Here is a 71,201-nt window from a genome sequence, read left to right as displayed (position 1 = left end):
GAAAGTGAGGGAAAAAGCCCCCAAAAGGCGCTGGGAGGGAACCAAAAGCGACCACCAAGCAAGCCTGAACAGCCCCGCGGCGAGTAGGGACCAAGTGACGCCGTCCCAGTGGCCCAGAGGTTTCCCCCGAGGTCACTGTCCCCGCTGGTCACAGGTCATCAATACACCGCCCTGCTCCCCTCGATGTTCTTGGGCAAGTCTTGTTTACTTGTACTAAAGAGCAGGTGAGGCTGAGATTGACTGCACAGCTGGCCAATAGATTCTCAGACAACAAAGCAGATGGGCGGCTTCTTCCAATCAAAAGGAAATAGGGGCGGGGTGGGGCTTGTGCACGCCCAGGACTCCAGCGCTCTCCATGTTGAGTGTGGCGCCTCCGTTCTGTGCTGCAGGAGGAAGTGTCCTCCAGTCCTCTGGTATCCTGACATCCGGCTTTCCACGTTCTGGATTGCACAGATGCCACCCTAGGCTCATCGTTGGAAGAGAGGGTCGATTTTCAGGTGCTTTGTCATCTACCTCCCAGTATGAATAAGCAGCGAGGTGGGAATTTTTCAAAGTGCCACCGCATGGACTCAAGAATTAGCAGTTTGGTGACTATTGGCTGCCCTTCCAGAGGTCTTGAGTTCAATACCCAGCAACCACATAATGGCACACAAGGAAGTATAAGATATGGTCCCCTTTTCTGACATGCAGGCAAAACATTGTATACATAGTAAATCTTTTAAAAATGAGCAGTTTGGTTGCTATGTTTTTAGTTTGTATTTTTAGAAAAAGGCTCACAATGTATACAAGGGTGGCTGGAACTCTCAAAGATACTCCTGTCTCTCTACCTCCAGAGTGCTTGGATTAAATTTAAAACCACCAGAAAATTCTCGGAGTAAATAGAAATGTTGTGTTCTTTTTTTTTTTTTTTTTTTTCCCCTACTGTACTGTGACTCAGAGAGAAGAATCATAATACTAAAAATAAATTATACCATGGAAGCTGGAGCCATGTCCCAGGGCTTAGAGCACCCAGAGGAACTGAGTTAAATTTCCAGTGCCCACATGGCACCTCACAACGGTCTGTAACTCCAGTGCCAGAGGATCCAATGCCAGTGTCTGTATCACATGGTGTACAGAAATACATACAGATAAAACTTATACACAAAATAATGAATGAATATTAAAAATTAACCATAATTTATGTATCATATAAACCATGCACCTTCTGTTTTGGTTTTGACTGGGGCTGGAACATACGGTATTTGGGAAACTGGGCAGGCACTCCACCACTGGGGGTGTTGGATCACTCACTTAGCAACTGCTAGGGCCTGGCTCAGTTCCTTGCAATACTAAAGAAAACCAAACAGACTCAGGTGGACTGGAATCTCCTAGGTGGTTCATGTCTGTCTACTCAGGCACACTCCTGTTTGCAAATTTCCAAGGTTCTGCATCTTGTGTTTGTATGTGAAAAAATATTAGCCCACTTTGAATAGAATCTGTATTCTGTAACCATAAGCTGTCCTTCTCCTGGGGGAGGCAAGACTTGCAAAGCACCATTGGATTCCACCTTGTGTTTGGTTTGTTTTCTTCTCACATCTTATTGGCATGTATGGTTCTAGATTCACATTGCAATGAGAACTTGGGATGGTGTCAGAGCATCTTGCAAAGGTGTAAATGTCACCATTGCAAACACAAAAGAGCAACCCTGGTATTCATTTCTGCAAACCTTTGTTGATAAGCCAGAGGCCTGGGATTCTGGGGTTGCCCTGGGGAAGGTAAACATCTCTCTTTCCCTTACTCCACTGCCACAAGCCAGGTGTGACATTTCGTTTCCTTGTATTTTGTGTGGTTCAGCAACACAAAAAGTCTAGAACTCAGAGATCCATGTTTCTCTGCCTCCCAAATTAAAGACACATGCTACCACTGCAGGGGGCAAAAAGAATAAGAAAAATCATTTCTTACACATACACAGTTTAGTCAAGAAAGCATCATCAGGCAAGGCTAACTGTCATAAACACACAGAAAAACAAGCAGCCTCTTGTTGTCAGAGAATAAATCTACAATTTGAAGGTTTTTCTTGTATTTTAGGGCTCAGACTCAGGGTCCTATACATACTGGGGACACTATACAACTTGGCTACATTCCCTAGGACCTAGATGGCTTTGGAGGCTGTCCTGGAACTCACTCTGTAGACAAGGCTGGCCTTGAACTCACAGAGATCCACGTTCCTCTGCCTTCTGAGTGCTGGAATTAAAGGCATGCGCCACCAACGCCTAGAAAATTTTTAATTCGCTTTAATTTTTGTTCTGAAGTTACATAACAATTCATTCCACAACCCAGGACTTTTGTCCTCCTGAGCCAGGTGCCAGAGGTGGTTCTATAGCCAGAGAGAAGTTGAAGAAAGCATCAGTCAATAAATAAATACGTAAATAAACAAGATAAAAATTAAATGAAAGCAGGCAGCAATGTTAGACTAGCCATTTCCAAATCACTTTCCTCCTAAGGTGGGGACACACAACAGAAAATTAACTAGCTGACATCAGACTACCTTGGAAAGGCAGAAGACCCTTCTGTACTGGTTGAAGTAGCCTGCTAGGAGAAGCAGCTCCACAGTTCCTGTTTTGGGGGTTTGTTTTGAGACCTGCACAGTGTCTCACTATGAAACTCTGGCTGGCCTGGAACTCCTTATGTAGACTAGATCTGCCTGCTTCTGCCTCCCAGGTGCTGGATTAAAGAAAGGTGTTTTAATTTATGTTTGAATCATTAATTTTAGCTTGGGTCAATCCATTCTTTTTAGTTGTTTTGTTTTTTAAGACAGGGTTTCTCTGTGTAACAGCCCTGGCTGCCCTGGAACTAGCTCTGTAGACCAGGCTGACCTCAAACTCACAGAGATCCCCCTGCCCAAGTGCTGGGATTAAAGGTTTGTGCCACTACTGCCTGCTCCATTCTTTTCTTGTTTATTTGTTTGTCTTTTGAGATAGGGTTACAATGGGTAGGGCTGGATGGTTCACACTTTTAGTCCCAGCATTTAGGAATAGCAAGCAGATCTCCTAGAGTTCAAGGTCAGCCTGATCTACAGAGAGTTTCAGGACAGCCACAGCAGTTACACAAAGAAACCCTTTCTGGAAAAAAAAAACATAAAAAGATTTTTATTTCATGTGTATGAATGTTTGCCTGTATGTATGCATGCATGTACATTCGGGTACCTGGTACCTGAGGAGGCCAGAATAGGGTGTCAGGTCCCCTACAGCTGCCATTACAGTTGAGCTGCTTCTACTCCACAGAGAGCCCTCAGAGTAGACAGCAACCGGCTGTCTTCAGCTGGGAGCCATGCCTGGGTCTTTAGCAAGAGCAGCCTGTGCCCTTGACCATTGAGCCATCCCGCCAACCCCACTCCACCTCACCCCCTTTTTTGAGTCAGGTTCTCACTGTGTAAGAACTTGCTATGTAGGACAAGCTGTCTCTCTTCTGGGTGCCAGGATTAAAGGTCTGTGTCCTATGCACTGTGTCCAATTTGGCCTTGAACTTTTGATACTCCTGCTTCAGCCTCCAGGGAGCTAGGATAATAGGTCTTGTGTCAGCAGACTTGGCTTCCATTTTGATTTTCAGTCTTGTTTCTTGGGCCTCAGTGCAGGAGTTTCACACAAGACAATAGCCCTCAAGCAAACAACAGTGCAAACAAACAAAAATGAACAGCCCTCTGAGACCTTAATAATAAGTTCTGAATGTTTCCTGTTCACACTGATGCATAAGGCAATCAATCCCTTTGACAAACAGCATGTGAAGAAATTTGTTTCCAGAGTTGAAGGAGGAAGTCTGGGGTGTAGGGACAGTGCAGTTCAAGGCAGTAGATCTGCAAGGACACCAGGCTGGCACAGACATGGCATCACACACAGAGCTGGGGGTGGCTGCTCCGTGCTGGTGGTTTGCACTATACCTGTCACCTGCTCTTATAAACTCAAGTGGGAAAGCAGTGTTGCCTCTCACAGGGAGCTTGAGGCTCATACTTGAGGTTAAGACTTGCTGACAGGCTGAGGGCTGTGGTCTGATAAGATTGAAACCTGTCCTAGACCGTAGGCAGCCATGGGTGAGGAGGAGTGGGCAGGCCCAGGCTCTGTAGCAGCCTAAGTAGACAGCAGGAGCCAAAGAGGGGACAGGCTTGTGACAAAATCACCCAGGGGTCAGCTGAGGTAAAAGTATCTGTCAGTGAAAGGACAGCTGAGTTATCTCTCCAGCCCCCAATTAAATGTGTATGTGTAGTCCAGGCTGGCCTCGAACTCGTGATCCTCCTGCCTCTGCCTCCTTCAGCAAACCCTACCTGCGTGAACCACCACAACCGGCCATCTTGGGGTTCATAAACGTAAAGATTATTTAGCAGGCAAGACCTCCAGCGGTGTTTTTGGAGAATTTAGGGATGTCAAATGACATCGGCAAAGGGGGGAGGCACTGGGACACCGGCTGGACCATGCGTGAGCAGAGGCGCAAGGGCTTCTGCAAGTCCCCACATCACAGGGACCCAGCTCAGGGAGAGACAGACCCTTAACTGACTCTCACCAGGACTCGCCTAGCCTGGCCGGCGCACGCGCAGAACAGACAGTTCCTTGGGCGCTGGTACGCACGCGCTTCGCCCTGGATTCCGCCACTCTAGTCATGGCGGTTGTCGGGGCCGCCCTTGGTCCCGCCCTCGCTGACGTACCGCGCGTCACCTGACTCAGCTGCGGGCTGAAAAGACACAAGGGAAGTGGCCGTCGCGGGACCTAGTTCCTCCGACTCCGGACCCCCGCGCCATGCCTTCCGAGAAGACCTTCAAGCAGCGCCGCAGCTTCGGTGCGTGCCGCGGGCCCTGGGGTGGGAGATCCGGCTGGTGTCGTGAGGGGTGGTGGTCGGGATCCCTGTGGGGCCGTGACGGGCAGGTAGGGTCTCCATCTCCCAGCTTCGCAGTCCCTGCTGGCTCAGTCCCCTTGGTCGTCGATGGTCTCGGCGTCCCCTCCGGGATTGGAAATCCGACCCAGGGGTCGGAGGGCACGGAAGCCGCGCCGCGGCGCTCTCGGCAGTGTCCTTAATGGGCCCCAAGTCCGGGCGTCCCGTAAGCCCCGGGGCAGCACCCAGCTGGTTCTGCTTAGGCAGTCGCCTGGGGACGTTTTTGTAGGGGGAGAAAGCCTTTGTCTCATAACGGATATTTGACAACTATTGTGATTTTTAGCTATTCTGGAACAGTCCTCAAGAAAGGAGAGGAGTGGCGGGGGGCGGGGGAGGGAGACGTGCACATTAGCTAGGACCCGGATCCCCAGGGTGGCTGGGCCGAGGGTGAACTCTTCCAGTGTTCCATATGTCTTTACCGTAGAACGCGTTTTAAGTGTTTATCCCGAGTTCGCCTTCAACTCCCCTACCCCAGCCATTCTGAAGAAAGCGCGGGGATCTGATAGCTGCTGTTTTCCTTACTTCTGACTTTAGTGGTCCTGACTGTGGGCACAGAGTTTAGAGGTTTGCGATTCAGACGTTTTTTGGAGGGGCCTCTTTGTGGAAGCCAAGCCCAGACTTGCTTCTCCATTTTAAGGTACTTAGATTGGTGGAGTTCTGGAGTCTTCCTATCCTCATTGAGGGGATGCTTACTGTGTAGATTTAGGGTTCATCCCAAACAGACCCTTTGTAGATGAAGAACCTGGGTGGGGCCTAAGGCAGTGAAGCTCAGGATCCGCCTAGTGGCAGAATCCCATTAGCTTTCTGTCATAAATTCTTGCACTTCCAGTAAGTAGCCATCATCCCCAGTGCTGGAAGGTGTACTAAGACGTTTTGGAGGCTGGGCACCCTTACAGATCCTTAAAAAGATAGGACCAACTTAAAGGTTAAAACTGATTAAATGAGAGGCAGGTGTATCTCTTGAGTTCAAGGCCAGCCTGGTTTACAGAGCAAGTTCTAGGATAGCCATGTTACACAGAGAAACCCTGTCTGGGTGGGGGGTGGGGAAACTGATCAACTGATTCCAGGGTTCACTCTTCTCAAAAGTGACCTTTTTTTTTTTTTTTTTTTTTTTTAAACTAAGAGACCAACAGTGCTCAATTTTCATTATGGTCCAAGCACCAGTGACCTGGTGTCTCCAGGGAAGTTTGTGTGCTAGGCCAAAATTAATAGCCCCAGGGACTGATGGCTCTGCTGGAGAGTAAGATTCCCATTAGGTCTAACTAGATGTCAAGCCTTAAATCCCAGCACTGGGGAGACAGAGGCAGGCCTATCTGAGTTTGAAGCCAGCATGGTTGACTTAGTGACTTCAGGCTAGCCAGGTCTTTATAGTGAGACCTTCCTACTCAAAACACCTAGGTAGTTTCAGAAACTTAAGCTGTGTCTCAGGGATGGGCCCAGCAGAGAGAGGTAGTTTAGCAGTGTGTGGGGGGGGGAGTGGCATCTGTCCTTTCAAGGCACTAGAAAAACACTTACACTTCTATCCTCTCTTTATCTGCTCCTGGAACTCCTGGTTCCCGAAGCTGAAGGAGCCTAGGCTTGGACCCTGCTGGGCCTCTGCAGCTCTTGACTGCTGTGTTGTTGTGGTTTTTATTTGGACATTAGTCATCTTCTGCAAGCCTATGTGAGGGGCACTTGGGATGCTGAGATGCTGAAACTGGTTGCATGGGCTAGTGTCGAGAGAGGCATGATAACTATGTTCTTGTAGTTAAAGAACCAGTCTCCTCCAGTACAAACTGTTGGCCTCTGAGCAGCTGTCTGCTTACAAAGGCCTCCAGCATGCCCTGAATGTCCCCATTCTTCCAGAGGACCCCAGTTCACTGTCCTGCAGCCAGGTAAAGGCTGAATAAGCCTTATGGGCCATCAGTTTTGTTCCTTGTTTACTTTAAGACATCTATTATCAGGGCAGTGGTGGCACACACCTTCAATGCCAGCACTCAGGAGACAGAGGCAGGTGGATCTCTGAGTTTGAGGCCAGCTGGCTAAAACCCAAAACTATTTCTGTCTTTCCTTTGGGGCCTTATTTTGGGACAAATCAGAATGACATTGTAGTTTCTGATGGTAGAGCCCTTTGGCCTGATCTTTCCCTTCTCCACTTATGGGTGATAACTGCTTCTACTCTAGAAAATAACTCTGAGTATTCCCATCTTAACATGTGCCAGTGTATGACTCTGTTTTGAGGCAGGGTTTCTCTGTGTAGCTTTGGAGCCTGTCCTGGAACTCACTCTGTAGACCAGGTTGGCCTGGAACTAACAGATCTTCCTGCCTCTGCTGGGATTAAAGGCGTGTGCCACCACCTCCCAGCATAATTTAGGGTTCTTTTGTTGTTGGTTGGTTGGTTATTTTAAGCAGTCTCACAATGTAGACTGGGCTGGCCTTGAATTTACAGAGATCTCTCTACTGGGATTAAAGGTGTATACCACCACACCAGTTTTTTTGTTTTTTTCAAGACAGTTTTTCTCTTTGTATCCCTGGCTGTCCTGGAACTAACTCTGTAGAATGGGCTGGACTTGAACTCTCAAAGATCCACCTACTTCTGCCTCTCAAGTGCTGGGATTAAAGGCGTGTGCCACCACCTCCACTGCCTGGTGATTTTTATTTTATTGTTTAAAAGAAAGAGCTTTGTTTTTTGGGTTTTTTTGTTTTGTTTTGCTTTGTTTGTTTGTTGTTGTTGTTTTTTGAAACAGGGTTTCTCTGTATTTATTTGGAGCCTGTCCTGGAACTAGCTCTGTAGGCCAAGCTGGGCTTTGAGGCCTTGTGAGTTAAGCTTTTAATTTTTATTTTTTGTATGATTTTTTGCCTACATGTATGTTTGTGCACTGTGTGCATTGCTGGTGCCCATGGAGGCCAGAAAAGAGTTACAGATGGCTATAAGCCACATGTGGGTGCTGGGAACTGAACCTGGGTCCTTTTCAAGAGAAGCCAGTGCTCCTTCCTAACTGTTGAGACATCTCTGCAGCTCTGGAAGTATGGAATGTCTGCCAGGTATGTAAGCAGCTACTTGTTAGAATTAGAATGAGTTAATTGCAGTGACTTACCCTACACTCTGGAGTATTCAGCAGGGATATAGTGGAGGATATTTCTAGAAAGAGGCAGGAAGCCTCTTTTTAGATGGTACCATCCCATCTGTGGAGTGACAGGGAGAAATGGTACAGAGAGCACAGCCAGCTCTTCAGAGACTAGAGAAGGGTGAAGAGGTAAGCCCCTCAGTGCTAGGGACTTGCAGAGCCTGACATGTACCAGGAGACTTTCTGTCAGTAAGCACATCCCCAACCCCTTGAGTTTACAATGAATACCAGTTGAATTTGCTGTTGACCCTTCATTTTTCTGCAAGAGGAACTAGTAGTGGAAATATCAGGACGCCTCTTATCTGTGGGAGCCATGTTCCTTGTTAATCTCTGAGTCCCTGCTTAAGGTGATTTTAAGTACTGCCTAGGAACATGGGAGCAAAACCATGTGATTATACTTAATACAAATTATTTCCATGGCCTTTCTAAAAGGTGACACAAAAAATGTCTTTGTGTTGGTCACAGACAACACCATTTTTTTTCTGGAACCTTCTCAAGACTTTTCACAAGTGTTTACAGAGACCATGAGTCCTACCCCAAAGTGCCATATTTCTGTTTTGTTTTGCTTAACATCACCTCCTCCTTCATGAATGTGGTGTCCCCAGCTGTATGGCCTTACTGAGCCCCAGGCTTTCCCTGTTAGCACAGAAAGCCTGGTACACTGTTGAAAAGACTGGCTATAGGCCTTCCAGCACTTATGAGGTAGAGGCTGAGGAGTTCAAGGTCATTCTTAGCTACATGATGAGTTTGAGGCCAAGATTTATTACAGAAGACCTTAGCTCCAAAACCAGACAGTAAAAGGGAGGTATTCTCAGGGAAGGGTCCATCAGCAGACTCTATGGGGTTTTGATTTTGGGGGGTGCTTTTGGAGAATGTCTCACATGTGTAGCCCAGGTGCACAGCTGTAATTTCAGCACTGGGTAGACTCAGGCACAGGCAAGAGGGTCTCCATTTCAGAAAATAAACAGATCCTGAATAGTACCACTTAATGCTAAATGAAAATGCCTTAGTCCTTGGTTTGTCCACATTGGACTGATATATTAGCAAAACTTGACAGGAATGATAAGAAAGTATTAGAGGAGAGACTGGGAGACCCTCCTCCCTTCTCCCCCAAGTTACAAAGTTAAGCTGCTGTGTGTGGCTATACATCTGGGTTTGTAGTCCCTTGAGATGAGGGTTTTTACCCTCTGGGCTGTGTTGAACTGCCTGACAGACCTGCCATTGCTGTTGGGCCCACAGACTGCCTCAGTGCTCAGTGGTGAGATGTGATCCAAACCCGAAGTCCAGGGAGAGGTGTCCTCATATAGGACAGTCCACCAGCAGGAACTGGTAGCATGGCCCCTGATGTCACCTTCTCTTCCTTTCTTGCAGAACAAAGAGTGGAAGATGTCCGGCTCATCCGGGAGCAGCACCCCACCAAGATCCCAGTAGGTTCTACTGTGGCTGTGATGATACTTCTTGTGGGCAAGAGGGGACCCTGCACCTCTCCCCTCAAGAAACCACCACCACCAAGAGCCCTATGGGCTTTGTGTGCCCACCTAACCACATGCTTTTCTTCCTAATCAGAACTTGCTACTTGCTCTTGTGCATGTTCAAGGGTCAGATGAACTAGAACTTTTCCTTTCTTTCCTCTGTGATACCAGGATTGAACCCAGGGCTAGAGCATGTGACTACTGAACTCTACTCTAGCCACCACTGTAAGGGAAACAAGGATGACTTCTGTGGGAATCAGTAGTCCTCAGGGAGTCATGGCTGCTTTGTAGGAGATGAAGAGACATGACTCTCAGCTTCTACTGAGTGACAGCCAGCAATTAGTACCCCCCTCCCCTGCAAGATGTGCTCCTTGGTTGTAGTCCTTATACAGAGCTGTGAAGTCAGGCATGGACAGGCCCCAAGGTTTAAAGTGGCTCAGTGTTCTACAGCTGTCCCTACATTCTGGGAGGAATTCTGATGTGGTGCCTCTTTCACAGAAGAAGAGGACTTAGCCTCTCAGGATGTCAGCTGCCCCTGTGTTAGAAGGGCATCCCCCAGTGCTAAGTCCTACAGGTGTGTCTCTGTGTAGCTTTCTCACCAACCCCATCAAACCATTCTCTGAAAGAGGAAAGTTGAAGAGAGAGGGGTTGCTGCAGAATGAGGGAAGGTGGGACATGTTCTGCACTGGTTGGACATTTCCCAGTCCGTCCTCATATGGAGGTAAGGCTTCCTGGGAGTACACTTTCTGGGCAGGGCCCCATGAGTAGCTTTTCCTGGACTGAAACAGCCCTTCATTTGGAGTGCCTGCCTGACCTGTTTGCAGGAAGCACAGCCACCTGAGCCTGCCAGGGTTTGCATACAGCTTCCTGCAGGGCCGTGGTCTGGGCATACTCCAGTGGCTCCTTTCTACAGTAACTTCAGGGTCTTTGCAGAAACTGAGCTGCCTAACTGCGCATGACCCCAAGTAAGCCAGGCTCAGTGCTGCCTAGTTGAGAACAGGGTAGCCACAGTGTCTGGCTCCCGGGCATTCCAAGTTGGAAACCTGGAAGGCAGAGGCCTCTTTCAGACCAGCCAGCCATGTCTTCCTCTAATACCTTGTACATCTTCCCAAATTGGAGAGTAAAAGAAAAGAATTTAGGAGTGGGAGCCATACATGTTTAGTTGAAGGGGCTGGAACCTGCTCAGAGCCAGTCTCAGGATAGTGAGTGAGCAAGGAAAGGGGTCCTCTAGTGTTTCACACTTTGGGCCTTCTAGAAGAGTGCTTATATGTTCCTTCACTACTTTGCACTTTGGTGGAGGGTCTGCCTCAAAGACCAAATATGTGGTGCCCACAGCAGACATTTCCTGTGGATGTCATGCTTCTAAGCAATTCACAGGATGTAGTTTTCAATCTACCAGGGATGGAGATGGCAGCTTGAGATGGCCTTTCAAGGAACCACGTGCAGGTCACATCCATAGAGCATGTTCAGACTAGCACTTCTTCTCCAGAAGCATGTGGTGGTGTTCCTCTTTGCCATGCCATGACCAGGCAGGGATTTCTGTTCTCTGGGTGGATGTCCATGGCACTTGGAAACTGGTATACTGAGGTTCTGAGGCCCATCAATGCTCAGATCTTTTAGCAGCTTTTTATTTAATTTTGGTTTTTGAGGTTGGTTAGCCTGATTAGCCTGTTCACTGCCTCAGTCTCCAAATACTGGGATTATACATGTGCCACATATCCATATACCATTTTATTTTTAATTATCTATTTGGTGTTTCAAGAATTTCTCAGTATAATATCCCTGGCCATCCTGGAACTCACTCTGTAGACCAGGCTGACCTTCAACTCACAGACCTGCCTCTGCCTCATGAGTGTTGGCATTGAAAGCATAGGCCACCACACCCAGCTGCTTTTTAACATTTCTTGAAAATTTTCTCCTCTTGGAGCAGATAGGAGGAGGGGGGAATGGGAGAAGCGAGGGGGGGGGGAACTGGGATTGGAATGTAAAGTCTCAGGGAACAAAAAAATTATTTTGGGGGATAGAGATGGCTCAGTGGCTTAGAGTACTTGCTTTCACAGAGGACCTGGGTTTGCTTCCTGACACCCACACGGCAGCTCACAAGATCTATAAAACTTATGGCTGTATATGTTGCTGGGTATGATGAGGCTCATGTCTATGACCTAACACGTAGGAGGTTGATGCAGGTGGGTAGCCTTGAGTTAAAAGCTATCCTGGGCTGTGGTATGAAACTTTTTTTTGCCCCAAGGCTGGGTTTCTCTATTGCTTTGGAGCCTGTCCTTGAACTAGATCAGGTTGGACTCAAACCCACAGAGATCCACCTGCCTCTGCCTATTGAGTGCTGGGATTAAAGGTGTGTGCCACCAATGCCCAGTGGTATAAAACTATTTTAAAAAGCAGCCAGGTATGGAGAAATGCACCTTTAATCCTAGCACAAACAGTTTAAACAACAAAAAGGGTTACATGTCCTGTGCCACATCTCACAGGCAGAGCTGTGAATGAACACTGGTCACAGTGCTATGGGGAAGTCAAGGGAAGACTGGGTTAGGGCCAACTCTGCATGGCATATGCTGGCCACAGCATGAGGGTCAGTGTGCCTGCTGCTAAGTGTCTCTGGCCTTTGCAGGTGATAATAGAGCGATACAAGGGTGAGAAGCAACTGCCCGTCCTGGACAAAACCAAGTTCCTTGTACCGGATCATGTGAATATGAGTGAGCTCATCAAGATAATTAGGTATTTGGCCATTTCTTGTTTCCTCAAGTGACATTTCTCCTTTCCCCCCATGTTGGTGCCAGCCTTAGGTCCCTCCTACCTCTTTCATGTCCTTGTAAGTCAGGTGGGTCCACCCTGCAGCTGCATGTATCTCAGGACAGCTATGAATGTAGTCTAGCATATTTATAGAAGATAATCACATCAGAGGGGCTAAAGGTTGGACACACATTCTGGATGATTCTTTAAAATACTGCTAGATATGGTGGGTTACTGTGGGCCCCAGTTTGAGCCCCCACCCCCACCCCATGCTAGTAAACTGTCAGGAATGCTTGTTTGTGGACGTTGGGAGTTAATAATGTGGACTCAGAACTTCAGCAACCTGGAAGGCTGAGAGCAGTTGTAGATTTTAAACATTAATGGCTTTTTGTATAATTTCAAGCTGGCCTTAGATATAGAGCCAGTCTCTAATTCCAGCCATCACTGAGAGCTGTACCATGCTAAAAGAGGGCTGTGGACTTGCTTAGTTTTGCCAGGTCAGTTTTTTTCCCCCTCCCCTGCACAGTATGGAGACTTTAGTGAGTCTCCCCACCACTGTCTTCTCTCCACAGAAGGCGCTTACAGCTTAATGCCAATCAAGCTTTCTTCCTCCTGGTGAATGGGCACAGCATGGTGAGCGTGTCCACTCCCATCTCTGAAGTGTATGAGAGTGAGAAGGATGAAGATGGCTTTCTGTACATGGTGTATGCCTCCCAGGAGACATTCGGAACAGCACTGGCTGTGTAAGACCAGAACAATGCCTAATGTTTGTTAAGCCCTTATCAAGGAAAAAAGGGATGTTGCCAGCAGATGCTGGTCAGCTTACCATTCACAGATCAGAACATAGGCGCCCACCTAGGGTATTAGGAACTGTTTGTCGCCAAGAAACTGAGCTCCATGCAAACACATTCAGCTTGGAAATTCATCTAAACTAGGCTCTCTTGTGTTCAAACTTTAGAAGTTTAAAAATAAAATACTTTGCATCCTAAGTTGCCAATAAAATAGACAAGTTATTTTGACATTTTTTTTCCTCAGTAGGGATTCCAAGTGGAACAGCAGCATCAGGGGATATTTTTTCCTGTAATCTGCTGCCTTCTCTAAAAGGGCTTCCACTCAGTAGAAAAGTCTGCCTAAGCGGTCCCTCGGCCTAGGTTGTCGAGCAGAGCCCCCTCTCCCCCAGAGGGCTCTAGCTTTGCCCAAAACAGGTTAGATATGTAGGATATGGCTGTAAGTAGCCTGGTCCTGACCCCCAGCTGCACCACTATGCTCACCCTAACAGTGCAGGAAAGCTTACTTGCTGCTGTCTAGATGCTACCAGATACTCAGCACTGCAAAGAAGGCCAGTTCTAGCCTTGAACATGGGGTCGCTTGGTCCAGCATCTAAGGAGGCCGCAGAGCAAAGTGTTTTCTTATGGTTTGGATTTTGTCTGGTCCATACCTGCTTCAGGGAAGGGAGCAAGCAGCTATGCAGTGCTGGCATTAGGATGCAGCTGTGAAATGGCAGGCTCAACTGAAGTTCAAATGTGTTCCATCTGCATTTGGCTTTACATCGATAAAAGAATTTATTAGCGTATATAACTGTAAGGGTAGTTCTATCAGACAGCTGTTGAGAGTCTCCCACTCCATGTCAGCGCATTAGATGTCAGCTGTGAAGATGACAGCAGCAGGAGACACATGCTTTTTTGATAGATATCCATGGCCAGTTCCAACTAAAGCAAACCACTGCTACTTGCACGTGGTCTACTGTGACACTCAGACTATCGTCTGTCATTCACTCATGACTGTGATCTGAGAATCGCAGTGAGAACTGCCTGTTGTCATGGAGGGAAGCTAACATAGCCACGTCCTACCCTAGCTCCTAACAGGCACCCCCCAACTCCCCGCATGCAACTGTCCACTTGCTAACTTTCAATGTTATTTTATTTAATCATATTTTAATCATTATATCTGACTACCCTGTCTTGTATAGGTTGTGTGTGTCATTATGTCCCCAGTTTTTATAACTACGGTGCAACCAATAAGGATTCCTGTAAAACTGCTTTAAAAACTGCTGCTCAGAGGAGCGGCCTTCATTTATAGGACACCTGTACACTTTGATGCACTAAGTGAATAAAGGCACAATCAAACCTGTTCTGAGAGCTGTCTCATGGTGTTAGCATGGGAACTGGGCCCTGCAGTGTGCTAAGGGGGAGGGCACCTTCCTCTCCTTGGTCAACATGTTGCCACTAGCTCCTGTTTTTAAATTCTCTGGAGAGCTGACTGCTGTACCAGTTGTCAGGATACAGGTCAGTGCTGTGGAACACATGACGATGGCCTTGCCCACCAGAGTGCACACACCAAAGGATGAATGGTGTGGGAGGCTTGACTCATGTGGACAGCTGCTGGTACTTGGGAAACAGTGTCAGCAATTCAGCTTAGATAGCAGCTCTGTAAAGCTGTTCAGGAGTCTCCTCAGGTCAGCCCAAGAAGCTACACTGGGGTTGCCAATACTGTCTAGAGGAAACTGAACAGATCTACATCTGAGAGGGTTTTGGTAGCAGATGCCTTTCAGATCTAGTACTCTGCCTCAGCAACCCCCACAATGCCACAAATACTGGTGAAGTCAGTCTCAGGTAGTGCTGTCACCAGATCCCCTTCCTGGAAGACCAGGTCAGGCCATACCATATATCCCTGGGATGCGACTGTTAAAGGTCTGTGCAGCTGAAATATCTTTTAAGTATTTTAAGTATTTGAACTGTGAGGACACTGCAAAGCTAGGAACGTTGGCAGAAATCAGTCCTAGAAATTGGAGGCGGGAAGGATGGTGCCTCACCTGGGAAAGAACTGGGGGGAAAGGGGCCTGCCTCTGTGACAAAGATCTGAGAACATCGAACACTTGAGTTTTTTTAAATTTTTATTTTCCGTACATTAAATTTACTCATAAAAACAGTCTAAAAATGTACAATTTTTTCTTTTTAACAAAGTATAATAAAACATAAAAACCCCAAAAACAGAATACTTGACATTTACAATTCAAAATCAAATTAGCAGAATATTAAATATTTACAAAACTATATCTTTTAAAAATATTTATAAAGTTACATGCAATTTTGTAGAATTGACAAAAGAATGGCTCAAAAATGGGGAGAATTGTCCTTCATTCCTAAAAAGAAAATATGCCCAATAGAATCTGTGAAGGTTCAGTCTTGGTACCAACACCTCCTCTGTGTGTGCGTGAGAACTGACCTGTGCTGAGGGCTGGGCCACTGTCTCCCTTGTGGTAGGACAGTGACCTGGACCTGGCCTTGCCAGTACAGCATGTGGTTTTCTGAAATATTGCCAAGTGTTGATTACAGGTGCTGCATTCAGTCAAAACTATGGGACAGACCAGCAATCCATTCTCTGGACCCGTGCCTGGCCACCTGACTTGCTCTATGGGAGTCACCTGCACTTTGGAAAGGACAGCTAACACTGCTCATGTTCCCCAAGATTGCCCTTGGGGATGAGGTTGAGCAGACAGTCCTGCAACCTTTTAAGACTTTAGCAAGTAATGTCACCCATTAGCTGGCCGTTAAAATAGCACATGTCAGACCAAATACCAGGAAGCAGAAAGAGTGACAGGGACGGAGTGAGGAGAGTGAGACCCAGTTCCCATCAGGCTGTCCTCAAGGGACTGTCATGGCACACATGTAGGCAAAGGTACTGCCATTGCAAATGCCTCTGCAAGTGCTTGTAGTACAAGCCAAGCTGACTTGTAGAAAGGACTGGAAGCCTAACTGGAGTTCCACACGGAAGCTGCTAACTACTGCATTAACCAGCCGGCTGCTGTCATCTTTGGGAGATGAGTGTGCAGCTGGTTTCCTAATATCCAACCGTATGTATGTTCAAGAAATATTTTGTCTTTATTATAAGAGCTAGCTCCCATTCCTCAGTGCTCTTCAGAAGTTAGGAGTTTTCAGCGGTAAAACATTTTCCAATTTTTACTATCAAGCATGAAACAGAAATTAGAAAGTAAAGAAGAAAATTGAGTAGTTTGCTTAAACAATAAAAGTCACATAGCTGTTTTGTCCCAACTTTGTGCCCTCCTTCCTATCTGAACCCACTTCCTACCCTGAGATATTAACACAGGATTAGAACTGACGCAGTCCCAGGGCCATGCCCACCTGGGTACCACTGCCATCTGACATAGCAGTTTGGGGAAAAATGACTGGAAAGGGCTGGTTTGTTTGGTGTGTAACAATGGAGTCTCCCAGTGAAGGAGTTTAAGTGTTGGCCATGCTGATGGCCTCTACAGGCTCTGGGAGTGAGCCCCACCCACAAATACCTGTCTATGCTTCCATGTTGTGCATGCTCCTTTTCGTGATGTGATCCTTGCCGGCTTCACAGAAATGCCACGCCACATAGGCTCTTTCAAAGACAACCGGCGGCCTCCAGGCACAGTACAGATTTCTGCTGTCTGGACAGCTGAGATGGTGCTGGGGCTCTCTCGCCTCAGCTGGATTCCACAAGTCATGTGGGAGTTGTCACAGCAGACTGCTGTCTTTCAGGTTATCAGCTGAAAGGGTAACAAGACACTTCCATTCCCTATATTGACCACAAAACAAAAAACTTAAATATGATTTTTTCCTTTTGCTATGAGACAGTTTTCAACAATTTCTGTGTTGAAATAGGATTTATTTAAAATATTTCTTTGTTTAAAAAAACCAAAAAATTTAAAAGTTTGGCTTTCAGCACATATCCAGGCCACTGTAACGGCCTTCAGAAATATTAAAATCGTAAACATCAATGAACACTCTTAAGTCTTCCTTATTAACACAATGCGACCAATCCCAGTCTGGTGCTCTTTAAGGCAAAGTTGTGTCAGTTCTTGTATTTGACATTTGTAGTGTTACTGAGTGAGAGATCAACAAAGCATCCCCTAACACCTCATCACCATCATCTCAGAATAGATGGGATACTGTGTGCCATGAACAGAACAGAGGTCTATCAATCCTGCATTGCATAGAATCGACAACACTCAAGCCTTCCGTGTGGGTCTCCACGGATAGAAAGCCTTGCATCACAGCGCCTCCAGTCATAGGGTATTTTGTAATTTACACTAATTTTGCATGAAGGTGATTGTCCCATCTGAAGAATGGTCTAAGGACTGAGATTTTCTTCTCCATAAATACAAAGCTGAAAAAACCTTGGCAAGATCTTACCATTTTTTAACACCGAAGGCTTCAGCATTTTAAATAATGTTATTTGAACAAAAAATTCCCTTTAACCTCGAAGATCTAAGCCCCTCATGCCTCCACTATGGTGGGTTGAAATGTTCTTACCCTGCTGAGTGAGGACCCACCCCCACCCCTGGTCTGAACTGTAACTGGTGAGTGGTTTCGAGGAGTCTTGCATCTCTCTACTGAAGTTTTCCAGGCAATTTTAACGGAATTAACTATCAACACACAACCTAACACAAAAGAAGCTGACAGTTTCCAGTCTTTTGTTCATAAATCACAGGACTGTATTACTGTTGAATGTTTGTCTCAAGTGTGAATTCATCTGCAGTGAGCTCTGGGGCTGGGGTCCTGGGGAAGCCATTTGAGACGTGACAACTTGCCAGCTTCCTGAAGAATGAGGAGCATCAGTCACAGCTAACTCACAAAGTCGAGTCATTCCCATGTCCTCAGGAGTTGATTCTTGTTTGGAGAGAGCAGGCTCAAAGCCACCTATGGGAAGGGTGGTCTCAAGCCATGGTGACTGGATTCCCTGGGACTTGGACCCTTAGAAATGAAGTTGTCAAGAGTGAGCTATGTCTTATATACTAATATTGTGTAAATTTGTTTACAGAAAAAAATATTAAAAACCTGGAATTGCTCCAAGTGTCTGCAGAAGGACACCCTGTGACCTCTGGGTGTACTAGGCCAAGCAGCCTGCTGGTGCCAACTCCAATGCCCACTGATGGAGTCCCCTACACTATTGGGTCCCAGAAGAGTCTGCCTCCCAGACTGAAGAGGTCCTTGTCAGGTAGTGCAATCCTTAAGAAGCCAGACATGAGGCTCCCACTCTAGGAAACGGCAAAATCCAGTTGGCACTTCCTAGCCCAAAGGGGTCTTGGATCCGACTGGGGAACTCCACTTGAGAGAACTCCGACCTGCAGTCTTCACTCAGGCCGTGCATAGCTGCCCTGGAATTTATGTGTGAGCCTAGAAGGACCAGCGATCTTCAGGAGACAGGTCTCCATACTGCAACAATAGTGTGGTGGCCACATCACTGCCATGGAGACGTCCACTAGGCAATCCTTATATCAAGCTCCAAACTAGGATTTTGGCAATGAAATCGAGTTTGACGCACTTCTATGCTAGATTCTCTATCCAGTATAGTAAAGTAAAGCACCTTTGGGTTAAAAATATTAAGCTCCACAGCAACTCGACTTCAGTTTTCTATGTGATTTTCCTTAGGTCTCCGTGGCTCCACAGCAACTTGACTTCAGTTCTCTATGTGATTTTTTCATGGCTTAATAAAATGTTCTGTTGCCAAAAAAAAAAAAAGGATCAGTCCGTGGAGTCCAGACTTTCTGCTGGAGGGGCATATTTCAACCTAAAAGTTCCTGGAGAGAAAGAAAGAGAGAAAGAGAGAGAGAGAGAGAGAAAGAGAGAAAGAGAGAGAAGAGGGTGAAGCCTGAGTCAGTTGTAGAAGTGCACACACCACCCACCTGCCCTGAGCCACCTCTTAGGAAAGACTACTCTCATGCACAGCTGGATGGCACGGGTTTACAAGACTCTCTGGAAATGACCAAGAGCACCATAGTTCATCTCTCCATGCCGTGGATCTCTTTCTCTGGACATGAACCTTGCACCCAGGCTGGCAGCACACTCACGTGGGCAAAAAAGGCCTGGACTTAGAAGGTGCAGGCCAGCTCTGGGAAGAGAGGCAGCCACCTATACCACCACTGGATCTGTCAGGTCACAGGTTTCAGCTTCTAAAAGCTCTCCAAGTGTTGAAGATCAACAGAAACTATGTACAACCAGAAATGGAGATGTTTGGAACCCAGAGATGGGAAAAGTGGGACCAACTTTTCTAAATTTACTGTAATTTTTCCAAAACAAATACCAATAGTAAACCTAGTGATCCAGGTGTGTGGCAATAATGTTAATAATCTCAGCACTCTGGAGACCAAGACAAGAGGAACATGAGTTCAAAGCCAGACAATAAAACAACAACAACAGAATAAGCCTGGTATAATATAGAAGACATATTTAAATTTGAATAACAAAGATAAACTATAGGAAATAAGAAACACGAGGAAGAAAGCAGCAAGACACAAGGGCATATAGCTGCTGGGAACTGACAGACCAGCAAAGGTGGCTGTGGGGGAAACCTTAACTGACTGCCCCACCCTTAATGTTCACATATCTTCCAGGAGGGGGCAGCAATCACTGTCTACTCCACAGCCCTACAAGTTCCATCCAGCTCATTCTGTTTAGATAAGGAGGATCTGAGGCCATGTTTTTTTGTTTTTGTTGTTTTTAAGATGTGTGTGTTTATGTGTATGTATGTCTGTGTGTCTTTATGTGTCTGCCTGTGCTCATGTGTTTAGGTGCCTACAGAAACCAGGAGAGGGCTCTGAATTCCCTAGAGCTGAAATCACAGGCAGCTGTGAATGGCCTAACATGAGTACAGGAACAGAAACCAGATCCCTTTAAATAAGTTGGCTTTAAAAACAAGTTTACTAAGTTTTCAAAAAGCCAAGCAGCCATGGATACTCCCCCCACCCCCACCCCAGAAGCTATGACCAGCACAGCAAGGAAAATACAGCACCTCCCAGTGTTTACCTTGCCGGTTGAAGTCCATGGACGGTTGCTTGCAATCCTGAGCACGGTGGCCTGTAGCCCCACAGTTGTAACAAGACAGATTCCCACTTTTTTTGTGACTGGTGCCATTGGTGCTGCCCACCAAGCCTTGGGTTTGGTACACCCCTGCTGTCCCAGCCATGAAGTTCTGCATGGGTGGTACTGCAAAAGTGGACTGCCCACCTAGGACGGGGTCCGGAGTCACACTGCCGCTGTAGGGCGCATGTACAACAGGGAAGGCAGAGCCACCACCATACTGCTGGGTACTGACGTAGCCATTGCTGCACATGGGACTGAAGGGTAGGAAAGGGAAGGTAAACATGGATGGCCCAGAGAATGGGTGCTGGAAATAGTTGGCATAGCTGACAGTCAGGCCACTGGAGCCACAACTGCCACTGCACCCACAGGATGTGCACACAATGCATCCAGGTGGGGGTGGGGCAGGCTGTGGGGGTGCGGGGGGCTGCTGATGGTGATGGTGGTGGTGGTGATTCTGACTTGAGGCGGGAATGTTTCCTGGGGAGCTGCTGCCAGCACCGCCACTGTAGAAGCTGCTTTCAGGGACAGAGGAGAGGGCAGGGCTGGAGCTGGGGGCAGGACAACTGGGCAGAGTGGCCATGCTCGCAAAAGACGTGGAGGGGTGGCTGCTGGGGGAGGCAGTGTTGCTGTTGGCGCAGAAGCTGCCCTGCAGTGGGCCCACAGGCACACTGCTCACTGCAGAGAAGGCAACTTTGGTGTTGGCTGTATACAGAGCAGTCCGGGGGTTGATTATTGCAGGAGGCACGCTGATCTGCCCATTGTTGGGGCAAGAAGTCTGCCCAGAGATGGCAGCATCAGCAGGGACGGAGGAGGACAGCAGCAGCTTGATGGGTGGCCGGGCCACATGCAAGACGGTGCTTGGTGTCCCTGTGGCGGCTGAGCTGGTCTCTACAGTCAGGGCTGGCTGCTGTGCTGTCTTCAGCACCCTGTCCAATGTGGCTGCATGTACGACTTTGGCCCGGGGACCAAAGGAGACCGTGGGTGACACAGAGTTGTTCTCTACAAGGCCAGAGAGGACCTGCACTTGTGGATGGGGTGCCGCTGAGGGCAGTGTGTCCAGCACAGCTCCACCAAAGCTCTTGTCCACTTTTGTGCCACTTCTAGGGCCAGGCCCCTTGTTCCTTTCTTCCAGGGTCAGAAGGGAGTGAACAGAGGATGAGAGGAGCTTCACGTCTGTGCTGCCTCTGTCTGACTTGTGCACCGAGTTCAGCATGCGGACAGGTGCCAGGTGAGAAGCTGCAGGCATCAGCTGTGGGGGCAGGGGATGGTGACCTGCAGGGCTGGAGCCAGCTTCATTCTGCACAGGCAGAACCTGGGCCGTGGGTCTGGCAGAGCTGGATGGGAAGTGAGTCAGCAGCATCACAGGCTTCTCCTTATCAGTACCCTCAACATGTATGTCCACACCTGAGGACAGAAAAGACTGTTAGTACAGCGTGTGTCCAGCAACAAGCTCAGATAGTGGGGCAGCAAACAGCCCACAGCACAGGTATCTTACGTCTGTCACTCTCCTCAGCGCTGTCTGAACTCTCCTCTCGCACCTGCACACCCATGGGGCTGGAGGAGGAACTGGAATACTCAGAGGAGCTGCCCTCTCGGGGCAGCTGGTGAGTCTGTGGCTCCACCTCCACCCGTAGCTCTGTGGAGAAGGCAGGTAGAGGTCAGCAGCTCTGTGACACTAGCAAGAGAACCTTGCCAAGAACACTAGGAAACACATCCCCAATCATGGTCAGATTAAGCTCCAAGAATCTTGGAAACTGCAGCAACCACTCAAGGTCATATTGTTAGGTGACAGATCAAAGGGGTACTTCTGACTCAGGATGGCATACTGCAAGGTTGATGCCCAGTCACTGTGGGGTGCCATGTTCCATCCTGAAGTGTACAGAACAGAATTGTTTTTATTATCTGCCATAAAGGCTCCCTGTGGCAGACTGAATAGTCCAAGGTGGACATTCATTTCTTACCAATCTGCCATGACTCTTGCTATTCATCATATCTTGATGAATAAAGCAATGCTCAGTACTTCTGCCAGGACAACACAGACACTAACTCATATGTCCCCAGCCTCTTCCACGGACAAGGAATACGAGAAGAAGAGGATAGAGGCTAAAAAACCCAAGTCCTTAAGCCTCTCAAGTTTCCAATGGGAAGACAGGAAGGACAACAGTGGTCAGAGAAAGGGCACCAGGCAACAGTTCATGACTATCACCTGTGTGGCAAGGGCCTTTCACCTCTATGGACTGTATCTTGCTCCCCCCCCCCCCCCAGAGCATAAGAGTTCAGGGTCTAACATTGCTGCCCAAATAATCTGAGACTAGGCACCAGTGTCGGGTACCTAAGGCCATCCATACAATTACTTTCCTGTACTAAACACTACAGAGTCAAGATAAAGAAAAGTGTAAACATTTAAAACCTGTAAATGAAAACAACAGTAATCTGAAGTCTAATTCTGATCCAATAGAATACCATACCACACCTGTATACATGCCACAGATCTGAACCACAGGCCCTCACACACCTGCAGCATGGCTGCTACGCCCAGGCTGCACAGGTCCCACATGGCTGGTGGGGGTGACTCGGGCCACTCCACTGCTGGTTACCAAGGATGGGGCTGAGGAATTGAGGCACCGTCTCTCTGACTTCTCCCTATGAATGACAAGCATGGTCAAAAAGCTCCCCTTCCGCCACACTTTAGCTTCCAGTGCACCTCCCAGAAGCTACAGCTATGATGCTGGGTATCACCTGAGAACTGGGTAAGAAATAAAATAACCTGGACCCTGACATTTAAAAACTTGCAGGTTCTAACACTGCTCAGCACATGAGAAACTAAAATGAACACATGCTATTCTGTGTTTATTTGGTATTTTGAGGCACAGTCTCACTATGTAGCTCAGACTACCTCAACTCAAATCCCTATCCCGCCTCAGCCTCAGTGCTAAAACTGCAGTGTGGCCACACCAGAAAAGCACACACATTAAGTGATTCCTTCCTTCCTTCCTTCCTTCCTTCCTTCCTTCCTTCCTTCCTTCCTTCTTTTCTCCCTCCCTCCCCCCTCCACAGACTCACAGAGATCTGCCTACCTCTGCCTCCCAAGTTCTGGGATGAAAGGTATGCACCACCAGCACCACCAACACCCAGCATACAACAAATGATTTCATGCTTACTTTTCCAGCTCCAACTGAGTCTTGAGCTTTTTCTTTGCTCCCATGGTGAGGGACTCAAATTTATTCAGATCTTCTTCAGTAAGGCTCAGAAACTTGGATAGGAGAAACAAAAGACAGTTAATGAGATGACCATAAGGACTCAGGAACCAACAAACTTGGATTTGAGTGCAGGGAACAGATAAAAGGGCTAGCAAACAAAAGACTGGAAACACAGAGACCACTTCCCATTGCTCTAAAGAGCTGTAGCCTCTCTCCTCCACACCTCACCACAAGTGCACCTAATAGACATCCTTCAGCCCTATGGTCTCTGCACCCCAGTCACTAGGCAGGGATGCACACCCGGGGCAGTTTTAACCATGAATAGTGGTTCATTTACAATAGAAGGCTGTCCTTGTCCCCTGGGGAAGGTCTCACAGATGCAGAGCACAGTTGCCTTATGACTGTTCTTTTTGGCAAATCACCTTCAGTAGCTTGGTACCCAAGTAATGTAGAAAGAAGGCACTATCCCAATGAAAAGGTAGCTAACCAGCAACACAAGCTGCTTACCACATCACAGTCAGCTGTGGGATTCAGTCATCTCATGATAATTGTGAGTAGAAAACTCAAATTGTTCATAACCAATATTACAAAATCTCTTGTCCTTAAGATTCAGGGGCCCTAGGCAGCAGCATGATAAGCACAAACACTGTATTTCCCATCTCCAAAGCTCCATCTCTACATTTAACAGTAGAGTTTTATATGTGTGGAGCTGTTACAGAGCCATCTTGTCCAGCAGAGGGAGTTCAGATTTCAAACACCTTGTGCAGGTATCATTCATTGGCTTAGAAAACATCAACAGGCATCTCAAGTCAAAACTGTCCACTAAAACATTGCTCTCTGAGCAGGCCACCTCTCTTCCAAACTCCAGGTCCAACCATTAAATGCAGCCTTGGTTGTCTGAACCCATACTTGCTTGTGTTCAAGGCAATGACTCTGTGAGCTGGCCACAAAGAAGCTACACAGGGCCTACTTTAAAGAGGAACAAATGGTATCTGAATGAGCACTGGCCTACAGCAGCTTGAGGGATGGAGCCAATAGAAGTCACAGAGTTCCTGGTTTGTCAAGAACTGAAACATCTAGAAAAGCTATGTGCTTATGACAAATCCTGTTTTGATTTGTTTTTGCTTCAAGCAGTCTGGGAGTGAAATCCTAGTCCCCTCTAACACCAAGCTATAAGGTCACCATCCAAGTTCATGACACCTCTAGGAATGAGGACAGGGCACAGGATACTAGAGGAATAGCAAGCACATGGTGTGACCCTTTAAGTAGTCAACATACCTTTTCCATGGTGAGCTGTTTAAAGACGGGGTAATATTTGTGCAAACGCAGTTTCCTAAGCCAGTCTAAAATCCCATTTTGCTCCTGGGGCTGAGGAGCCTGCAGACTAGAGGGCATCAGGATGGTAGGCGAGTTGTCCACTTGGGTCCTGTAAGCCAGCGTTGAGCCTGCACCCCCTGTGTGGGAGCAGTGGGGCAGGGAAGCAGATGCACTGGCCGAGTGCTGCAGATGGTGCTGGGTGCTGCTCTGCGAGGATGGGATGCCAGCCACTCCACACACAGGCCTGCAGGACATGGGACAGTGGGGTTCTGTTCTATAAAACTGCCAGCTGGCACCAGGAAGTTAGAGGTATCCCTTGCTGGTATCTACTCCTATGTCATCTGGTGTTCAGCTCATGGCACACTTGGGGCTAATCAGTGTCCAGTCTACTACCACCCCCATCATGACTTCCCTCCTCACAGTGCAGTGCCCACGGGGGTACTCTTGTGCCCACATGTTGTGTGTGTCCACTGCATCAGAGATTCACTGAGGTACCTGGTGTCTAGCACTTCTAAGGAATGAGATGATACTCAATAGTCATGAGTTAAAACAAGCTACTCAGCACTGTTGAGAAAAATCATAAAACTAGGAAGCCAAAACTTAAGATTTGTTCTACCCAATTCTTCTCCTGGCATTATCTAAGACGTAGATCGAACAGACTGCTCTGACAGCCACTGCTTGCATACATATGAGTGCAGTGCTGACCCTGTTGAATAGAGAGGACCACTCACCTTCCCGATACTCCCATCATGGTACCTACTTTAGGAAGGGAGGAGTTGCCAGGACCTACAAAGCAGAAGAAAAGTATTATATAAGCTTATGGACAACAATGTAACTTAGTTTTTATCTTTTAACCATTTCACAAACTTACTTGGACTTTGGAGCTGTTGGATGGGAGATGAAGTACTGAAGAACTTCCTAACATGGTCATGTTTCAGTGTGTGAGAAGGTATGGAAGCCAAATACCTGGGGAGTAACACAGCAGCTTGTCAGTATTGAAACACACACACACACACACACACACACACACACACACCCCTGTGGGAAAACCTCACACACACACACACACACACACACACACACACACACACACCTGTGGGAAAACCACACACACACCCACACACACACACCCACCTGTGGGAAAACCTGAAAACTAAAAACAAATTAGTCCCATAGCCTGATACCCTTCTTGCTTTTATTCAATTTGTATAATTCTCTTCAAGTCCCTTCTCTTGTCTCTTACAGTGAATGAACCAAGCTCTACAAGAGTCTGTGACATGAGCACTGGAACCTTAGTGCTCCTGAGTCTGATGGAACCAGGTCACAATGTGAAGACATTGGTCCCAGAGTCTAAAAGGGACCATGGCCTCATACGTACTAGAGAACCAGCAAAAGGCCATAGCTGTGGCACAGGTAGTAGAGTGTTTATTCAACATACACAAAGCCCAGGGTTCCATCTCTAGTACCACATCAACTGTGTGGTGAGGCACACCCTTGATCCCAGCCCTTGGGAGGTGGAAGCAGGAGGATTACAAATTTAAGGTCATCCTCAATCTCAAAGCAGCTGAACAGAACTAGTGAACCTCAGTACAGCATGTTCTGTGTGTGGAACATAGCTGAAGATACAGAGAACCTATTTTCATTCTGACAAGATTCAGATTTTTCTTTTCCCTCAGACAGGGTTCTCTGTATAGTCCTGGCTGTCCTATAACACACTCTGTAGACCAGATTGGCCTCAAACGCACAGAAATCCACCTGCCTCTGCCTCCTGAGTTCTGGATTAAAGGTGTGTACCACCACCACCCAGCCACAGTTTCAGTTTTTAATCCTATAACACAGATGACTGCTTATGTCATCTCACAAAGACAACAAAACCCCATATAGCACAAGCTTTTGATTCCTTCCTCAATTCACCCTAAATTTGTCCATACCCTTCAAATCCTTACAACAGATAGTCCTGGAGATAAAGGAAAGATAAAGGCAACACAGCCACCTAGTCATTACTTACCTTAAACCTGCTTCTAAGTCCACATGGTTGCGCTCCACATAGAAGGAATCTGGGCCAGCCAAGCAAGGAATGAGTTTGTCCAAGTTCTCTTCAGGGCAGAGCTGGGATAACTGAAAGAAGACACAAGGCAGAAGGTCTGTCTCCACAGCACACCAGCACTCTGCCTTGCTAGAAGAGGCTTGGCAAGGGGCCTCTGGAACATCTGTGGTAGGACTGTTTGGACCTTTCCAGCTGCTTTGGTTCTATACACATGTCAGACACCCTACCATAGGCAGATGAAGTCCCACAGTCCATTCATCCTAACTATCCCTGAGTCTAACATAGTTTGAGCCACAGGGCCAGTTTCTAACCAGAATCCAAACATGGGCCAGGCCTACAAAAAAAGTAAAGATTCTTCAATGGCACACTGTGGTCAGCACAGATAGGATAAGATGGATATATTCTCCTGGGACACACATGGTCACTATACAGAGAGCCAAGAGTATCACAAGGCCCTTGGGAACAGATCTAAACTCCCAGGGCCTTGTGTCTAAGGCAAAGGTCCTTAGCCTTTAGGGGAGAAATAGGAGCATGGCATATTCCTGGCCCAGTATATAAAAAGACCCATTTCTTAGGCAAGTAGTGCTTTGGGTGAAAGAGAAAAGCAAACATCTTCTAGCCCTGAAGCAAGGACATGAGACCCCTTGGGTGCAGGACCCTACTCAACACACAAGTAGAAGTCTTCTACTACTTGGAAGGGGCTGGGGTTCTGAGAAAGTCTAGCCTCCAAAACCCAGGCACAACAGCCCTGTGTCTAAGACCATGACCAGGACAGGAGAGTGGAGAATCCCCCCTCACTCTTCTAAAAGTCTAGCTCCAGGTAATGGGCACTGGCCTATCCTCGAGAGAGGACACAAAAAGAAAGAATCCCTCTGGTGTACTGGGACAGCTGAAAGCTGAGTGTTAAGCAGCAACCCATCTGAGATATTATGAACATATTCAGAGCTAGCCACTCCTGCTTACACTGACCCAAGAACCTCACTACTGGCCTGGGAGGAGATGAGTACCCACTATAGGCATGACTACTGTTTCCTCAGATTCTACAGCCTTCCAAACATAATGCCCAACATTCAATGAAAATTTCAAAGACGTGAGAAATAGGGATAGGGAGACTACTGTCAATGTAGTCAAGAGATAAATCGTGTGTGGTGGTTCATGCTTGTGATCCCAGAACCTTTCTGCTGACTATCATGACTAGGTAAAGGATAGAAGCCACTGATATCACTGCATCATGTACTTTTCACTGCTTGAAGAGCCCTTGGTCACCTTACCTTTGAAATAAATTCAGTCACTTCAGAAGAAGACTTGGTTACTGATGTTATTGAAGAATCAGACCATAAGACCTTAAAAACAAACAAACAAGCCTTAAAAACAGATACCACATACTCAGATTCCAACTGTTCAGGGCCCACAGCTAGTGAATGAGACACTCATACTCCTGACTTGCTATGAAGACAATAGTCACATAATCCAAGTTCATTCATGTACTACCAAGTCACTAGAGCATAGGGGCTACTCCTAGGGTATCTCACCTGCCATCTAAGCACCCATGTACACCAGGCATGCTTTCTTCTCTTATGGTACATGCGATGCTGGACAAAGCATCAAGTCACCAGAAATTAGTCTCTTCACCTGGAAGCAGGTATCTGTGCCACACAGGTGCTGTGGCTATGTGAAAACTTGAGCCCAGGCCTGGCTTGGGCCCTCAGGCAGATGACAAATGTGGAACAGAAGAGGTCCTCCACAGGAGTGCTGCATCAGGTCAGAAGAGTCTGAGGGGTGAACAGGGTTTAGTGGCAGAAGCTTCACATGCCTGTAGGCTTGGCACTTGCTTTAGCCCATGGCACTGGGGCCAGCATGATCTGACTTCATAAAGCTCCTGGCAATGGCTGAGCTCTTGTCATCCCTTCTTGACTGCAACAAGCCTATTACTTACAACAGTGATATGCAGCCTGATTGCAGCTACTTCTACAGATGTATATGTGTGGATTTTGGGGGGGGGTCTTAGAAAGGCAAGGACAAGAGGCATGACAGGAGATATAAAACACACAAATTCTGCCTAAAATCCAGATGCCATTACCCAAAAGGGATGCATCACATTTACCCTGGTGTAGAGACAAGAGCTCATGATGGCAAGCCTCTAATCCCTTTTCTGCATAGCTGAGACACCCTGCTCTGGGAGGGCTCAGTCATGTTCCTCTCATCTGTGAGATCCACATGGATCTGTGTGTTTCAGCATCAGCACTGTGTGTGACAGCTCTCACAAAGCCACAGCAAATGGAGAGAAGGGCCCCATGATATCTCAGGTGAGGCAACTACAGTCTCTGAGCTACCTGCTGCTTGGAGTGTGGCTTCCATCTCAACTTGTGTGCACTTGGTAGAAATATGCCTCAGTGCTTCTTGGCTTCCAATAATCCCACAAAACTGGGGTTTCTAAGTTTGGGCCATATCAACTCTAACATCCCTGACTGAGTTGAAAACTTGAGTCACCTAGAGCCTTGAACAGAGACAGCTGACAATCTGTTTCTAGCAGGAGTCTTTTCTCCCATGACTGACCCAAGGAAAGCATAAAGCCCACAGCCAAACAAGGGCAGTAGGACTACTGAAAGCTGTAGTCCCACGTGTGTGTGTGTGTGTGTGTGTGTGTGTGTGTGTGTGTGTGTATGTATGTATGTATGTATGTATGTTTTCCTGGGGTCGTCATCACAGCCAAGAACACAGAGTGGGAGATTCACAGCCTGGTCCCATGGATCTGGTTCACTTCCAAGTTGCCTAGCTTTGGCCAGGGTCCAAGGCTACACTGGCCTCATACTCAGTCTCCATCCACTCAACACAAGGCACTGGAGGAAGACAGGCCACCACAAAAGCATGGAGATATAAAGCACCCAATCAGAACTGGCATCTGCCATCCACCTCCAGGAGCCCATTCCTTCCCACATCATCAGCAGGCATTGCAGGAAAGTTGAGGCACACACCACCAATTACTTTCTCCAAGAGCTGGAGAGCCATACAGGGGCTGACATGAATCTTTCATCACACAAGAAATAAACAACATAACAGGCTCAAGTCAGCTCCACATGCACCCTCATTTCTTAGTCACATGCCTAGGACCTCTGCCTAGAGCCACCAAAATGGCATGTGCTTTATTCTTTACCAACCAGGTGCTGGGCAGATGGTCCCACCGAGTCTACAAGGTACCTTGTAAGATCCCCAAACTCTTAACAAGCTCCCAGTCATCTTAAGGAAAAAAACAGCATGGAGGATGAAGGCCTGCAATCCACATTCTCAGGGGACTTGATGCCAGCAGAAAGAAGAGCTTGACTGAGGCAATGATGGCAAGCAATGGCCTAGCACAGCTGGCAGCACAGGCCCCAGGGAAGGATCTGGAAGAAAGCCCAAAGCCAATAAACCTCCAAACATCCAAACTAGAAAACAGAAAAGCCAAGTAGAGACATCCATCCCATAAGATGGATGAGGCAGGTGACACCAAGACTCTTGGCTGGAGGCACTGAGGCTACCAGAGTACCAGTCAGAGTGAAACCAGGTAAGCATGTTCCCACATTCCTCAGGAAAGCCATGGCTAGGCCAGGCATGATGGTATACTCCTTAAATCCCAGCACTCAGGAGGTAGAGGCAGGAGGATCTCCATTCAAGGCTAGCCTGGTATATACAGAGAGTTCTAGGATAGTCAAGACTACATAAAGAGACCCTGTCTCAGAAAAACAAGATGAAACAACAAGAAATCATGGCCAGCCCATTATCAACCACAGGGAGTGGAAGTGGGCAGGATATGGGACAATAAATAAGACATCTCCAATAGCAAGCATCAATACAGTATTGCCCAGCTAGTCCTTAAGACCCTGCCACACTCTTAAAAATAGATGACTCAGTGAAGACAGAGGTTCATATTTTAACTCCAAAACTCTTGATAGTATGCAGAATTCCAAGCCAGCCTAGGCTACATAATGAGACCTTGTCTTAAAACAAATAAAGCAAAACAAAACAAAAACCACAACTCTGAGAGAAAAGATCTGAGTGAGACAGAAAAGCATCAGCCTCAGTATTGGCTAGCCTGTGTTGTCCAGTTACCCTATAGTCATATGCAGACAGCACCACCTTGACTGGCTAATAAAGGATACCCTCAAATGAAAGCAAACTTTTAAAGACAAGATACAACTGACCAATAAATGCAATGGCTTTTAAGAGGTATATTGTACTAGTAGTGTCTTGTAACTTAAGTCAAACCCTCAGCCACTGTGCTTCAGAAATGGCACACCCTACTGTGTCCCCTGCACACCATTAGGTATAGGGAGCAATCCACAGTTCTGAAGAGCCTCAGTTATTTTACTTTCTTCAGATACACTCACTTATCTGCTTCCTGAGACTCTGGCTGGGCCTTCTCTGGATTAGCAGAAAAAATAAAACTACCTCTATGGCAAAGAGTAGCAAGTTTCACATCTATCTGTAGCAGGTGCTTCCTGAGCACCCTCCATCCAGTAACTTAGTACTGGGAAACACTGTTCTTGTTAGATATCTGTCAACTTGACATAAGCTAGAGTAATTTTGGGAAGAACAAACCTCAACTGAGAAAATGACTCCAGCAGACTGGCCTGTAGGCAAGTCTGTAGTATATTTTCTTGGTTGATTTATGTGGGAGGGCTCAGCCCACTATGGGTGGTTATCACCCATGGGTAGATGGTCCTGGGTTGTATAAGAAAGCAGGTTGAGCAGCCAGTAAGCAACATACTTCCAAGGCCTCTGTTTCAGTTCCTGCCTTTAGGTACCTGTCTTGAGTTCCTGTCCTGATTTCCCTCAGAGTGTGACCTGAAATGAACCCTTCCCTCCTAAAGTTGCTTTGGTTATGGTGTTTATCACAGCAATAGAAATCCTAATTACGATACACAGGTAACCATCAAACAGAGCTCTGGAGAACCAAAAGGTGACTATGGGCAGGAAGCTCTGGGCTTCTCTCTAAGCATCCAATTATTGCTTTTACTTACTATCCTCACTATTTTCCATTCTACTTCATGAGTTGTGTGGTGTACTGTTTCTCAAATGAAATTTTAAGGTTTTGATACCAAGTATGGCTTGCCATACTTGGGTGGCTAAAGTAAGAGAACGGCACATCCAAAGCCAGCTTGGGGTTCACAGAAAAACCTTAGGCCCTATCAAGAAGAAGTTAAAAAAAAAAAAAAAAATGTCCACTTTTGATTGTACCTGATGGGGAGCCACACACAAGTGTGTGATCAGATATTGTGGCACCTGTGAAACCACCTCCCACTCAGGACAACTGATCACATCACCCCTACCTAGGTCCTCAGCTGACTTTCATCCTGTCCATAGAAGCGTTCTGGTATGCTCCCTCACCATGGAGTAGTTTGTATTTTATAGAGTTGTATGTAGCTGGCTTGCACAGTATACACGTGACTGGAGGAGAGTCTTAGTCACTGTGCCTCTTCTGTGTCCCTCTTTTGAGCAGTGCCCCACCTGTGGACAGTACAGCCCTGGGGATCCAGGTTCCTAGGGCAGACATTCACACCGTTCACCTTGCATCCTAAGGTATCTATTTAATAAAGTTGTTCAGTCTTACAAATCAAACTGTGCACAGAGGTAAACGAGGGTCTATATAGCAGATGTAGATTCAAAGGCTGCACTGAGGAGTCCCTTTGCTTTTTGAAAGTTGTCACTTGCCCAGTGTGCATAAGCCATTCCCTACTCCCAGCAGCAGAAGCACACAGAACTCCAGTCTTAACTAATCAAGTGTGGCCAGCCTTCCTCATGTCAGCTTTTCCCATAAGAGTTCTTCCATGGTGCTTTAACACTGTGTCCTAGCTATGAGGCTGCTGGTACACATTTCCACACATGATCACTACCAGCCATGCCTCTTTCTTGGTACTCTGTCCAAATCTTTTGCCTGATTATTTTTTTCTCTTTCTCTCTTTCTTCCTTTCTCCCTCTTTCTTTCCCCCTTCTTTGTTTTTCTACTCATTACCATTGCTCTGCAAGAAGCACAGCTTTTATTCCTGTACATAAAGTGGCTACTTGTGACAAATGTATCCCTTAATACCTCCAAGGTAAGGGAAAAAACAGCATCTTACCTCAAAAGAGCACTCAACACTTCTGTCATTTTTCGTGTGTGATAATCCCTTCAGGTCTATTTTTTCAACACTCACTGTAAAAACAAACAAAATTATAAGAAAGCAGTAAGACTTCAAAATACAAATGATTGCTGGAACTTCAAAATACAAATAATTGTTGGGCATATGACAAGTAGCTATTCCATACAAGGCTGCCAGAACCAAGATCTGAATAGCACCTGTACCAGCCTCAGCTGGTACTGGCATCTTGGAAGACCAATAGATTCTCAGATACCAACCAAATCCCAAGAAAGGGAATGTAGGGATCTTGAATGGGAGGGACAGCACATTTGTGAGCCCTTGTACTATCCTTCCAGACAGTAAAAAATGGAGTCTAAATCCTGGGAAACTCATGATCATTATATCTCCCGTGGTGAATGGTTTGCATGAGAAGGAGCCTGGCACATCCTTTTGAAGGTCTTTCCTCAGACCTGTACACTACTGCTCAGCTTTATAACTAAGGCAAAAATGGAAGCTCTGAATGACAAGGTCTGGGAGGAATCACAGTGGTTCCCAGACAGTGTGACATTATACAAGGTTGGGGACTAACCATGCTAAAGGAGACTTGCTGTTACCGTGAAGCTCTGAAGCTTCACTCTACTTCCTGTTCCAAACCTTTCTCTTCAGAAATGAAATGACACCGTTAAACTATAAGCACTGTTTCTAGGCAAGCCCAAACATGTGCTCACAAGCTGGGCACACATCCTCCCCAAGATGACAGTGCTGCTGACTGATCCCATCCAGGGACTCAGGCGTTTCTTCCAGGAAGTCTTTTCCACAGGCATGAGAGTCACATAACCCACAGCTGAGAACTGCTATGTTGGTTGAGCTTCCAGGATTCCAGGAAGCCACCTCTACATCCTGCAGAACTTTCTGCACACTCTGAACCCTAATGATGGATGGTGACATACTCGCTAGGCTTTACACTCCCTGCAGGTACATTCTTCTGGTCAGCAAAGCCAAAGCCTTCTAGAATGCCAGTCCTTTGAGATGTTGAGGGACAACCCAAAAGTTTTATAGACAAAAGGTCTAGAGGAGAAAAACAAAAAACAAAAAACAAACAAAAAAACTCAGCAATGGCAACCTGCTTTGTGAGGCTGCACTGGGAAGTTCCTATACTTGTGATGCTCCATGCTGGAGTCACTAACTGTAGTATTTGTTTAAATGTATTAAAATAGACTAACTCTGGTCTAGGTATTGAACAGACACATGTGTGGGGCCACTACTCTAGATGGTGACGAATGGACATTTCCAGTATTCAAGAGTCTTTTGTTAGTGCTGTCTGAACTGACTAGCATATAGACCAAACCTCTTCCCATTTGTGTGAACAGCTTTCTTGGCACATGGATATACAATTTGCTCTAGTACCACTGACAGCTGCTCCCCACCCACTACAGTGAAGCTGAGCTCAAGAGCAGAGAAAGACACTACATTAGGACCCCAGTGTGGATGCTGTGGCACAGCACAGCAGAGCACTCAGCCCTAGCACATGCCAGCTGCAAGAGAAATGGAGACAGATCAGGAACCCATTACAAGATGTGCCATCATCTTGATGACCATTGTGTCACTCTTGCCATTCCAGCTAGAAGCCAGCAGGAAGCAACATCCTGCACAGACTCACTTCATTCAGTGACACCATTCTAGACCACCCTCCTTCTCTAAGCAACAGACTGTAGGACAAGTACCTGCCCTGCCCAGAGAATCAATCTGTACGCAATGTTCCCAGACCAAAGAGTATCAGAGTGTATGAGAAAGGAAAAAGGAAAAACCCATTTGGACAAAGGGAAGTGACTCAGAGCTGGACAGGAAAATGGGCAAAGTAGATGAATATCATTTAGCTGTCTGAATAAAAAAGCATTTGGAGCCAGGCCAAGTTCTCACAGCTAGCCCACTGCCCATGAAATATTTTTCAAACCAAAGTATAAATCTCACTGCCTTACTACTGCCAGCCTCAGTACCCAATACTCTTCTCCAGGTCCCTGATGCCAGGGCAGGGCAGTGGCTTAACAGGTAAGGATTAAGTCTGAATCAAGCCTGATGGCCTGATTCAGTTCCCAGGACCCAAGCGATGAAGGAGAGAACCAACTTATGCAAGTCCTCTGACCTCCATGGATGTGCCATGTCACAGTACACACACTATATAAATAGATAAGTGTAATAGAAATGTTTTAAAGCACAATGTTTCAGTATACTCTCCAACTTGGAGTAACTAGAGGCCATGATTATAAAGGCCATACATTGGCATGTTGGCAGAATGCATCCCTCGTATGTATATGGATAAAGAGTTCAAGCCCCAACAACACAAAGACGAAAAAAACTCACACAACTAAACAAAGCTGAAGGGTGTGTGGGACACGAGAGGCCAGTCATCTCCTTTGAGCACACTATGCACTGGGAAAATCTCAACTCCCAGGCAACTGCTGGATTTTCAGGAACTGGGAATTATGACTCTCACACCAACGGCACCTTATACCTGCAGCACACAGTGCTGCCAACCTCCTCCTTTGTACAGAAGAGTCAGAGACATTCTAACACAATGGGCACTGCAGCTTTGTAGCTGCCTTTAGGGAAAAACCTACTGCCCACTGGTCTGAAAAACTCCCAGGGCTACAGTGTAGGGCAGCTGGTACCTTAGAAGCTTCATCGGCAATAGGGAATACCTTTCTCAACCTTTCCTTCTTCTTGATTTATATATTTATTCATTTTGATACACAGTCTGTCTATGCGGGCCTGGCTACCCTGGAGAAATTTATTTCCTTCATTTTTAATTTTTTTTCTATATTTATGAGTGCCAAGATGGTAAACTGGCTTTTCCAGGCTATGACTATTTCACTATCTTTCCTTTACTGCTTCATTCTCTCTGACAGCCATTGCTGCTCCAAGAATGGCAGGGTAGGCTTTAACAGGGCACCAGATAGCAGTTCCTCAAAGGATTTTTCTAATACTTTGATATCAAGACAGGTGCTGGGATGTAGATCCAGTATCACACCAACCCAGGAATACATGCTGCCCATAAATTAAAACCAGGTCCAACATGTCAGGAGGTTCTGGGACAGTGGGTTGAGTAGTGTTTTGTTTTGTTTATTAATTTTATGTGCCCTGGTGTTTTGTCTGCATGTGTGTCTTTGTAAGGGCATCAGATTCCCTGGACCTGGAGTTACAGACAGCTGTGAGCTGCCATGTAGGTGCTGAGAATCAGACCCAGGTCCTCTGGAGGAGCAGCAAGTGCTCTGAGCCACCTCTCCAACCCAAGTGTAGCCTGCTTTGATGCTTAGCTTTAAAATAAGCCTAATTATATAATGCCAGTCACAGGAAAGTGTTTCCAAGGGTTATTCATACTGATGCTGTTCAAAAATTGGACTACATAAATATACTCAGGAATTACAATTTCAATCAACGAAGCCATTTTTGTCTTCCGCATAATGCACAGCTTGGCTTTCACCACACAGAATGTTTTAATACTTTGGAGCAATGCAGTATCTCGAGTCCAAACCCAGTATATGGACCCCTGGGTCATCAGTCATTGAGTCAAGATAGGAGTGAGCTGGCTGGTGCGCTGGCACCTGAAGATGAAGCAGGTGATACAGATACACGTCCTTCTGCTCTATTCAGTTCTTGATCCTTGACCAACTTCTGACCTCCTGCAATCAATTACTGGTAAGGTTTGAGCACTGGCTTCCAATGCTGTTCTTTTCCTGTATCTTTCTGGGATACATTGATCCACACTTGGGAACTCAAGCATTGTGTGGGTTCTTATGACCACATAGCTCTGCACTAAACTGTGTGATCTGCAGAAATGAAGCTGACAGCAGGTAATCAAGAGAATCCTGTGAAGGGCTGGCACTGTGCTGCCTGGATTGTACTAAGTACTAGTGTGGACTAGCCACAGTTCATATATGTCAGATGAGACAAGACCAGGGCCAGGGAAAAGACCACAGGCCACAACCATGATGGCATGTGAAGGAATTCTGAGTTCTCTTATAGGTTCTATGGTGAACTCAAAGCTCTATTCAGATGGCCTGCTGGTGGAATGAGGCTTGCTGCTCATAGCATTGGTAGTTACTGGATCCCTGTAAACCTCATGTACTCACCTCAATAAAGAAACCCTAGTCCAGCTTCAAGGAACTATAGCACAGCAGACCAATGCATATAGCACTGGGGCTTGGGATGCTGCCAGGCTGTGAGCTAGGACAATGGTCCTTGCCGAGGGCACAAAACTAGAGGGAGCAGGAATGGAGGCAAAAGAGCCCAGAATGATTGATAAGGATGCAGAAACAAAAAGAAACTGAGTCCCAGAGGTCCAGGCCTGCCAGGTTCACAGGGCTAGGACCATCCTGTAAAAGAGAAGATGCCTGACACTTCCCCTTTCTTGAAATTTTTTTTTCAGATTTTTTATTTTATGTGTATGATTGTTTTGCCTGTATATATGTATGTATACTACATGTGTTCCTGGTGCCTGTGAAGGTCAGAAGGCAATACAGAACCTCTCAAGACTAGAGTTACAGTTGGTTTTGAGCTAACATATAGGTGCTGGAAATCAAAATCTGGTTCTAAGCAGTGGTTTGAATGAGAATGTCCTCCATGTCTGGGGTACTTGGTCCCCAACTGATGGCATTTGGGGAGGTTTTAGAATGTGTGGCCTTTTTGGAGGAAGTATGTCATTGGAGGTGGGCTTCAAATTTTTGTTGTTGTTTTGTTGTTGGTAGCTTCAAGACAGAGTTTCTCTTTTGTGGCCCTGGCTGTTCTGCAACTTGCTTTGTAGACCAGGCTGGCCTCAAATTCACAGAGATCCACTTGCCTCTGCCTCCCAAGTGCTGGGATTAAAGGTGTGCACCACCACCATCCAGTAGACTTTAAGTTTAAAAGACGTGCCGCTTCCAGTTTTCTGCCTTTGTTTTGTGCTTGTGGTTCAAAATGTGAGCTTTCAGCTTGCCGCTCCAGCCACCAATGCCTGTATACTGCTGCTGACCTAATATTACGAACTCTAACTCTCTAGAACCTTATGTCAAAATAAACTCTGCCTTCTATGGTCATTGTGTTTTACTATAGCAACAGAAATGAAGAGATGGCTCAGCAGTGGTAAACACTTGCTTTTCTTTCAGAGAACCTAGGTTCAGTTCCCAGCATCCATATGGCAGCTCACAACAGTCCAGTTCCAGTGGGATCTGACATCATCTTATAACTTCTGTGGACACCAGACACCACATGGCACATATATATTCATGTCAGCAAACACTCATAAAAAAGTAAGAAGGACTGAGACCAATCAGGAGGTGGTAGCACACACCTTTAGTCCCAGCACTCAGCAGACAGATCTCAGTTCAAGACCAGCTTGTTCTACAGAGTGAGTTCCAGGGCAGCCAGGGTTACATACAGAAATCCTGTCTTGAAAAGCAAAACAAGCAAACAAACAACAACAAAAGGGAAAAGAAAAACAAAAAAAAAAAAAAAATGAAAGAAAGCTTGGGAACATCTTTAGAAATGCAGGTTCACTGTAAGATACTTTTCCTTCCCAGAATTCCCACTCCTTAGAGTAGTCCTTATAAGCCCCCATGGGGTGTGTTTGCCAGGATCTGCTCACCTTCCTGGGTCCTGACTGAGAAAGGAGTAATTACTTCTTTTTCTTTTAGATGGCCAGGGCCTAACTATGAGCTTAAACTTCCTAATTACTGTTTTAGGCTTCTGTGCTCTTTTCCTAAAGTGCCCTCTGTGTGTGTAACTGCTGCTGTGTGGCTGCCCTCCAAGCTAGCATATTGACTCTATTGTCTTCCAAGCAGCTGTGAGATTTGTAGCTTGCCTGCCTTGGGTTTTTCTTTCAGATTTTAGTAAATTGTCTTCAAGTTTCCATTTGTGTCCTTTCTTAGATTATTTTATTAATGAGACCAAGAGCACTAGAGAGGATACAAGTTCCCTGGTATCATACAGTGACCCTGATGGGACTCCTGGGTTCCAGCCCTCATTATTGAGATACCTGTTTTTATCTTACCATCTGTTAATAGAATTTGCCTTTGCAAACTTTCTTTCCTACCTTTTAATTCTGTGCTCAGTGGAGAAAAACCATTTCTGCACCCTTAATTACCATCAGTACCAGAACAATCAATCTGCTGGGTGTGGTAGCCTAACCTTAATCCTAGCATTAGGAAAGTATGGACAGGAGCACTACAAGTCCAGTTATAGAGTTAGTTTGAAGCCAGCCTGGGCTATGGGAGATTCTACCTTAACAAAGCAAAGCAAAAACAACCACAAAAAAGAGAAACACATCATTTGATGTAAGGACATCCAGTGTGGGCTGGAGAGATGGCCTATAGGTTAAGAGCACTTGCTCTTCCAGAGGTCCTGAGTTCAATCCCCAGCAACCACTTGGTGGCTAACAACCACTTGTAATGAGATCTGGTGCCCTCTTCTAGTTTACAGGCATACGTGTAGACAGAAGGCTGTATAGATAATAAATATGGCTTATAGGATCTGACATAGTTAGGGCATAACACACACAGCCAGCTGGAAAGGAGTGGTAAGTCCGTAACAGCTGGAAATAGTCTAGACTTGGTACAAGAAGTAAAAGAGCTGTAAGAAAAACCACATATAGGGGCATTGTAGTCAGATGAATCCCAACCAAAGAAAACTGTAAAACCAACCAGAGAAAAATGGCACTGACGTAAGGACAGCCAATGGCACACTGCAGGAAGACTCTCATTAAAAGAGACTGGCTGACAGAATGCCTCTGGCAAAGCTAAAGAATAAAACCAACCCAACCTGGCCAAGCATTCCATGATCAGAAAGAATTGAAGTCACAGAGAACCACATCTTTGGACTAATGAAAACAGGCAGAGTCCACATTCACGGAGCTGTGCAAATTCAACTGGGAGCACCAGCTTTTGGGAAGAAAAAGGGCAGCCAAGGGGTAAATACACAGAGCATTCAAAGACTATCCTTTCCCCCTTTCAAAATATATGCAAGAATCCTAAGGTCCTATCATGGGGGCACAAGACACACAACACGTAAATTGTGATACGATACATGTGGCACCTTTACACAGAGCACATGGAGAACCAGGTCAACACTAAGTATCCTCATCCACAGTACCTGCCACTTCCAGAGGTGTAAACACTAGTACCAAGAGACATCTGAAAGTTCAGCATTGTCTCCCAAGAGTCAGTGTATACACACACAGTTCCAAGAGTCTTAGATTTTTGCTTTTTAAAATTTACTTAATTTTATGTGCATGAAATGTTTTGTCTGCATATATCCATGTGTATCACATGTGTGTCTGATGCTCACAGAGATCAGAAGAGAGCAATGGGTTCCCTGGAATTGGAATTAGGATGGTTTTGAGTCATCATTTGGAATCAAACCTAGGTCCTCCTAAATAGCAGCCTGTGCTTTAGGCTGCTGAGCCATCTCTGTTGTCCAGGTTCTTACATTTTTATCTAAAGTGATGAGATATTAGCAAAAAGTAGAGTCTGAAAAGTGAAAGGCACATATTACACTTCCTCTGTCTCACCCACTACCTACAAAAACTCTGTGAGAGGAATGTCTCTCAATTCCAAATCCCCAGCCTCATTTTCTTTAGGGAAACTGAGAAAGCAGTCACTTGGATAGTTTTGTTGTTGTTGTTTTGTTTTTTGTTTTTTTATGTCCTGTGGTTCAAAGAACTGCTGAGGAAGCCTGTCAGCAGCCTGCTTAGAAATGCGGACAGCACTGATCTAATATGAAACACGTGCTAGGCCTTTGGGTTGGTTTCCAGCACTGCAAAATAGTAGCAACAACGATAAATTAAAAACCAAAAAAGTACAGTAGTAAATACAGTAAAATAAAACTATGTAATCTAGGCACTCACTGCAAAACTGTGAACTCTTCTGTCTGTCCTCAAGGTAAGAACCAAATGCACACCAGGAATGTCCCATACACTAAGGCTTCTTACCCCTGTCACACAGTGATCCCAGTGCATCTCAGGAGAGGTAACACACAGATAGGGTTTCAGGAGTTAGTTTTTATCTTCAATTCCTGTCTTGTTAAAATTCATGCTTATATTTTGAGTTTCTTTTTCTTTTTCTTTTTTTTTCTTTTTTTTTATTAAAATCCCATGAAGTTGGGCGTGGTGGCACATGTCTTTAATCCCAGCACTTGGGAAGGCAGAGTCAGATGGATATCCCTGAGTTCAAGGCCAGCATGGTCTACAATGAGAGAATTCCAGGACAGCCAAAGCTACACAGAGAAACCCTGTCTTGGAAAACAAAACAACAACAAAGGAAAAGAAAAGCCCAAAACTTTTGAAGTTTTGAGCTTCAGTCTTTGTTTGTTTGTTTGCTTTGTTTTTGAGACAGGGTTCTCTGTAGCTTTGGACCCTGCCCTAGAACTCACTCCATAGACCAAGGCTGGCCTCAAAATTCAGAGATCCATCTGCCTGTCTCTGCCTCTAGAGTGCTGGTATTAAAGGTGTACATCACTGCACAGCTCCAGGTTCAGTCTTTAAGCTGCTCTTCATCATGATAATATTGTGTAACAAAGCCATAAGCCTCAGTGGTGCAGGACCAAAACACTACTCAGGCTGAAATATACTCCTCTCTGTCTGATGGTGTAAAGTTGCCACAGACATGATACACTTTGTAAACATAAATTCCTTCAAGTCTATCACTTTGGGTTGTGAGCCTAGCCTTTAATGGCTGAGCCATCTCTCTAGCCCAAGTCCATCATTTTTAAGAGTGCAGAAATATTTCAGATCTGCAGCTTAATCAAGGTAACAGAATCAGTCCTCTTTCACTGTCTTGCCAGAGACAGATTCCAGTTCTAGTTGTGAAGGGACAGAACCTCCCGCACTAGAGCTTCACTGGGGATAACTCCTCTTACACCTCTTAACCCTTTGGCATCAGTAACATCTGGGATAGGAACTGGGACCTGGGATGAGTTATCTTTTGTACAAGGTCCCCAACCATGACAGGAAGGGAGGGAGGACAACCATTCACTGGTCCTATGGACTTCCCACACCAAAACAACATCTCTGCTTCTACATAGGAAGGTAAACAGTTCTGAGAAAGTGCACTCAGGCACTGACACCTTCACTCTCCTTCCCACAGCACAGGTTTGTACCTTGGGAGCTCACTTTTGACTTAAATCTCATCAGCAAAGTAGGGTGTGTTTCTCCTGGGAATAAGGGTTTCTGTTCTATGCTCCCAGGGTTACTGGGAGCACTGTGAGAGAGTGGGAATACAAGATGCTTTAGGAATACTGACCAAAGCCTGATCATTCCATAAGTTCCATCATTCTGTTATAAGACTTCTAAGACAACATAGAAAACTGGATAAACTTCAGACTATAGTGACCACAGACCACTGTCCAGCACAAGGGAAGGGACCATGAGAAAAGTACCAAAAACTCAGCTAGTTTGCTTGCCTATGCTGGACAGAAGAAACTCCTGGTGTTGGTTAGTGATGAGTGATAGGATGGTGGGCTGGCTAAAAGTGGGCAGCATGGTCTTTCAGGACAGTCTCTCCAGTATGCTCCATCACAGCTGCTTAGCATTCATTCTCCTCAGCACTAAAGCATACAGAGAACAGCAGACAACAGCCACCTTTTTAAAATTATACCCAGAGGCTATAGAGTTTTCTCAGTGGTTAGTGCACTGGCTGCTGTTCTAAAAGACCTGGGTTCAGATCCTAGCATCCATGCTCACAGTTGTCTGTAACTCCAGTCCCAGGGAACTAATGCCCTCTTCTACAGACACTACACAGACACGGCACAGACACCCATACACATAAAATATAAATCAGGAAGGAATGAAGGAAGGAGGGAAGAAGGGAGGGATTATACTCTACAACCCAGAGTCTTGGTTATATCTGAAGAAAAAGCACTGTGGTACACGACAGATGCCCTGCTTGGTCTGGAGGGTGCTACACAAAGGAATCAGCACTCACAAGAGGCTCTGCTCTCTCCAGCAGACAGCCCTGCACTCCAGGGACCAACTCCACTCTGGGGACAAACAGTCAACAGAGGGACATAGTCTCTTAGGAACAACCTGCATCATGTGCACTGTGAGTTTGCAACTAAGGCCAGGTGGGAGAAAAGGCTTCCTGAGGTTGCTGTCATCCCTGCTCTGCAGTGTGACATGGTCTCAAGACAAAGATGTGGCACAGAAGCAGAGCAGACAGCACTCCATGTAGAGTGAGCATAGGTCTTTAAAGCAACAGCACAGAATATACCTATGAGATAAAAAGCTGATGCTTGGGACACAAGAGAGAGAAGGGCAGAAGGACCAGCTCAAGTTACAGAAGGCACAGACACATCTGTGAGCAGTGAAGCAGAGCAACTCATGAGTAGGGATGGGCATTGTCCCAGGAGCCTCAAGGTATATGACCAGTCAGGACAGATGTCCCTGCCTAATTCTGCTAAGATTTGGTCCCACCAATAACCTATTCTAATTTAAAGCAATCACTATATGCCTGCCCAAGTGCTTCCAGAGTCAGTTTAGAAGAAAGCCAGGAGGCCCACAGCCTGTGGTGAGAGGTTTCATCAACTGAAGATCGACACTGAGCAAACCCACATTCCAATTATATTTTTAAAAACTGCTTATACCAAGCGGTGGTGGTGCACACCTTTTAATTCCAGCACTTGGGAGGCAGAGGCAGGTGAATCTCTGTGAGTTCAAGGCCAGCCTGGCCTACAAAGCGAGTTCTAGGACAGGCTCCAAAGTTACAGAGAAACCCTATCTCAAAAAGAGGGTGGGGTAGGGGACTGGTAAGATGGCTCAGTGGTTATGAGCACTGGCTGCTCTTTCAGATGTCCTGAGTTCTATTCCCAGGCTGGTGCCTCACAAACCAATACATTAATATCTAATACCCTCTTCTGGCATGCAGGTATACACGCAGGACACTCATATATAAAATATAAATAAATAAATGCACTTTTCAGTGGCAGAGCAGTGTGGAACTTCACTGAGGCTGATAGCACTGAGTGAGTGAAGACAGGAGTACTTGTTACCACATCACATGAAATAAGTCTCAGGAGCCCATTTAGTTGGGAAAGAAATGTTCTATGGCCCAGCTGCTTTGGAATCTAGGCTTTGTTCTGATGTGAGGAGCAGAGGATATTTAAAACTTTCTTTTTCTTATAAACTTTCTTTTTCTTAATAAACACCAACATTTTAAGTTGATATTGCTGAAATGTGGTCGTGAGTTCCTCAGGAGAATTACAAAGACAACAGCCCCTCTAAGCATGCCTGATTGAAAGGACTCTGGTCAGCTCAAGCATGGCAGGCCTTGCTTTTCTCTCCGATTCCCTCTGTCTTGCTGAAAAACCATTAGATTACATCCCTAAAGCTAGCAACCAAGGTCTATTCCCTTATTTGGCCTCTTCCTCCTCCTAAAGCAACTACCAAAGTCCAGCTATAAAAATGTTAAAGTCCAGCAAGCAAAAGCCCCTTTGGTTCACCTAATTAACATGCCCAATTATAATTAAACACCTCACTCTAACATGGTTTCCCCTTTGTACCTTTATAAACTGCCATTTTCCTATGGGCCATGTCTGTCTCCTCTCTATCCAGAGGCAGTGTTTGTCCCCAGGACAAAAACCCCTCCCCCCTTTCCCTATCTTCCTCTTCTCTCTCATCCTCTGTTTCCCATCTTTGTCTCTTATTCCCTGCCCTCTGTCCCTCTGGGGCAAGTACATATCCTTTGTGCTGAAAGAACTTGGTCTTGGGGGTTCTGCAGTGGTACTTTCCCTTTCACTAATGACACTATGTCCCAACAGTCCACAGTTCTGTACTGTGAATGCCTTCTCCCTGAACCTGGGATCTCCCACTAATGTCCAGCTAACTACCCACCTTTGCCGTGTTTTCCCAAAGGCCTCTTGGGCAGGGACTCCTCCGTGGAATGTGCTGATGTGTGCAATGCATTCTCCAGACTGTTGCTGATGCTGCTCACAGGGGTCTCAGTTCTGGGCGCCATCTGAGGAGACAGAATATTACCCTCTTACTTTTTTCTGCACAACTGCCTCTTGTTGAAAGTTATACACACAAATGTGGCTTTGAGTTTTCCTACCATAAAGCAATGTTCTTCCAGAGAAAGATGAAACACCACTATCCACAATACTCCCCAAACCCACAAACAGTCCCGTGCTTCTGTCTAGGTTAGGTCATCAGACAGAACAGCAGTCTTAGTCAGGGTGGCATACATCGTATGTCTTCATCTGAGACAAAACCCTGTTTTTATGTTTTGCAATTAAATGCTTTCTTATTAACAAATTTCACAGAACTCTGGAAGCCACAGAAAAACAGAGCACAGCTGACCAGGTACAATTTGAACACATAAAAGAATCCCACAGCAATTCCACTTCTAAGGGATTGTTGTATAACACCTACCTCCAAGATTGAAACATTACATCCTGCAGGGAAGTTCCTTGAGCAAGAAGATAAACAACTCAAGACAGCTTCCGGAGGTCCCTGAAACTGATCAGATTTACTATGCCCTCGAAGGGAAAATAAAAGCTGAGAGTCCATTCGGATGGAAGGTAGTGAACAGCTGGAGTTGAGCTGCCAAGATGATGGAAGAGAAGCTGCGCTGCAAAGTTAACTCTCAGAGAAAAGCTGCCAAGACTCTGAGACCAGGACAGCCCAACAGCTGCCTGGAAGAAGCAGAAACCAGCTGAGCTGTATAGAAGAGGTTTAGACCACTTAGGCTGTAGAATGGGCACACTCTAACCTGCTGAGCTGCCTGCAGGTTTCAGTATGCTCCAAGGTCCTGGATTTGTGAGTTGTCTCCCATGCTGGGGTGAACCTTGGGCATATGAGTCATTTCTGCTCCTATAAGTAACCCCTCGTCATATTCATGTAAGTAACCCCAATAGGACTCACTGGTTCACCAAATCCACACTTTGACTATCCTAGATTCTCCATCTAGGGTGAGTAGCTGTGTGCTGCATCTCCCCAAGAAAAGTTTTGCCACACAAAAGGATTCACCACATTAAGTTTTCATACAAAAAGAGACCTGACACTGAAAACTTCATTATCTAGAGACAGGGACCTGCTGATATAAGTCATGGGACACGGCAGCTAGACTGTGACACAGCCATCCTCTGCCCTTGCTGGGTGTAAGGAGAAGGTTCTTATTGTATACACACACAAAACTGAGCCCACAAGCCCTGGACAGCTGACTGGCTCTTGGGAAGGGAGTGAACTACAGTATCCTCCATTTCCCCCCTTATCAGTATTGGAACCATTACAGCCCAAATAGACTACATATTATAAAAAAAAAAAAAAAAAAAAAAAAAAAAAAAAAACAATGCTTTCACTTCAGTCATATCTTAAGATTTCAAATAATAGGAAAGGTCCAAGATTTTAAAATTTGGGAAAAGACTTGTGGGTTCCATGACTGAACAACCTGCTGTATGTACCATGGGAACAGGAAGTTGAGGAACTAGCAGCCACTCTTGGTTCAGCCTTTAACTTCAGTAGTGAATACTTGCCTTGTGCCTGTGGCTTCCCATTGTTACCTGCCTGGTGGTGGCAGGTACCCACTGGCTGTTCAGAGGCCAGGCTTGGAGCCTGAGGCTCTGAGGTAGACAGAGGCAGTTGAATGAAGGCAGAGACCACCATACAGTTTGTGATCAGTAGAGGCCTAGCCAAACTAAGGTCAATCAAGAAAGCTTACTCTGAGCTGGCATGGTGGTGTATGCTTTTAATGTCAGTACTTGGGAGGCAGAAGATGGTGGATCTCTTTGAGTTTCAGGCCAGTCTAGCCTACATAGTGATTTCCAGGCCAGCCAGGACTACACAGAAAGACCCTGATTCAACAACAACAAAAGGCTTATTCTGCATTCCAGTATCCAGTAGAAGATAGCAGACGCCTATAAACAGTGTGCCACCAGCCAGTCTCTGTGGACTTTAAAAGAACTCAAGAAAACAAATCCTAGCCATTCATTCACTTTATATAGACTAACACTACCAAGAAGTTATCAAGAAAGTTAAATGTGGTTCTGAAGTTGTTGGTAGAGCACTTGCCTAGCACACATGAATTCCTAGGTTTGATCCCCAGACATGATACTTCACACCTGTAATCCTAGCACCCAGAAGGATAAAAAACGTTCAGGGTTTCCCTAGGCTATACAGCAAGTTCAATGCTAACCTGGGCTTCATGAAATTCGTCTCAGGGAGGGAGGGAGGGAAGGAGAGAGGGAGGTCAATGAAGAGGGTGGGGTAAAATGGCTCAGTGGATGAAAACATTTGACTTACAAGCCTCAGTTCAGTCCCTGAAAACAAAGTAACAAAGTAGAAGAACTGACTCCATAGGGTTATCTTCTGACTTCCATACACAGAGTGGCATGGAGACATGAATCTCCATCATGCATATACACGTAGTAATAAAATATATTTATAAAAGACATAAAAGAATGTTAAATCATAAAAAAAAGAAAAAAAGAATGTTAAATTATAAACCTGGTATTTCACATATGCCTATAATCCCTGTATTTGGAAGTCAAAACAAGAGGATCCTGAGTTCCAAACCAAGCTAGACTGAACAGCAGGCTTTCTTCAGTTTAGCAGGTTTTTGTTTGTTTGTTTGTTTGTTTGTTTTTCCACCATTCAATAGTTTATCATTAAGAACAAGGCACACCCTCATCAGGAGACAAGATCCTCACACAACTTTATCAGCAGCTCAGATACAATCTGTCAGTATATGGCCGCCAGCTACCAGTAGCCCATCCTGGGTGTTTAACTCACACAGCTCCTGACTCTACATCTTGGTTCCAAGAAGAGGCCAAAACAGTTCTGACTAGTTACAGGAAACCAGCATCCCGCATCACCAGAGAGCCACTAACAAAATCCAGCTTCCCACCCACAGTCTACAAGGGATGTATTGACAACAGGCCTTACTAGGGTACCCCTACCCATCCAGGCCAGAGTGCTGTGAGGACCTATCCTTGTGTGGTGCCAGATGCTGACAGCCAGGTTGAGAAAAGGACCACTTCACAAAGAATAGGCTTGTCAGTCAGGCATTGGTGACACATGCCTTTAATCCCAGCACTTGGAAGGCAGAGGTAGGTGGATCTCTGTGAGTTCAAGTCCAGCCTGGTCTACAGAGCTAGTTTGAGACAGAGAAACCCTGTCTCAAAAAAACAAATAAAACAAAAAAAGGCTTGTCCACCTGCTGACTTCATTCAGTAAGTGACAACAACAGGAAGCACTTCCTCTGTCCATGTAGACTCAGCCCAGAGCTGGGGCAGCTGTCCCCAGGCTGTGTGTGATCTGCCTGATTAAGAAGTGATGACCCCAAGACCAAATGTGTCTGCCTGTCTGGTCTTCCTCCTCTCCCCTGTTTACACTGAATGCTGCCTTCAACTCCAATTCCCAGAAATGTTGTTTTAGGCTATTTTTGGTTAGGTTAATTTGTCCCCGTGATCCACAGTTCAACTCAGATATTCTCTGACTCACTTTCAGCAGAGCTCCAGTGGGCCTGACATGCACATGTTGCCCTCCCATCCTGTGCAAGGCCTGTAGACTAAGCCAAGGTACTCCCTTCCCTGGCTCTTCCTGTGAGTTCAACTCCTCTCTGAGCAAAGTACCATACTTTATTTCCAAGAAAAGGTCACAGGTTCTACTGTCCAACTAACTGTCCTTCCATCATCATGGCCAACATTTCCAAGACCATCAGGGGCTGCAGTACAGCCCACAGAGCCCCAAGTGAGCACCCCCATGTCATTTACCTGGCCCTACTCCTCACCCTAGCCCAGTAGACACAAAGTCCCTTCTGTAAGACTTTGCCTCTGTGCTCCTTGTCCATATGGCTCCCCCAGTACCTCTCATCTCTATACAACTGCATTGCCAGCATTCAGTGAGGCACGGTTTTATTTTGCTTTTTGTTGTTATTTGCTTTTTCTCCTTCTGGGCTGTTCTGTTCATGGAGGGACCCCGTGCATATACAACAATGGCTTCCATTTAGAAGTACTAGACATCTGTAAGACATTCAGCTACAGCACCAAGTTCCAATGCCCCAGTGGCACTGATTTCCAGGTGATGCTCTGTATTCCCATCTTGCCTGGCTGTCATCACCAGGGTCTCAGCAGCTCTGCTTGAACACCAACAAGCAATGACTGCACACAGATCTGATGTTTAGCACCTGTTGGAAGCCCAGGACACTCTTCCTCCTGGGGTTCCAGGAGAGCTCATCTGAGCCCTAGTGCTGTTGCCTGTTCAGAAGTGCCTTGCTGGAGTGGAACTTAGGCTACTGTCTCTAAGCAATATACCTTTTCCCAGACACAAATCATTTCTTTTTAATTGAATACTTCATTCAAACATTTCCTTTGTTGGCTTCTGCTCTAGAAGCAGCTAGGTCTTCACCTCAATATCACTAGTGACTGGACTGAGTGAATATGGGCCCCAAACCAGGGCTTTTAGAACAGCAAAACAAACTGAAACTCAAGCCTCTCTTTTCACTTAGGAGGGACTGGAAGTCACAGGGTCCAATCCCACCCCACATCTGTAGACACCTTGGAGTCTGGACTGCAAATACAGAAATATGGGGGCCAGGCACTCTTGAAGGAGTTTTGGCCTCTATTTAATTTCCCAAGGAGGTGTAAAATCTATCAATGGGCCAAAATAAATCAACTTTCTCATGATAAACTTTCCTGAGTAACAATTTCTGGTGACAAAATCTGGGACAAACATGGAGTATATCCAGCAGTAGCTTAACGATCAAGGACAGGTTTATGAAGGACATAGGTGTATTCACAACCCTTTTCTTCAGTGTATATGGCAAGTAGCCAAGACCTCTGATCAGTAAAATAAGTTCTTTTGTGCATTACAGTACACAGAGGGAAAGAGCTTTCACAGATGTGAGCTTGACCCCTGCTCTTTGGCTGCAGAGGTCTTAGTAGCAGCTCTTCTGCCTGTTCTGCTGGCTTTCCCTCCTTTTCCTCCCCTTCATCTTGGGGATAGAGGTCTGGGTATTTCTGCATGCATTCCTGTATGGCCCAGAACCGGTCTACACAGTCTGATCCCTTGATTTCCTCTCAGCTGTAGTGGATGCAGGAAAAGGCAGACTGGAATTGTTCCCCACAGGAGCCACTGGCCATTCCCCCGACATGGGCAATTCCAGTTAACTCCGTTGGGCAGTTATCAATCCATGCTCCTCATAGGGATCAATGGGGTCATCAGCCACTAGCTCTGCATTGCTAGGAGTTTCATGGTCTTCTTTGGTCACAAATATGACCTGATACTTCCCTTCCTGCTGGCAGTAGGACATGGCTGTTCCTGACACTCAAAGCTCTAGGAGGCAGTTGGCACATGGCCAAAGCTGGAGCAGATACACACCTTCAAGCAATGACCTCCCTTTTCTCCTCAGGCCTGGAAGGGGGCACTGAAGCTGGCGTGGACCCACCCCCTCCAGGCCTGCCTACCACGCTCCTGTCTCCAAGCCTCCTAAGCAGAAAACTACCTATCCCTGGTGCTTGAGGTATACCTACTAGGTATGTAAAGATGAACTGCTATATCCAGACCTAATATTTAAAGACCTGAAGGTTCAGCCTGGTGGCACAGGCATGTAATCTCAGATAACCAGGACACTATGACAAAAGGATGGAAGGTTCAGGGCCAGTTCAAGCTAGAGACCAAAATCAAGGCCAGACTGGGTGACTTAGTGATGGCCTGTCTCAGAAAGTGAAAGGGGGCAGAGTGTTCTCAGCCTACTCAGAGTCTCACCTAAACATGCAAGGCCCTAGACTGGATTCCCAGGACCATGTAAAACAAAACAAAAAACAAGAACTTCCAAATCATAGTATATGTGTATTCTGACTTGGGTCCAAGGTGGACCTTGAAATTCTGCATTCCTGACTACCAGGACATTTCAAACACCTGGGTCAGATCAAAGGCTAGGTAGTTCCTACAAGAAGAGACCTGAACATTAGAATCCCAGTGCCATGTGGATAATTAGACCAGATGGACTTGTATCTCTTCCAGGGAAGTCATAGGGGTCAGGTGGATGGCTGATGTTGATCCTATCATGATAGCTAATAATATAGACATTTTTTTTAAAAAATGTTTTCCTTAGACTGTCCCAGAACTAGCTCTGTAGACCAGGCTGGCCTCGAACTCAGAGAGAACCACCTGCCTCTGCCTCCCGAGTGCTGGGATTAAAGGTGTGAGCCACCAACGCCCATCTTAAATTCACTTTAATATTCATAAATCAGGAACACAATCATTAGAAATTTAGTTTTCAAACACCTATTCCATTTACAATATGCAATCATATTTCTGGAAGCAGAGTTCCCCAAATATAGACCATAACAGAAAAGCCAACTAGAGGAAGCCTGGTGCCATTGCTCCAATAGCCCAGTGCCATTGCTCCAATAGGGAATGGTAGTTAGCTGCTGGAGTAGGCATATACATCAGCCCCCACAACAGACCAAGTTATCCCCACATTACAAATAAAATTGGAGCACAACTCCCAACACTTTGCCTAGGGCCACATGCCCAGATGGGAAGAAAAAAGAGAAACACAGCAAGGGGATCAGTGGGCATGGTGGCACACATCTATGATCCTAGCACTCATGGAAGCGGAGACAGGAGAATCACAAGTTCCAGATCAGTGTGGGCTATATAATGAGACCCTGTCTCAAAGTAAATAGAAGGGAGGGAAGGAAGAAAAGAAAGTGAACAAGAGTATGAGCAGGTAACATAAGCACTCAGTGTACAGATTGCAAGCACAGGCCTTGCTAACTAATGAGCCTGGTCAGGAGACTTCACCTTGTTCTGTCTCAGGTTCTTTTACTACAATGTGGAAATAACAGCAAGTAGCTCACAGGGCTTTAATGGTAATTAGAATGCATTTATTAAGCTTCTCAAGTTGGAAGGAAGACACTAGATACTATTACCGCAACTGCTGTGAAACACACCAGAAGAGCTGCTAAGGCACCTCAGTAGACTAAAGTACTGCCACAGACAGCACAGTAAAAAAACATGACCACCCAGGAGGGTCAGAAGCCAAGGGTCCTACAGAGCCCCCTGCCCTCCTGGACTTCCTCTGAGCACAGGGCAGAACTCCAAATAGCCACCCAACATCCACATCCCTGTCTTCTCCTCCTTCAAACAGACCCTTCTTATAGTCCATCATGACAGGCCATTACTTCATCAAAAGTTAGCAATCACGGCTTAGAAGTCATTTCATCACTTGGATTTCAGTGAAACACAGCAGGACAGATGGTGTAGCCTTAGCTGGCAAGTACTGACTGATACCATTGCTGGACAGCCAGTATGCAGGACACAGGTAACTGTGACACCTCTGTACCTTCTGACCTTCTAAAGCTACCTAGAGGAGTCAACCAATTCCTAAGCTATCATCGATCAGCAATACAGCCAAGGACTTGTGTGTAGAAAGACACAATTCAAAAATCAATGCTATCAACATGCATCAAATTCACAGGTGACACAAAGCCATAGCCATGTGAATGAAGACCACAAATCCTTTAAACAGAATACAGAATCAGAGGAGACAACAAAAAGCATGAGGAATGTTCACAGGTATGTGAAAAGAGGAAAATGGGTCTATAAGTGGAAAGTCACTGGAAAGAGACAGAAAAAACAAACAAACAAAACAAGACCAAAAAAAGAAAGAGAGAGAGAGAAAGAAAACCATTTGAAAGAATTCACAGCACCAGGCGTTGGTGGTGCACACCTTTAGTCCCAGCACTCAGGAGGCAGAAGCAGGCGGATCTCTGAGTTCAAGGCCAGCCTGGTCTACAGAGCTAGTTCCAGGACAGGTTCCTGTCTCGAAAAACCAAATGGTCTACAGAGCTAGTTCCAGGACAGGTTCCTGTCTCGGGAAAAAAAAAAAAAAAAAAGTCACAGCACTTACATCTAGCTTACTATTATTTCTTTATCAAGGTTTAAGTAGATTTTAGTGTTACAGGGTGGACTCCATCGAGCGAGCCAATAAATGTGGTCTCTGTTGTCACTATAGAGACATCAAGATGTCATGATTGCAGAACAGGTAACTAGAATTGAACCATGATCCCAGGGAAGGCCTATCATAACTGTAGAAGACATGATCAGGAAGGACTGGCAAAGATGGTCTGGTCACAGGATACTGGGAATTGGGAAAACAGCCCCTTCTCTCCTGCTTCTTACAGTTCTCTAGATGTGACAGGCAGGAGGCAAAACAGTAAGTAGGAAGTGAACCCCCTAGCTGTTGCAGCAACATCTTAGAATGGTCCTGAGCATAAACACTGCCACTCACAGGGTAGAGCCACTCAGGCCCTTCAGCCGCAGTGGCATCTGAACAGACACAGTAGTACAAAGCAGCCAAAGACAGGTTAAGTTTTTGAGACAGTGATCCTTCAGCCTCAGTCTCTTGAGTACTGAGGTTATAGGCACAAACCACCATGTCTGGCTTTATTTTCTGGTTTTTTTTTCCAACTTTTCTACAAAGAGTAGACACTACTTTTAGAAAAAGAAGCTAAAGTTTCAGTCTAAACATAGACGCCTTCCTACCAGGTACAAGCAGCTCAGAAAGGCACACAGCCCTGCTTGCCTTCTACAGCCTCCAAACCCATCCCACAAGCTAGGTTCTAGGAAGCTACCCCGACTGTGGGATGGGTAGACAAGACACCTTATCAAGACCCCTGACCCTTCTCACTGAGAAGATGACAACTTCAGGGTAATCAAGTAGAGAGGATAAAACAGTGGTTGGGAAACCACCATGGAGCCAGGGCCTAACTGGCAGAAAGAGCTACCAAATCCTGGGGATGGGCCTTTGGGTATAAGAATAGGTATAGAGCCAAGGCAACAGGAACTGGCACTACTACCCAAATACAGTCTACTCAACCACCAGCAATGTCTAAGCAGGAAAGAGTAACATCTGCTATATGCTTTTAAGTCAATGAAAGAAAAAAAAAAAAAAAACAAAACAAAACAAAAAACTGCTTTGTAAGCACTTCACTAAAATAGTCATTTTGTGTCTCTAAACCAGAACAAGAAAATAGTTTAATAGTGAAAGCTATTTGCTGACTTAGGCCAAATGAAAGCCAATGCTAACCAAAAACCATTTTCCACACACACGCAAAAATCCTTTTAATGTTTCTTAACAGACAGAAAATGGAGAGTAGGAGAGAGAAGACAGCTTGATTGTGGCAGAGGTACTGAGAGGGATTCCCAAGGTGGTAGGAGAACAGAATTCTTTCACAGCCAGTGAGGACTGCTGGGAGATAGCTTTGTAGTCCTAGACACCCACCACAAGCTAGTCCCACACCTGCATGGGAAGCTACTCAACAAAGCCAGCAAAAGAGCCCAGGACTGCTAGACACCAAAAGGAGGCTGGGAACTGTGTGAGCAGGCTCTTCCTGGTGACCACATACAAGTTTATGGTGATGAAACATGTCTCCACTGGTGTAACTGAGGGCTGAGATGGCACAGAAGATGCCCCTGAAAATAATAACCTGCTTCTTGTCCCCATGCCCTTTCTGATAGGGTCTGCTTACAGCTCCTACCTAACTACACATCATTCCATCCACAGTTTGCACAGTGAGTCCAGACACTAGAGACAGAGAGGAGGGGGAACAGGGTGGTCAACCCTATCAACCTCTTAAAATCAAGAGTCATAGCCTGCATTTATGCCTTTGGGGACCCTGGACCATATACTGTTTGCACATGTAGATAGAGGAAGCAGATGGCATCTCCAACAGCTTGTATCAACCTCAAGTCTAAAGTTGCTGGCTCTCAGGAGCTGCCTAGAATGGGGCCTGTCATATTCACAGATTCCACCAGCTACCACTACCACATATCCCTGTCAGAAGAGACAGAGGCAGAAGGAAATCTGTGCAATAAACTCCAGCATCAGACTCAGGCTTTGGTTTTAGTGTTTCCTCTATGATGGGTGGTGAGGGGCTACCTGAGTAGGGTGGGGAAAATAGGAAGTGCCAGTTGCCAGAAAAAGGTCCACTATCAGCAGTGAGGTGTGATCATGACCATGAAGGTGGGAAAAGGCTCAGAAGCCAAGTTTAAATTTTTTAAATTTTGTGTATGGGTATGTACACATGAGTGCAGGTGCCCACGGAGGCCAGAGGAGTCAGATTCCTCCTGGAGTTAAGAGTTACACATGGCTATGAACTGCCTGATATGGGTGCTGGCAATCAAACTCAGATCCTCTTTAAGGGCAGTGCATGCTCCTAACCTGAGCCCATAAATTTTGTTGGTTATGGTTTGAAGCAGGATTTCACTATGTAGCCTTGGCTGGCTGGGAGCTTTCTATGTAGACCAGGCTGGCACTGAACTTACAGAGATCTACCTAACTCTGTCTCCTAACTGCTAGAATTAAAGGCATGCACTACCACACTTGGTGGTTTATTTATTTTTATTTTATGCACCTGCAAGTGGAAGTTATATCCACGATCCCACACACAAGAGGCAGCAGGGGGCATTAATTGTGGGTGTTTATTCCAAGGACTGCTGATAACAAAGCCACATTACACACAATACTATGACAGTGAATATTCTGGCCAGAAATATGTTTAACAAATGGGAAGGAGTCTTGCTGCCTTGCCCAGGCCAGCCCCAAACTCCCAAGCCCTTAGGTTCATGCAATGGTCTCACCTCAAGCTCTGAGATGGCTGTGACCACAAGTGTGTATCTCTGAGTCTGACTCAGAAGAATGTTTCCACTTTGGAGTGTTGTGTGAGAAACTGGCCAAATCACAGTAAATCCACCAATAACTCAACTGCCTAAGATGGACCCTCTACACAAGTAGAATGCGAATGTGACTGTTGTGTAGCCTTTAGAACATGGACTCCATACCACCAAAGCAACTGGCACTATCCAGTAGCCAGCCCAAACCTACAAACACTGACAAGCTGAACAGCACCAAGGGCAGCAGCACTGGCCAGACTACCACAGGATAGACAAGGGGTAGGTATCTCATCCTGTGGGCAGAGGGAACCCATGAGCTGATCCACGGTGCAGTCTATTGGTAGAGTTCCAGTACAGCTGCACAAAGAGACCCCCCACACACACACTTCCAAGAGAGACACCCATACCCTCCTTATCAACTGCACCATGTTTCAGCATAAGTTCTGGGAAACATAGGTAGGAGGCTGGTTTCAAGACATTTCACATGCAGAGTGAACACTCAGAACACAAAAATAAAGAAAACAAAGACGGAAGCACTAGTGCTCAATGTCCTGCCATCAGAAGCAAGCACTTGGGTGTAACCAGCAAAGTCCTGGTGACCCCCACCCATCAGAAGTTAATTTGGAAGACCAAATGCTCTGAAGGGCTCTAAAAACCAAGTCTCCCAGCAGCTCAGCGAATGCTGGTCTCCAACATATCTCAACTCAACATACATGAGCCACCTACATACACTAACAACAAGGGACCCTTTCAGTGACCACACCTCTTACCAGAATCTCCTGCCTCCATCTTGGCTCTGACCTTAGTGACTACTGAGTCTTCAGTACCCTGGCTGACCTGGATAGGCACAACTGAGGCCATAACCAGCTAACCTTTGTCACTCTCAAGCAGTATCTTGTGCAGAGCCAGAACTCACTTAACTATCCTTTCTCCACCAGTAGATGTGAACATGGTAGCTTACTGTGTACTGGTCATTCAGACTTGTGATTGGCTTGTGCCACCTCTACCCACTGTCCATTCATGAACTCTCCCTCTGGATATTGTGGCATCACTTAGAGCTAGACTGTCAAGTTGTTAGGTTTATTTGCTGTGAGTTGCTTCTCTTTCCCTGCTGTGTGAACAAACCATGCATTTCAAAAAGACACCTGACTGACTGCTTCTCTGGGACTCACAGGTTCAAGACAACTAGAATTGCTGAGGGAAATCACAGCTAACCATGGGCTAAGAAGAGAATGTGTGGCCTGCCCAGCCATCCTGAGCATCCTTACTCTTCAGAATCCACAAGTCCTACAGTAGCTCCCTCACAGAATCTAAGAAGCAACCATAATCAATAAACACCAGAGAAGCAAAAATAGGTCCCTGGCAGAGCAAAAGCCTTCTGGAAATGACTAAGTTAGTTCAGAGTCTCAGGAAGGAACAGTAGGGAAGTATTATTAAGCAATACAAAGTGAAACACAGGTTAAAAAACCAAAGGGCACCAAGAGACAAGCAGAGATGGTTTGGGGGAAGATTTTGGTTTGTTTGGTTGGTTTTTTGAGACAGGATCTTACTAATTCTAGCTGGTCTAAAACTCACAACAATCCACCTGTCTCTGCCTCTTGAGTGCTGAGATAAAGGTGTGCAACCATACTCCTCAAGAAAACAGAGTTTTAAAAGTGAAATTTCAGAACCAGAAAATGCCATTTCTGAACTAAAAACCCACTGGAAGGCTTAGCAGCAGGCTGGAGATAACAAAACACTGCCATCTCAATGGCTTTGAAGATGGATCCATGGAAGGTGTCCCATCAACAGGACAGAGGAAATCTGAGAGGACACCAAAGGGGGGACAACAAGCAGGTAAATAATTGTGATGGCATCCCCACAGGAAATAGACACAAGGACTGGAATGTGTTGCTGAAGCCACCAAATTTAGCAAAAGGCATAAATTTACAGCTCCAAAAGGCTCAGAGTACCCAACAGGCAAGCTTAAGAGAGCACACAGACACAGCAGAGACATCAACGCAAGAAAATTCGGAGCCCAGACAGAGGGTGACAAAGGCACAAAGGAGGTACAGAACAGCCAGACAGACCTCCATTTTTCAAAGTGCCAGAAGAGAAAAAAAGCTATCAAACAAAAGTTCTGAACTCAGTAACAATATCCTCTGATGAGACAGGGAAAAGCAAAGTGTCATGCTAGCACATACCAAAAGGATGCAGTAACAAGATGGGCCTTCTAAGGGAAAAAACAAACAAACAAACAAAAAAAAAGATAAATATGAGTAAATGGGAAAGACTACACTCAATCACTCATTCACTCACTCAAGACATGGTTTTGTTCTGCAGCCCCAGCTGGCCTTGAACTGGAGGTCTACCTGCTTAACCTTCCAAATGTTGGAATTATAGGTATGTGGCACCACTTCCTGCCTCTCCCTCTCTCTGTATGCTGAACTAAGGTGCAAAGGCCTTGTGCACACTAGGTAAATATTCTGCCACTGAGCTTCAGCTGAACACCCATCTTCATCTTGATTTAAAAAAAAAAAAAAAAAAGTCAGGCAGTGGTGGCATATGCCTTTAATCCCAGCACTCAGGAGGCAGAAGCAGGAAGAAAGCAGGAAGATCTCTGTGAGTTTGAAACCAGCCTGGTCTACAGAGCAAGTTCCAGGACAGGCTCCAAAGCAATTCAAAGAAAACCAAATGTTAAAAAAAAAAAAAAAAAAAAAAAAAAAAACTCTTCCCATTTCCCATTCAAGCAGACTATTACTATAATATACTGTGAGGCTTAGGGCCTCTGTTGTTGGCATAGGAACCCCCCCCAGGAGGGGGACAAAGGTAACCCCCACCACAGGTGTGAAGTACTACACACTCAAAGTGGACTTGAGAGGTAAGACTGCAGACCCATCATGAAACACCCACAGTATGAAACAAGACAGGAGGACACAGAATGATGGCAGGGATGAAAGAGAAAACAGCAAGGGAGTAGAAAATGGTCCCTTCTCTACCCTGACAGAGGCTTGTGTCACATGGGCTCACACAGCTATCAAAATACATGGCAAAGGGAAACTACATTTTGCCCATTGTAAGTTTTACCTGTAAATGAAATCACAGAAAACTACTGGTGTGTAGGACTGAGCAACACTAGGTCTAAAGGCTCCAGTGCAGTCCTAGGAGAGGACTATGGGTCCCAAGTGAGAGCCCTGTATGTAATCCCACTCACCCCTAAATGACCCTGCCCACCTCTGCAGCCTCCTAGAGCAAAGCTGCCTTCCCATCTCACTCTCCTAAGGTTCCCATTCATTTCTAACAACGAACTAAGACAAATGCCATCATTTTGTCTTCACATAATAAAAATAGCCACCAACTGATGACACCTTTGCAAACTGCTAAGGCTTACCTGTTTTCTTGGTGCCAAAAAAGGAACACAGGTCAACTAACTGCCATGGTGATTATTCAACACATCCCTGGGATGCAGTGGGGACAGTACCAAGCACATGGTGGATGTAAGCTATCATCCATCCTCCCTTCTTGTTCTCTATCTCACATTTCACATGATCCTGAAGGGAAAGTCAGGGAGTCAGAACCTCCCCATCAACCCCTGGATGGCTCCTGCTCTTTTTACAGTGCAGGTACCCACACATGCTCTCAGAAGATTGCCCTCCCAATGCACTATGCCCGCCAACCTTCAGCACCTTGCACAGCACAGAAGCCTCTGCCCCCATTTCAAAAAGCCTGGCGCTGGGAATACATGGGTATACCACGCCAAATTTCCCACAGCTGCCACTTGACTACCTTCAAAAGCCCCTTCAACTTTACCAACAACATCAGACACTGCCAACCATCATTCTCACATGTCCAGAGTGATGGAGGAGGGGTTGGGTCTCTGAAAACTGCAGACTCTCCTGTGGCCTTACTGGCACATCTAGGACTTCCCACCTGCATGTGCTTTGACTAAGCTCACTGTGAGTCAGTATGAGGCCTGAGGGCATGCTAATTCCTTTGTAGAAACTCTACCGATGCTTCCTGTGGTTCCCAAATAATCAGGAAATGATTCCATGGTTCTCCCTTCTAAGAATGAATCTGGTATCACTGGTTAGACTAAGAGAGAAGCAGGCTAGGCACTGGAATGATATGGCTGCTCCCTTTACTGCTAATCATTAGCAACCACAGCACCCAGCTTGCCACAAGCCAGAGTTACATGAACACAAAAGAACACAGCACACAAAAGCCTTTCTCAGGACTAACAGTTACTCTGCAAAAAATGAATTAAGCCCTCTAAACTGCCACAGGAAGTGTTCCCAATGCCTCACCACTCGGTGGACTTGCTCAGGATCCTGTGGGTTCTATGTGTTAGCAATGTTTTTCCTGAGAGCTGTACAGCCAGCACTGGAGAAAAACCAAGTCAGAGACCATTACAGAGGATGAAACTCCCTGGGAACAGCCCACAGTACATGAGAAAAACAGTTCCTGCCATGCCACTGCACTGCACCGGGAACTGGCCACAGCACCACCCTCCCTCCCTACTCACACTGGCTGGAACATGTTCCTCACAGCAGGAGGTGCAGAGATGCTGGATGATCACCGTCTTTGTACTCTAGTGAGTGAGTCAACAGAAACACAAAGACATCTATGGTCATACTGGGAAGAAAATCTCTAAGGATGTCATGGAAAGATTAGAATATGTGAGCCATTAGCGGGTAATGGGACAGCCGCACTTGCACAGGTTCATGGTGTGGAAAAGTCAGGGAATAGCAAAAGAAGATGGTATGCAGAGAAAGGCATGCCATGCTGAGAACTGCAGGCCAGGCAGGCAGCGGGAGTCCACAGCACCTTCCCAAGACCATATGCAGGCACCACCACAGTACCTACCATTAGAGACCAGACTCGGGGCAAGTCACAAGTTAGGCATACTGCTGTGGTTTCTAAAAAAGTTAAAGCACCAAGCGATCTGTTGAGTTAACGAAAAAAGAAAAAAGGGAAGAAGCTGTTGTCCACAATGAACAATGACACCAGCTTTTGAAGAAATATACCATATATGTACCACCTCAGTGTGTGTCATACACAACACATGCCCCATGTACCATCTGTATCCTGTGCCACATATCTGTCCCCATAAGTGTTGCAGGGAACAAGGTGGGTTGGAAAGGAGTCAGGGAGAGAGGAGTAGACATGGATGTGGGGATACTGACCTAGGCTATGTGCTATACAGGACTTGTTAAATAACCCTCAGAAGAGTTAAGGATGCCTAGAAGGCCTAGGCATCTGGGTAGGGCAGATGGAGCGAGCAGCTCGCCTTACCACAGACCAGTTGACTGGGGATGTCCACTTGGAGCTCCAGCCCTGGTTGGGCACATAAGATGGGGGAGGGGGAGTCATGGTTATCATCCAGAAGGGCAAAATCAAAGCAAAAAACAACATGAATTATACAGCAAAGAGAAAGAGAAAAAAAAGATAAATTTGCCTCATCACACAACTGCATTGCAGTCAGCCAAGCCCTACCACAAGCCACCATGTGGGAAGTTGTTCAACAGCCATGTTTGCTCACAACCAAACCCAAAAGAACTGGCATCCCCTGAACAAGGAAGAAGTGGCCAGGATTAAGAAGTTTAGACTCCACCAATGGCCACTAAGTGCTCACCCTGGGAAAAACATCACAGGAACCAGTCTGATGGTGTACAACTATAGTCCTAGCCATAGGAAGACTGAGGTTGGAGGATCATGCGTTCCAGGCAAGCCTGGGCTATAGAGTGAAACTCCATCTCAAAATAAGTAAATTAATCAACTAAAAATTTAACAGCAAAAAAAAAGCAAAAAAAAAAAAAAAAACCTTCCACACATCCACAAAATCATCCAGATAGTTCAGAAGCAAATCTAGATAGTAATGGGGTGTGTGATGAGAGCAGTTCCACCTAGGGAGTAAAGGCCACCATCCAATAGAGAGTGCTGTGAAAGAGACTGCCATGTGCAGTGTCAAGGAGCTTTGCACCTCATACCAAATCAATTCCAGACGGGGTGATTCAACAGAAAAGAGACTGAACAAGTTCTGGCCAGATAATATATGGAAGCAACCTTTCTTAAGCTGTGTCATGCTTAACATGCATGTGTAACATATGTATCTTTTATAGATATGCTCTATAACAAACTTCTACTTAGATCAAAAGCTATATATGGTATAACAAACCAAACTGTGGAAAAGTCAAAACCAGTCAAACAAACACAACTCTTTCTGGAGTCAATATCCTCGAAGTCCAGGTGTTTCGAGAACACAAAGACCCATTACCTGGTGGGAAAGAACAAGGAACATGAAGATACACCAATTGGTGACCAAAAAAAAAAAAAAAAAAAAAAAGTGCAACATCACCTAGAAAGATGGTTCTTCTCTTGGAATAGCAGTGACCAAGGTCTGCTAGGTCTGCTATTGCACTGGCAGGTGTGGGGTCTAGAGCAGGTAAGCACACTCTGCTACCTCTTTAAAGGGCATAGACCAACCCCCCCACACACACTGCCTGTCAGTACTCAGCAAGATGTATCATGAGGATGGTGGTACAAGTATGGCAGGTAAATGGACATGCTTACAAGGACAAGGCGAACAATTCAGTTATACTCATGGCAGGCACATGTGATGCTGACAGATGGCATAGTAAGAGTTCAAGGGATGATGTGTGAGGAAGAAACATGTATTTACTCTCTCCCAAAAGTTCTAGAAAGAACTGTTTTACAAAAGGGATTAAGTGGCTGGGAAAAAGGCAAAAACTATGTTTTGGGTTTTTGTTTTTTTTTTTTTTTTTAAACGGGTATTTTGTTTTGAGTCAGAGTCTTGCTATGTAGCATTTGCCTCTAAAGTGCTGGCTGGAAGGCCTGCAACACCGTAGTCAGCAAGCACCTTAAATGTAAAACTAGCACAGACCCCAGAAAAGGAGAGGGAGGGACAGCTGGCCCTGATGAGGGGACTTAAAATTTAAACAAGAAACTACTGAATTCCCACCAATAGAAAAGCATCTTAGTATGTCAGATGGTGGTGGCACATGCCTTTAATCCCAGCACTCAGGAGGAAGAGTCAGGTGGATCTCTGTGAGTTTGAGGCCAACCTGATCTACAGAGTGAGTTCCAGGATAGCCAGAGAGCTATTATACAGAGAAACCCTGTCTCAAAAAACCAAACTACAAACATCTTAGCCGAAGAAATGAGAGACCAAACAGAAAATGACAGACAAGGTATACCTGAAGTTAACACACACGATGGTGTAAATATGTGTCAAGATATACATGAGCATGTTCAGAGGAAATAATGACCTGACTAGAGGGTGGAACCATGCTCAGGAGGCACAAAGAAGGGTGGCTAGCTTTGTTTAGAAAGCCAATGAACATGCTTTGGGACCAAGCAGATAAACAGTAGACGTCAAAGGCAGTGAAGGGGAAGAAGAGAGACAGGAAATGGCAAAGTTCAGATACTTGACCCTTCAAAGTCCCTGAGGAAACAGAGGATAGGACTAAACCCAAGATCTGACTGAGGGAACAGGGGTGTTAAGACCAGGACATCTAGAGAAAACCTCCTAAAGGTCTATCTTTTCCTATCTGTGGACAAGGAGAGGTAAGCAAACTGGCTGGTGCAGGATCAGCTTAGGCTCCTCCATACCCTAGCCAACTGCCCTGGAGGGTACAGAAGACCAATTATGGCAAGAGAGTATCTGCCTCCATCCTGGCTTCACTTTAAATAACTTCAAGCCTTTCAACCCACAACAAAATCCTATTCAGAATTACCTGCTTCATGAGATTCTGATGGTCTCTTTGCTTTTTTTGTTTTGAAACAGGGTCTCACTATGTATTCAAGGCTAGCCTCTAGCTCATGACAAGCCTCCTTCCCCAGACACCCAAGGGACAAAGGTAACTTCACCTATGGCAGGCCATGTTTCTACAGTGTTCCTCCTTTCCTTGATGGAACCACCTGCTACTGCCTTGCTAATTAACACTGGCTCAGAAGACACAGCTAAGGTTTGAAGTCAAAGCCTGCAGCAATCTTGCTGGTGAGTCACCCCTAATGGGTCCCAGCTGAAGTCCTGGGAGTGAGGTTTTTTTTTTTGTTTTGTTTTGTTTTTTTTTACCCTGCTAAGGGAGGGAGACACTCCTAATATAGAAAATATTTTTCCTAGGCAAAAGTAATTTATAAAAATGTGGGGCTGGAGAATTGGTTCAGCAATTAAGAGCACAGACTACTCTTCCAGAGGACCAGGTTCAATTCTCAACACCCACACAGCAGTTTTCAACAATCTGTAATTCCAGTCCCATAGATCTGATGCCTCTTCTCTCCTTCATAGGCACCAGGCAGGTATATGGTACAGACATACATACAGGCAAAACACCCATACACATAATATAAAAATAAATCTTTTAAAAATTTTACTATGATCTACCCATAGCTTCCCAAAAGCTAGCAGCCATCCTGTCCAAAGACTCAGCACATATAAGGTGGCACCTCTAGCAGTTTGCATGCTAATGTTCTAGAAACTATCCTAAGGATGCTCTCAACCCAAAGGCAAGGTAAATATGGCACACAGGACAAGGCACAATGGAGAAAATGGAACTTCATCAAACAATAGCTTCAGAAAAGCAGCAAGACTTGGCACTGTTTGTTCCTGGTCATTTGCTAGCTACCTGTGTACACATTGCCACAATGCTATGTGTCAGACCTGTTGTGACAGCTTCCAGGTTCTGAAGCATGATGCTTCAGCACACAGCTCAGATGGGGCTCAAATGGTGACTGTGATCAGATGGGGCTGACTACTGTGAAAATAACAGCCTTACAGCTCAACATGAGGGCAAAAGACAGTCACTTCAGAGCCGCACGGCCACACAAACCACACTGTGGCAGCAAGCAGACCTGCTATAACTACAAGACTTGACTAGGCTTCTGCTTGCTGTTAGAAATATGCCACTAAGAAGGCTATTAAAACAGAGTTCGAGGGTATCTAAATGCCCACATCATACACTGCACTGTGAACAGGACAGTTATTTGAACATGAACTGGAGTATTCCCACCTAGGTAGAAATACATGGAGCAATGTGTACAGATGGTAGACTCAGTACAAGGAACTCAGGGAGAAGATCGGGTTGACCTGGAGAAAATCAGTATCTCAATCCCAGGTCCTCAAAAGACACAATCTACTCTAGCTCTTTAGAATTCTAGGGGCTTTTGGCAGCCGTGTGCAGGGGTAAGAGAGTTATAAGAGAAATCAAGGGAAGCCATCTACTCCTTACATGATACCCACAGGACTAACTGCCCCAATGCCTAATCTTTGAACTACAATGACTCGCAAGAGCTTACCATAGACAAACAGCCAAGTGGAAGTGTAGCCTGTCTCAGGCAAAAGCTTACTAGCAATTCTATTTGTAGTCTGTGGAGATTGTTGTTAAGTCTGCACAGGGCAAACCCTAGGGAAAATATGATCAAAATCAGGGGACAGCTCTGGAACTATACATCCACCAAAAGCAGACCAGAACCTCAATACACCATTTTAGACCTTTAAGAGAAAAATACTCTCACAAAGTAGTTCTGGTTTCCAAAATAGACATCAGGGTCACTAGACTGTGCCCTATCATACCTGTAACAGCAGAGAGCCACAGCCACCTCGACCTGCCAATGTAACCATAGAGCCTAAAGGGCCTGGCAGCTATGCAGCACTGCCCAAAAGTCCCTCAGGTGGCACCCATCCCAAGAATGAAGTCCCTTGGGATAGCAATATACTGACAGAGTGCAAAAGAACATGTGTTAAGGTTGGACATTAAGGAGTTTACCATGCTCCTTAGTGGAGAATGATCTTAGCTAAGCATTAATCCAAACCTCTACTCCCATGAACAGATAAACTATTGCCTATCCACATGATGAATATTACTCAGTCTTTAAAAAAAAACAAAAGAAGCAAAGTGGTGTGCACACTCTCACAAGGGAAGCTTTAAAAGCATGCCAAGTGAAAGAAGCTCCTCACAAAAGGGAAAGAGCATTTGTGATTCCATCTACATGACATGATCACAGAAGACAAATCCATAGACAGAAATTGATCACAGTTGTCTGTTGGACTGGTAGGGAGAACGGGAGTGATGGCTCAGAGGTGTCTTTAAAGAGTGATCAGACGATCTCAGGCTCAGCCATGGTAATGGCCACAAAGCACTGCACAATACCCCTGACCAGCAAAATTGCCAGTGAATGCTCTCTTGAGCCAGCTCCCTACCACCAACTTGAACAGGGCAGCCTTGAATTCCTTGAACTCCAGATTCTCCTTCCTCAGCCTCCTGAGTGCTGAGACTGATTATAGATCAGTACCTCATAGTCCAGTAAAAGGTCTTAATTTAACCTGCTTCCAAAACGCAGGCTTTCTATTTAAATAAAATGCAAACAAAGATCTTACATGGCACTGAGACCACATTTAGAGGACAGAAAGCATTGGCAGCATGTAGGAGATTAAGCCCTGCAGCCCCTCATCCTCCCATACAAGGCTCAATACACAAATGGTTTTCTGAAGTAAGTCATACCTATTTAATGCCCAGGTCCAGTCCAGTGCTAAGCAGGCACTCAGCTGGACTTCACCCTCCAAGGATTCCCCCTCCAAGCACACCATCAGGCTTCAATTTCAAAGCTGCAAGTGAGCCCAAAGTCCAGCTAAGGAAGCTAAAGTCCCTTTGGGAGTGACTTAGAGCCAGGAAGAAAAAGAAAAAGGTCTGTTCCAAACTGGGCAAACATGACCCAGCCTTCATTGCTAAGAGCCCCTGTTCCTGAGAACCCCAACCCTGTCAGGCCCATAGAATTCCTGAAGCAGCTGCAATGACCAGGGCAAGACAGACATTTAAGCCTGACAATGCACACCTCTGCAAAATGCACTGAAAAGCCGGCATGGTTGGGAAGATTACATTGATGGCACAGCTGCCAGCTGCCCTGCCTCTGGAGTACTTTAGCCCAGCCTTCTACTGCACAGGAAACAAAGGCTGAGGTTACACAGCTGGTGACCAGTGCCCAGACCCTGAGGGCTAGATTAACTCCTTTATCTCTCAATGGACTTTTGCCTGAGACAATGGCTATCTTATACAACACATTCTGAGGGCTGGTTGGAGTCAAGTGGAGCTAAGTAGGTACCTGGCTGGCAGGCACACGGTTTTAAGCTTCATCCCCAACACTGTGTAAGTAGCAGAGGACCCAAGACATTTGTTCTAAACATTTCTATTCTAAATTGACTGCCCTATTAATATTAAGAATCACCACCTTCTACCTAGAGTGATGCCCCTGGAAGCACTGTGAGCTTCACTCACAGTGGTCTTGATGCAGCAAGGGTGAAAAATGGCAAATTCATGGTCTTGAACAAAACTATTTGCAGGTGAGGAGACCACAGTAACCTAGACTCCCCAGACAGGTGACAGTTTGTTAATCTGGGGAGCTGAAATTTCCTTGGGCCCTGCCTTTCTTGACATCTACCCAGCAAGCACACAATAGGGAAGTGAGGTGGGAAACTTGGGGAAGGGGGGGGGGGCAAAACCAAACAAAACAGAAAAACCACAGTCTCAGAGACTGAAAAGGTAAAAAGCCACTATAGAAACCCACACAGGAACCACAACCACTTCTTAGAGGAAGACATTAAAAAAGGAGAAGCCACAACCCAAGGTTCAAAGAGAGCTGAAAGAAAACAAAAAGAAGCTTGCTCTCCTGACCACCCCATTTTGTTCTCCTTGGGCAAGGAATGTGTATAAAAATTTTAACTTAAAAAAAAAACTAAAAAAAAAAAAAAAAAACCTCAAAGGCTATAGAGAAGCTGGGTAGGAGGCCCAATTGTGGCCTCCTACTGCCAAAGACACCTTGTGGTACCTCAATGGCTCCCTGTCACCGGAGAGCCTTTCTCTTACAGCAAACATGGGCTCCTGGATCCAAGGCTGCTGATGGCCTCCAAAGGTCCAAATGCCCACTGACTCCATCTTCCACAACTATGGGCTGCAGCTAAAAGGACCACAGGGGCATTAATTCCTTCTGTTCTTCACCATAGCCTCAAAAATCCTTGCCTTCAGAAGCAGGTGCTGCGCCAGTCCTCAAACACTTGGGCCAAAGCTGGCATTTCTGAACAGTCAGGCTGCCCTTCCTGCCCAGCAAGCTGACTTGTCATCCTAAGACCAGATCCCACCTCAATAGGTTTTGGGCTCTTCCTCGATGGCGGGTAACTAATGACAACTAACAGGCAGAGGCGCTGAGGCTGCAAAGCCCCTGTCAATGGCCAGGCTCTCCAGGCAGACGGGCTCACCCACACAAACACACACGCATACACACGTTCGCATACATCGTACCCCTGCGATGCACGCGCTCCCTGCTGCCCGCCCGGGGACACCTGTGTCAGAAAGGCAGGGGCAGGGGCCACCTGAGTCAAGGTTCCAGAGCCTTCGCAGAAACACCAGATCTGGCCTGAGTAAGTCGACACATTGCTGAACTGTTATCTGTCACCTAAGTGCCCTAGTGACAGGACAAAGGCCTTATCGCGTCTCCAGTGTGGGCTGTGACACATAACACACAAAGGGGCTGCGCACTGACGCCGGCCACCGGATCCCTAGTGGGTCCTCTGCAGGCCGGCCTGGGAAGAACCCCCAGCCGCGCTGCCCCACAGCACGCGCGCGCGCTCACCTTGTGGCAGGCTGAGCAGGTGGGCAGAGCGCCGCCGGGCCCGGGCGCGCTCTTGCCGCCGCCGCCGCCGTTTAGGCTGCTCTGGATCTGCGTGAGCTCCTGGCGCAGCACCTGCTTCTGATGGAAGCTGAAGGCCGGATGGTTGGATGCCATGGTGAAGAGTAGAAGGAACTCATCGCCCGTGCGTCCTTCGTTGAGCTGCAGCCCGTAGTTGTGAATGATGGAGTCGGTGTGCGTGAGCGTGCGGTACAACACGCCCGCTGCCTCGCGCTGCTCCGAGCCCAGCAGCGCCAGCGACACCAGCAGCTTGCTACGCACCACCTCGTCTGTCAGGTTGGTGAGGCTGCCAAGGTCCGCCGGGTTGTTGGCCTTAATCTCTGAGTCGCGCAGCGAATGGTAGTCCTTGCGTGCCAGGTCCTCCAGGCACGAGCCGAGGAAGCGCAACTCGAGAGGGATGCACAGGTCCAGCAGGCCGCAGAGGAACTCCACGCGTTGCGGCGACGGCAGTTCGGAGAACCAGCGGTACACGCCGTCCCTCTGCAACGGGCAGCGCTTCTCCACCATGCTGCCGCCCGCGCCGCGCCCGCCGCCGGGCCCGGGAGCCGCGCGCGGGCGGCCGGGGGGCGCGCAGGGCCGCGGCCGGGCGCCGGGGCCGAGGCCGGGCGAGGCCGCGCGCGCGCGGGCCGGGCGCGGGCGCGGGCCGGGCGCGCGCGGGCTGGGGGAGCCGCCCGCCAGGGGCCCCGCGGCGGCCGGAGCCGGGGCCGCGGCCGGGGCGGCTGGGGGCGGCGAGCGGCCTCGGGGCCGCCGCTCACGGGGAGGCGCCCTGCCCGCGCCCGTCCCCAGCGGCGGCCGGTGCGCGGCAGCGGCGGCGGCCGCTCCTCGTCGTCGTCGTCGTCGCCCGGGAGGCGGCCGCCCCCATCTCCCCGCGCGCCGCAGGGTCTGTCAGTGCGGGCCGCCCCCCGACGGAGCCGCCCCAGCCATGCCGCCTCCTGCGCTTGCGCCCAGGCCAGCCGTTACCCGCTGCGAGGCTGGGCGCGGCGCCCGGACGGGCCTGGAGTGGCGGAGTGATCCAGCCGGACCCGCGGACGGATCGCGGCCCGGGCCGTCGGAGCTGAGCAGAGCGCGCTCGCGAGCACGGGCGGCCGCGGCCAGCGGAGTGGGCGGGGTGGCCGCCTCTCGCGACAGCCCGGGCTGGCCGGGCCCACCCCCCCACGTCGATTGGCCCTGCCGCCTGTCCTGCGCTCGGGCTCGTCCCAGCAGCTTCGCAGGGTTGGTCGAAGTTGAGGCCCCGCCTCCAAGAAGGACTGTCGATCACTCCGGGCCCGCCCTCACCCATCCCTTTTCGACCGGCGCTAGCGGATTGGTCGGCGGGAATCAGAGTGGTGGAAAACCCGGGATGGATTTTTGGGCGCTTTTGTTCCCTCAGATTATCCCGGAGCCTTGTTTTTGGGCAAAGACGGGCGTTGGGCCTTGGTGCTTTATTCACGAATGTGATGGCAAGGAGGTGGCGATGGGCCTAGAAGAACTACTGGCGCCGGGTTTCCCACTGATCTGTCTGCTAAGCCGTGTGACCTTGGGCGAGTCGCTATTTCTCTCTAAATCCTAGGCGCCTCCCGGGGAAAATGCGGGTAATAATAACCTCACGGGGGGCTGCTGAGAAGGTGGTGAGCTCACAGTGGGCGAGCACCTGCGTTTTTGAGGCAGCAGGCCCGTTTAGGGCGAAGGTGATGGGAAGAGCAAGCCTTCTCAACATCTATCAGCCAGGTCTGTCTTCTGGCGAGTCAACCCGCCCTGTCAGTGGGAAATCTCGGGCCCTGGAACCGAGAAAATGCAAACCCGCGGACAGGGGCTAGGCTTAAAGACTGCCACAACCCTGGCTTTTGATTGGCACCGGGATGCAATTGGGGGAGGGGGAGACGGGCACCCATCCCCTTCCAGTGTTTCCGATGCAAAGCCCATCTTATGCAGAGAAACTGAGACCTTGGACGAGACTCCCCAATTCCATTCCTGGATGGCGTTGTCTGACATCCTGGGGGTATAGGCCGGTTGTCCCTTCCTGGGCATAGGATGTCGGGACCCGGATCAAACTAAGCTCCGATGCAGAGCCTGCATCCAAGTCTGTGAAGCCGGTAAATAGAGCCTTCCTGTCTGGTCCAAGGTGCTGAAACTAGGCAGACCATTCCTGACCTTGTGTCTCCCACCTTGAGCGGACATTGCCTGCTAAGAGCCAGGAAACTGTTCCGGGGCCCTACCCACCACCCCTTGGGTGGATTTCTCTGGCTACCCCCCCTCCCGGTGTGCTGGGAGGCTTAGGGTAAAGTAAGACTCCTGGGGAGTCCACTAGGCCGACACCTGGTTTCCCAGGACTACTAAATGAAATCATAGTTCTCTGTAGTTAAGACATCCATCTCCCTAAGTCTAGAGCCAGGAATGAAGAAGCCTAACATGGAAGACAGCACACCCCTACTTGCTTCAGGAATGCCTCCAAAACCATGGGCACCTGGGTTGCCCCGGCTCTGGTTAGTTGTGAGACCTGGGCCACCTACTTAAGTTTCCTCATCTGTAAAGGCAGCCTAGAGCCCAACCTGGCAGGTGGCACTGGAGGTCATGTGTGTCTCCCAAAGCTCTTTCTAGCTGGAACCATGGAGCCCATGGATGGAGTTCCTCTAGTTCAATCTGCCTTCTTGCTGTGTGGTGTGTTATTTAAGGATATGCTGGATTGAATAACAGCACCTAAAAGTTTATGTCCACCTAGACCCTCTAACTGTGGCCTTATTTAGAAACAGGGTCTCTGCAGATTTAATGAAGGTCAGAATCAAGACACTGTGCCAGATTAAAGATAGGTCCCAAATTCAATGAGAATGTTGTGTCTACCTGGGCACAGGAGACAAGGGCCAAAAGTGCATGTAAAGATAGACTCGATAGTTGAGGGATGTCAAGAAGCTGACCAGATCCTCCCCTGTGCCTTCTGTGGGGACACTGTCCTCCACACTGTCTCTAGAGTAAGGCCTCCAGGGAGAAGGATATAGCTTATGATTGAGGTTGGGACAACCACAGGAAATCAGGGGAAGATTATTTCCCCCACCCCCTTGCTTCAGCTATAGGACCAGACCTCATTGTGAGACTGGAGCTATAGAATGAGTAAGACCCTAGCCCACACATCCAAGTTTTAGAGGTTTCTACTCCCTAGCCTCCCGTCT

At 46.7% G+C, this 71,201-nt stretch overlaps 2 protein-coding genes across 3 annotated transcripts; one reads left to right on the top strand and one right to left on the bottom strand.

The window, feature by feature from the left end:
• The first annotated feature begins 4,638 nt into the window (after positions 1 to 4,638).
• Map1lc3b (microtubule associated protein 1 light chain 3 beta) lies at positions 4,639 to 13,215 on the top strand. The gene is made up of 4 exons (XM_051201652.1): positions 4,639 to 4,806; positions 9,378 to 9,433; positions 12,105 to 12,211; positions 12,799 to 13,215. Exons 1-4 carry the CDS (start codon positions 4,767 to 4,769, stop codon positions 12,971 to 12,973), a joined length of 378 nt encoding a protein of 125 aa, XP_051057609.1. The 5' UTR covers positions 4,639 to 4,766; the 3' UTR covers positions 12,974 to 13,215.
• A 4,470-nt stretch (positions 13,216 to 17,685) lies between these two features.
• On the bottom strand, positions 17,686 to 68,623 carry Zcchc14 (zinc finger CCHC-type containing 14). 2 transcript variants are annotated; one of them, XM_051201638.1, is made up of 13 exons: positions 68,002 to 68,623; positions 44,593 to 44,716; positions 32,739 to 32,812; positions 27,912 to 27,983; positions 26,602 to 26,711; positions 25,465 to 25,559; positions 25,325 to 25,379; positions 24,555 to 24,837; positions 23,238 to 23,329; positions 22,592 to 22,719; positions 21,572 to 21,712; positions 20,020 to 21,480; positions 17,686 to 18,714 (listed from the first exon to the last, which is right to left on the bottom strand). In XM_051201638.1, exons 1-13 carry the CDS (start codon positions 68,563 to 68,565, stop codon positions 18,695 to 18,697), a joined length of 3,219 nt encoding a protein of 1,072 aa, XP_051057595.1. In that variant the 5' UTR covers positions 68,566 to 68,623; the 3' UTR covers positions 17,686 to 18,694. The 2 variants fall into 2 exon arrangements, with proteins under 2 accessions (XP_051057595.1, XP_051057594.1); XM_051201637.1 differs by having other exon boundaries at positions 17,686 to 18,794; positions 68,002 to 68,622.
• Positions 68,624 to 71,201: the final 2,578 nt, after the last annotated feature.

The sequence above is a fragment of the Phodopus roborovskii genome, unplaced genomic scaffold, assembly GCF_943737965.1.
Source record: "Phodopus roborovskii unplaced genomic scaffold, PHOROB, whole genome shotgun sequence".
Lineage (NCBI taxonomy): Eukaryota > Metazoa > Chordata > Mammalia > Rodentia > Cricetidae > Phodopus > Phodopus roborovskii.
The sequence above is the reverse complement of the archived record's forward strand: the minus strand, read 5'-3'. Positions and strand labels throughout refer to the sequence as shown.

Bases quoted from the DNA above. Each gene is read 5' to 3' on its own strand.
- Zcchc14 (XM_051201637.1), bottom strand. From the start codon at position 68,565: ATGGTGGAGAAGCGCTGCCCGTTGCAGAGGGACGGCGTGTACCGCTGG. The intron at 27,984-32,738 runs GTAAGATGCTGT...TTTGTTTTTAAG, and splicing joins GTGTTGAGTGCTCTTTTGAG to GTCTTATGGTCTGATTCTTC. The intron at 21,713-22,591 runs GTGTGTGAGGGC...CCTTCTCCACAG, and splicing joins GCGTAGCAGCCATGCTGCAG to AGCTACGGGTGGAGGTGGAG.
- Map1lc3b (XM_051201652.1), top strand. From the start codon at position 4,767: ATGCCTTCCGAGAAGACCTTCAAGCAGCGCCGCAGCTTCG. The intron at 4,807-9,377 runs GTGCGTGCCGCG...CCTTTCTTGCAG, and splicing joins CAAGCAGCGCCGCAGCTTCG to AACAAAGAGTGGAAGATGTC. The intron at 12,212-12,798 runs GTATTTGGCCAT...TTCTCTCCACAG, and splicing joins GAGCTCATCAAGATAATTAG to AAGGCGCTTACAGCTTAATG.